Source organism: Mesocricetus auratus, unplaced genomic scaffold (genome assembly GCF_017639785.1).
Source record: "Mesocricetus auratus isolate SY011 unplaced genomic scaffold, BCM_Maur_2.0 Super-Scaffold_100691, whole genome shotgun sequence".
Taxonomy (NCBI): domain Eukaryota; kingdom Metazoa; phylum Chordata; class Mammalia; order Rodentia; family Cricetidae; genus Mesocricetus; species Mesocricetus auratus.
Genome location: NW_024429267.1, coordinates 58,313,160 through 58,381,260, shown reverse-complemented (window position 1 = coordinate 58,381,260; position 68,101 = coordinate 58,313,160). Strand labels below are relative to the sequence as shown.

The window sequence follows — 68,101 nt, the reverse complement described above, 5'->3', positions numbered from 1 at the left end:
CCATCGAGGGTCAGCCCCGGAGCTGTGGCCGGAGGGAAGGAGGAAGGACCGAGCCCTCCGGCCCCGCCCTCAAGGCCCCGCCCCTCCGAGTCAGCGGTCCAATCCCAAGTCCTCAGGCATGTGCAAGCTGTCAACCACGCTTGCAAAGCATCACGCGAGATTTCCGGGTTGTCTGACCAGGCAATGAATGCGGCAGCCAGGTGGAGGCTGCCAGAAACGACGTGGCCTTTGGTTATTTCTTTCGCGGGCTTGATACTGTAGGGAAGAAGGGCCAGCCAAAGAAACACACCCTGAGCAGAGCCAAAGAAACACACTTGGTCCCTGGAATCAGAATCAGTGAAAGAAATACACCCTGGCCCTAAAACTAGAGCCAAAAGGTTAAAAAGGACCGGAGAAAGAAACACACTTTGGCCCTGAAACCAGAGCCAACTCTGACCCTAACCCTGTGCAGAAAACTAATCAATCCCTGAACAGAGCTCTAGCCAATCTGAGCTCACCAATCCCCACCCTGGAAGCCCTATATAAACCCTGTGTCTGTCCAGCTTGTGGCTGTTTGGGCTGTCCTCTAACACTCTCCTGGATTCTTCCCTCCCAATAAACCTCTTGGATGAGATTTGGGTGAGACCTCCTTTCCCCGGAGCAGAGACAATCCTGGGCAGGGCAGAGCAGAGCAGGACTGTAGCACTTTTCACCAGGGGAAACTTTCCCTTGGCAGAACCGAGTTGTTACTCTCCTGGGGAAAGGAGCTGAACTGTAACAACTTAGCCGGGAAGAACCGATACACTGGGGAAGCCTCTCCCTGGAGCAAGGATGTGCGCTGCTATGCTTACTGTGACCTGCGGTAGTCCTTGGCTTCCGAGTACCAGAAGACCTTCCCATCCGAGCTGTAACACTCAGTATTCTGTGGCTCCCGAGTGCCAGAATCCCTGTCCATCGGATCTGTCGAAATGCCCACACTTCCTATTGTTTCAACTTCTATGTTTAAATCCAGTCTTCAGGAAAACCATTAACAGTCGTGGTAAGGATGCTGAAGTGTAGCTCTTCACAGTTGATGGCTTCTGGTAGAGATGGAGGTGGGGAAGGCTCAGTCTTCTGTTAGGGGTTGACCATTGAGAGTTTGACCATGCTCCAGCGAGCATGTGAACAACGCAAATTCAACTTCAGTGATTCTTCTTCTTCTGCTGCTGTTTACGTTAAATTTCCAAATAATCAAAGAAAACATTACACAATAGTCTTCCTGTGTCAGATGGTGGGGGCTCAAATCTCGGAGGCCTGCTTGTGTTCCACGGCCATTTGTAGACTTTTTTTCCCAACCCATAGTTACCTGGCTTTATGACTGCGTATGATTACCAGTGCCTCTGCCGTTTTTATAAAATTGTAAAGCCTGCATCTTTAAGTACCGTTCAGTGGTATGAAGTACATTCACCTCATGGTGCAGCCATCAACACCAACCAACTGGGGTTTATCTGGAAGAACTGAAGCTATCTATGGCCCCTTCACAAACTCATTCCCCTCTACCCTTCACCCCTATTCTGTACGACACCTCTGTCAGTTTAGTTGTTGTTAATACCTTCTGTTTGTAGAAGCAAGTTCTGGTGGTCTCTATGGGTTGTCAACTTGACCACATCTGCAACCAACTAAAATCCAATCTGCTGGGCACTACTCCTTTGTGGGACTTTGGGGGGGTTATTTGAAAGAGGAGGATTTACCCTAAATTTGAGCCTCACCTTTCTTTTTCCAGATAAAAAGGACATGGAAGAAGGAAGCTTTGAGTTTTGCCTGCTTACACTGTCACTGCTAAGTCCACCTGTCCTTTGCTGGTTGATACTAGGAGCAACTTAGCTGGGATTCCAACAGACTGAAGACCAGCAGCTCTCCAGGAATCTTCGAGACCTCAGCGTAAGATTGGGATTGCTGAGCCATCCAGCCTCTTGGGCTGAGCAGCTGACAGATTTCCAGTTTTCTAATAAGAGAGTAAGCCAGTAAGCCCCAGTCTTCCCTGGCCTCTGCTTCCAGTTCCTGCCCCCAAATTTCCGCCCTCACTTCTCTTCAGGATGGACCATGACCAGGTTGTTTAAGCCAAATAAACTCTTCCCTCCACAAGTTGCTTTTTTGTGTTGTATCCACAGCAGCGGAAAGCAGACTGATACATTTGGTGTCTATCCTTTTATGGCTGGCTGGTTTCACAGCATAAAAGTGAAATGCCTTGAAATTACAGCCATGCTATATGTCAAGTTTTCAAGTAGGAACAGGTCAAGAAGGAGTAGTAAGAATGGATATGATCAAACACATTATGTATGAAAATGTCACTGTTCTCTGTGAGTTTGTGGCCAGCCTGGCCTATAGAGTGAGTTCCAGGACAGCTAGGGCTACACAGAGAAACCCTGTCTTGAAAAACAAAACCAAGGAAAGAAGAAAAGAAACCGCTAGCCACGTGATGGAGGCACATGGCTTTAATCCCAACACTTGGGAGGCAGAGGTAAGTGGATCTCTGAGATGAAGGTCAGCCTGGTCTACAGAAAGTTCCAAGAGAGCAAAGGCCAGAGAGAAAGCCTGTCTCAAAAAGCAAGGAACACACAAACAAAAAGAATAATGCCATTGCTAACAAAAACATTCTTCCTTAGCCGGGCGTTGGTGGCGCACGCCTTTAATCCCAGCACTTGGGAGGCAGAGGCAGGTGGATCTCTGTGAGTTCGAGGCCAGCCTGATCTACAAGAGCTAGTTCCAGGACAGCCTCCAAAGCCACAGAGAAACCCTGTCTCGAAAAACCAAAAAAAAAAACCATTCTTCCTTTTTCAGGGTCTCAGGTAGTCCAGGGTGACCTTGACCCCTTGTCTCTCCCTCCAGGTGTGCCTAGTGCTGGCTATTTATTCATTTATTTATTTTCTCTCAGCTTTGAATGCACCCTTTGCTCGAGTCTCTCTAATGTGCAATTCAGCCTTAAACAGGAATACTTGCTTCAACCCCTCTCCCTGAAAAGAAACTTTGGCATTTTTTTATAACCTAGGAGAAAAGTGCTGAAAGAAAGGCAAAAACAGGGGTGTGTGATGGTATTAGCTGATGTGGGATACAACACAGAGACGCTTTGGGAGACTGAAGAGGAGCGTCCATCGTTGTCCTGGGATATTTGTAGACTGTGTGACTGGTTTAGTAAAGAGCTGAACCACCAGTAGCTAAGCAGGAGAGGATAGGTGGGACTTCCAGGCAGAGAGAGGAAGTAGGAGATGAATCTGGGTGCAGGAGAGACACGAGCCTCAGAAGCAGCAGGATGGGCAAGCATATGACAGATTTCCTTATTGTTATTTGAGAGCTGGTCAGTGGGACACAGAAAGACGGCCACACCTCATTTATTATTACACGGCACTAATTAAGAAGCACGATTGATTTTGTTGACAATGATAATAGCACTGTTGTCACGTACCTTGGATCGGTCTTACTGTGGGGTCTGCTTTATTACTAAAATATTTACACTAAGAATACAGGAGAATTAGTAGAACTTTCTTCACAGTCTAAAAGGAAGCATGGACATTTCGCCCATGTTCTAAGTTGCTTAGTTACTAACAATTCTGTCTCTAATTCACAGGAGATGGGCTCCATCCAGTCACGCCTCATAGGAGCCTCCTGGAAGATTACTCCACCGCCTTTGTAAGGCTGCTTGTGTTGTCATCTGCGATGGTAGCTAAATAAATGAGATTTCTATGCAAGACATGCTGGTACCTATGAGCAGGGAAAAAAAAAAACAACAATTAGAAGCTTGTCTTTACAAACCATGCAAGCTAGAAGAGAACCTGCTGAATGTGGCGGGGTGGTGTTCCCCCGACTGAGTGACACAGGTCACCACACCTCACCAACCTTGTTTAACTGGGAACCTCATCCACTCTCACTCACACACATGCCCGATAGATCAAGCAACCATGACTTTCTTGCTTGGACCACAATAGTTTACTTACCCAATGGTCTACATGGCAGCCCTGATTGATTTATTCTCCAGATTTGGAGTGATCACAGCACAATTTACATCAAGATCCTGTTGTAAACCCTTCTAAAGATTCCATCTAATTCCTACAAGGTCCCAAGAGACAGGATTCTTCAGTTACTCTGTGTGCCCATCTCCTACGGCTTTCCCTTTGTTAAGTTCTGAACACGGGGCCTCCTTGATCTGGCCTGATATTCAGCACCTTTACCCTGCCTATCTCTGGGGCGCAGGACTTCACTCAATGTTACCTTATTAGAGGCACTCTACACCCACCCTGCCCTGCCCCCCCCCACTCACCCTTCGTTGGTCCCGTGTATCTCTCGCAGACTGACTGCTAGTTAACCAAATGGCCTGACTGACTTATTTGGGAACACGGGAAGTGAATTTAACGAACAAGGAGGCAATGGCCCTTATCTGAGCCTAGCTTTCCGGACGCGTCCCTGTCTTCCGCCCCACGGGGCTTATGTGAAACCCTGAATACAAGTCCAGGTTCTACCATAAACCATCTACATGGTGCTGCGCAGTAAATAAATAACCTACAGAGGGCGGGTCGGCACAGAATCTGGCTACGTCACCTTGGCCGGCCTTAAACGTGTGGCCATCCTCCTGCCGCAGCTGCTGCAGCCTGACAGGCGCTAGCACGACAGGCAAGCAGCGCCCCTCGGGCCAAGTAACCTCCTCCTCCGCCTCTCCCTTTCCTCCCCCCGGGCGGACGGCCGCGCGTCCCCAGCGGCACTTACTGGACGCACTCGTTCGCTCGGCCCTTGTTCTGATACTCCACGATACAGCGGATCAGCTGGTCGTTCTCCTCCAGGAGCTGAGAAGCGGGCGAACGGGGGGGAGAGCAGGGTGGCATCAGGTGGGGTCCCCGAGCCAGGCGGCGCCGACGTGACCCGGCTCCCATCCATCCCCTCCGCCCCGCTGCGGCCCGGCCCCAGCAGGACACCCCCCTCACCCGCTGGATGGTCTCCTGGTTGACCTTGGCCTTGCCGCGAAGCCAGTCAGGGGCGAAGATGACCGACATGCCGCGAGTAAAGCCCGGAGATCCGAGCTCGCCAGCCGCGCCGGCCTCGCGCGCGCCGCTGACGCCGAGCCGGAGCCGAGGAGTCCGGCCCCGCCCCCGGGAGGCGGGGCGAGGAGAAACCGTCGCTTGTGATTGGACGCCGCGAGCCTGCTCTCTGCGTAGGCTGTGGCGCTCCGCTGGGGGGCGGGACATGGCTGAAGATTGACAGCCAGGGGCTGGCCCGCCTTCTCCGGCAGCCTGGCTACCCCGGCTCCTTTCCGAAGAAACTCTAGTTCCAGAGAGGTGAGAACTGAGGGTGTTGCCTACAGGCAGATCAAACTACAAAGCACTAGTATTAGCTTTCTTTCCTCTTAACCTGGAAAATACTTGAACGTGCCTAGAATCTCTCTGGTCAATAAATTTGCATACCAAGGACCGGTGGTTAATAAACTTAACCGCTCTTCCATGGGATAGGAGTTTGAGTACGAGTTTGAGTCCGGCTCACAACCTCCTGTTAACTCCAGCTCCAGGAGACCTAAGGCTCTCTTCGGGCACCCACACACATGTGGCAGACACACATGTACACCTGAGTAAAAAATTGGTTATGAAATCGTACTCGTTGCAAACCTAAAAAGTGTTTTCTCCATTTTACAGATGAGAAAATAGGTGCATTTCCGCCTCCTGCCTCGCCCCCATTCAGGCTTACAAAGCCGCAGCTTCCACCTCATTTCCCAGCATGGGGATTCAATGAGGGAGGTTGGGGTGACCCGCCTGAGTGGGGTCAGGGCTCGGAGCTCCTTGCTTCCCAAGTTCCCACGTGAGGTTCTCTCCCCGTAGGAGTTCTCCCAGAGATCCTGCAGAAGGCGGGACGGGCAGAAGTAGAGGCATCAAGAGCAGGGCGGAGACCTTGCTTAATGCCGCTCTGCCCTCAACAACTGCTGTTTACGCGGTGGAGGAAGGAGCGACTTTAGCAGGAGACGGTGCTGAGAAGGGGGAGGTGCGGGGGATGGGCACTGGCCCAGCCGTTGAGAACAAGCCCTGAAGGGGAGGAAACGCGTCAGTGTGAGGATGAGCAGACTGCAGAGGGAACAGGACTCACTCAGGCTTGAAGTCTGACGGATGGCATCAAGGCCCTGGTTGAGGTTGAGCAATGTGTATAGCGCAGACTCGTGCGGCAGCTGCTCTTTCGCAGCTCAGGAGGAGGTGGATCGTTGGTGGGACAGAAGGACTGACCCTGCAAGGGGTATCGGTATGCCATAAAGAGTGTGATAGATGCCGGACAGTGGTGGTGCACACCGTTCACCCCAAACACTTGTTGGATCTCTGCGGGTTCCAGGCCAGCCTAGTCCATAGAGCAAGTTCCAGGACTGGCTCCAGAGAAACCCTGTGGCAAAAAAAAGAAAAAAGAAGGGAAAAGTGCGATAGAGTGATATAGATGTGGTCGCCCCAGGACTCCCCAACTTTTGTGGAAGTGAAAATTAAATTAATGAACAAAGTGAAGGGACACTGGACTAAAAATGTCCCCAGACCAGTTTGGGAGGGAGGCAGAAGAGCTGGAAGAGAGGACGGAGATCAAACGTGTACAGTTACAGATAACTAGTCCGTGCAGATGTAGAGACTGTGGGGGTGGAGAGCTGAAGAGGCTGGGAATGGAGGGCTCTGAAGATGACCGTGAGTGCTCAGTGACTGGAGAGGAGAGCTGGGAATCTAGGTAGCACATCTCACCCCTCTCCCATTCCATTCACCGTAGTGCATGAGACTCACCAGGTGTACCAGACAGAAGGTGAAGGAACAGTCTATCTAGATCACTCACTTCTCAAATACCAATATTCCATCCACATTTGAAAAAAACTCATTTTGTTTATTTGATTTTGGTTTTTAAGATGGTGTCTTGCACCTGCCTTTAATCCCAGCACTTGGGTGTGGGAACAAAAGACCTTGGCCAGAGGCCCACTTCCCCATCAGCCTGGGAGCAGGCAGCTGTAAGACAATGCTTACTGAGACACACTCTAGCTTGGACTTTTCTACTCTTTTGAGGCAGGGTTTCTCTGGCTGTAGACTAAGATGGCCTTGAACTCAGAGATCTGCCTGCCTCTGTCTCCCAAGTGCTGGGATTAAAGACATCTACCACCATGCCTAGCTCTACTTTTGTTTTTTAAAACTTACTTATCTTGCCCGGCTTTGGTGGCACACGCCTTTAATCCCAGCACTTGGGAGGCAGAGGCAGGGGGATCTCTGTGAGTTCGAAGCCAGCCTGGTCTACAGAGCGAGTTCCAGGACAGCCTCCAAAACAACACAGAGAAACCCCGTCTCGAAAAAACAACAAAAAACCTTATTTATCTTATGCAGATGTGTTATGTGCACCACATGCCTGTCTGGTGTCAGTGGATGTGTTGAATCCTTTGGAACTGCAGTTACAGATGGTTATATGCTGTGGAGTATGACTTTAACTGTGTAAAGGTGTGTTACATTTGTTTGTGCTGCATTTGTTTAATTATGTAAAGATGTGTTGCTTTGCATGCCGAGGCACCTGATTGGTGGGGAGTGGAGGGGGGTTGGAGCTCGGTGGGGGTGTGGGGGGGGTGGGTTTGAATGCAGCTCCAATTAGATGCAACTCTCAGTTGAAAGCAGCTCTTATCCAGGCTCTTGGAGCCTAAAACTGGGCTTTCACAGACCAGAGTGGCTCAGGGCTACCATCTAATGCAAAGTCACTTAGCAGTTTACGGTTTGGCTCATTCGGTCAGAGAAGGCTAGAGACACACAGTAAAAACATGCCCAAATGGAGCAAACCTCTAAACAGGTTACACTGTGTCTAAAAAATGAGCATTGACTTAAGAAAGAAAAAAAAATGAGTATAGACAGTAATAGAAAAAAATAGTTCAAAAATAATAAGGTCTTTAAAGAGAGAGTAATGTAAAGGAAAATGGCCACATAAAGATGGGAAATACACAGGGAGTCTGGATCCAGTGTGGTGTTGACTTAGATGTTTTTGAATACTGATGAGCTAATGACAGCTGCTGAGAGGCATTGGGTTATAAAAGGAATGGCTGAATTAAAGCAGCCTAGATACCTTAGGGATGTCTCAACTTTAAAATGGAATTCAGAAAGCATATTGTGTTGGAGAAGAGGTTTTGCTTTTGTTTCCATGGGAAACAAAAGGCTGTGGATTCCTTCAAGGTTAATGAAGATCAGGTTTGACTGGGGGAGATCTCTTGAAAATCCTGGCTACAGACACAAAGAAATAAAGAAAAACTACAAGACAGGTGATATGTATAGTGTTCCTTCTGCATGGGAACAGTTCTGAGACTGAACAACAGATGTTACAACTAGTTTTCCTGGGACTTGGCCATTATCTCCATTTTCTCAGATCTCCTAAAGATGCCATCACCCTCAGACAACAGGAAGCAGTCTAGGGAATGCAATGCCCACATGTCCAAGAGGTAGGGTGGGTGTTTTTTGGTCATTCAGTGGGTTATGGATGTATGTCATCATTTAGGGGGAATACAGGAATATAGGATAAAAAGACAATGATTAATCTCAAATATTTTACATTGGTGTGGATTTTGGTATATCAATACAAATTTTAAGTTATTTTGTTATACTGTATGTATGTTCCTACTCTTGTGCTTATGCAGCTCATTTAAAAATGTAATGTATAAGCCGGGTGGTGGTCTTGCACGCCTTTAATCCCAGCACTCGGGAGGCAGAGGCAGGCGATCTCTGTGAGTTCGAGACCAGCCTGGTCTACTGAGCAAGTTCTAGGACATGGTCCAAAACAAGACAGAGAAACCCTGTCTCGAAAAACCAAATATATATATATATATATATATATATATATATGTATATATATAGTATAATTACAAAATGTAGGCTAGTAGTTAGTCATCTATAATTATTAACTTGTAGTCATATTAGGTATGTTTTCAAGGTTAAACAGACATGTTTTAGATAGATATGCTTCAAATGCTTCAGAGACCTACGGAACGTGGCATTTAAGACATTTAATAACCTAAGGCTTTTCTTGACAGTGACACACAGCTGCTCATTGTAGCACCAATCTTCTACGTAAAAGGATGATGGAAATAGAAGAACCTCCATATGGAGTTTGCTTTCATTGCAGCAAAGCTAGCCATTTGGGCAAGAAACTGTCCATGCTTTGACGGTTGACAGTATACTATCCAAAGTGGATATGCAGGACACAAAGGAAAGTGACTGCTGAACTTTGCCAAGACAAAATTCTGCTTCATAGAAAAGTCTGCCAAATGTTCTAGTCCTGTAGACCAAAGATGGATACCCCAATATTTCAGAGGAACCTTGAGTGACAATCCAGGCAGCCAGATGTCTCTGACATTTCTTTAATTTTGGAAGTTATCTGCTATGTATTTCCTGTTTACTCAAATATTATAAAAGGAATGGCTGAATTAAAGCAGCCTAGATACCTTAGGGGGTCTTTGATGGAGTTGAAGACGAGATAGTTATAGTTACAGTTTTCCTTAGTTATGATAGAAGGTAAATTAGGTACAGAGCTTTGGACTCATCAAGATAGAATAAATAATAAAGTGTTTTCTTTGAATTTGTTAAATAAAAATGGACTGGATATTGTAAATGTAATTCTTACTAGATAATTAGTCCTATTGTAAATAGTCTTACTATGTTAAAGTTCAAACCTTTCTTTTTATTTAGATAAAAAGGGGGAAATATTGTGGAATATTACTTTAACTATGTAAAGATGCATTGCATTTGCTTATGTTGCAGAATGTTACTTTAACTAGGCAAATATGTGCTACATTTGTTTATGCTGCATTTGGTTAACTATGTAAAGATATTTTACAGCTGTTTATGCTGCATTTATTTATGGAACGATGTGTTACTGTTTCACCTTGCCTGCCAAGGCACCTGATTGGTCCAATAAAAAGCTGAATGGCCAATAGCTAGGCAGGAGAGGGTTAGACAGGGCTGGTGGGCAGAGAGAATAAGTAGGAGGAGGGAGAGGAGAGAGAACAATGGAGAAAGAGAGGGAGATGTCTGGGGACAGCCAGCCAGGCAGCCTCCAGACAGACAGACACAGAGTAGGACACACAGAATGAAAGAAAGGTAAAAAGCCCCAAGGCAAAATGTAGATGAAGAGAAACAAGTTAGAATATGTTATAAGTTAGTGGGACAAGCATAAGATAAGGCTGAGCAAGCATTCATAACTAAGAAGTCTCTGTGCCATGATTTGGGAACTGGTTGGTGGCCTAAAAGAAAACCTGATACAGTGGGTAGCTGGGGATCAAGCCCAGGTCCTCTGCAAGAGTAATAACGACTGAGTCAACTCTCTAGCTCTACTGCTTTTTAAAAACAGGGTCTCAAACTGTAGTCAAGCAGGTCTAGAATTCATTATTTCACCCAGGCTAGGTTCAAATTCATGGCAATGCTCCCTGCGCCAGCCTCCTGAATACAGATAATATAGGCGTGAGCCACTACACTGGCTAAATTGTAGCATTAATTCTATTTGGTATTAATAATAAAAACCTAGTCAGCTGTCAGACCGGCTGCTCCACAGACTGCCTGCCTGTCTTGCCTTATACTCCTCTCTCTGCCCAGTAATATCCCTTCCTGTCTCCACCTCCCGAGCGCTGGGATTAAAGGCCTGAGCAGCCGCCACCTGGCTCTGTTTCTCTTTTAGACTGGATACATTCCGTGTAACCCGGGGTGGCCTTGAACTAACAGGGAGCCGTCTGCCTCTGTTTCCTGAGTCCTGGGATTAAAAGTGTGTGCCACCACTGCCTGGCCTCTATGGCTGACTAGTGTGGCTAGCTATGCACCGTGATCTTTAGGCAAGCTTTATTTGTGAGATCATAAACACAAAACATCGCCACACTAAATCAGAATTGATATGTCTAGCATCTCTGTCTTGACAGAGCAAACAGTGGACAAGGTGACAGTCTCCTTTATCTACCAGATTTTTCTCTGTGAATGTTATGGCCTAGGCTTGCTGAAGCTTGTTACAGACCAGGCCTGATTCACCGTGGGAGGGGACTACGGACAGAACTTGAATACCAGGAATGCCCAGAGGCGATGGTAGACTATTGCAAGTCTTCCTGTGCTCTTTTTGTAATTTGTCTGTGGTTACAGAAACCCAGTTTCCATTTCCACCCACAAGAAAAATGCCTTATAGGAGTCTTCACCCAACTCAGATCTCTCCGAGGAACCCAAGCTTGTCTATCCAGCTGCTGTTTGCAGTGGTATCAGGTTTCCCCGTAAAGACAGAGCTATTAAGGCTGTTTCTTCTATATGAGGATTTATTAGGAGAATAATGTGCTCATTTGGTGATGGAGGCTGAGGACCAGGGGAGTCACTCCTGGCATTCGCTGACTTGCACTTGGTCTCAGAATCAGGACAGCTGGGACTGGGGTTGTGGCTCGGTGGATAGAGCTCTCTCTTGTCTTAGCGGGCAGGAAATCCTGGGTTTGAGCTCCAGGGGGCTTCACAGACTGGTCCTGGAGGCACACATGGGTAATCCCAGCACGCAGTAAGGGAACGCAGGGGGATCAAGTTCGGAGTGACAGTCGGATACATCGTGAGTTCAAGGTGAGCTTGGGATACCTAAGGCTCTGCCTCAAGAAGTAAAAATGAAGCTAATGGGTCTGAGAACCGGGAAGTGGAGAGTTACTGATGCAAAAGTTCTAAGACCCAAAGGGCAGGAGGAGAGCTTGGAGTTGTGATGCCAGGGACAGGAGAAGGCAGGGCTGCTCCGGGGTTTTGTAGTTCAAGCATTCTATCAGCAGAGCTACATCCTCAGCCACAGCCACACGGAGTGCCATGCACAGACGAAACACACCAGCCCTCCTTCGCCCAGCCGGCTGCTACTTGGGGAAGCCTTCCCTGAGCCCCAAGTGAAGCCAAATGCTCCCGTAAATTCACCCTAGAACCCATGCTTCTCTGCTGCACGACCCGTGTGTAGTCCTTGCTTTCCTGCCTGGTGCTCGAACCTACCCTCTCCTCTTGACAGGGTCTCCGGAGTCAGGAGGTCCTTGCGTTCACACTGGCTGGCACACACTGTGGTGCTCTCAGCACGCGCCAAAACAACAGCCGCCTAACTTTGCTACCCTACCCGCCTCCAGCCTCACAGCGAGGGTGTGTCGCCCGGGGATCGGACTTTGGCACCTCCTCCAAGCTGGCAGGAGGCCGTGCTCTTCGGATCCTCTCTCTGGGGCCTCTTGCCCAGCTGCGTAGCCTGCAAGAACCCACGCCCAGGGAGTGTCACTCCAGTCACCCGGGACCTGGACGCCTCTGGAGAAGAGTCCTGCCCGCTCAGGGCCAGGCATCGAGGAGACATCGGAGTCGCTTCACACCGCTCCAGGTGAGACTCACGCGTGGGCCTCCAGCCGAGCATGTGAGACCAGGGAGGCCTCGGGAGCAAGTGGGTGCCAGCCCTTTAAGATTCACGCAATTCCCGAGTCTGAGCAGCTGAACTGCGGGGGCGCGCCGCGATTGGTCTGTTTGGGTGTGAGCGTCGCTTAGCAGCAGCGAATGGGAGTTCAAGGTGTGCGCACGCGCACCACATCCTACCTCCCGCAGCCCCGGCCGCCGGTGACCTGCACCCGGCCGACGGGTGGGCTGCGGTGGCCGAGGTGGAGGTCGGCCGCGGGGCGAGGTGAGGCTGGCGGGCCAAGAGGGCGTGGAGAGGCGGGGACGGGGTTCAGGCCACCAGTCTGCAGCTCGGGGCGTGGGACTCCGCCGAGGCCGGGCCCCCTGCACGGCGCGTACCTGATGGGATGCCCTGCCCGCTGCGCCTGCTGCCCAGGGCGGGGCCGGGGCGTGTCTCGGGAGGGGCGGGGCGGCGGTTCCTTTTCCGTACCCTGAGCTCTGGTCCTGGCTCTTCTTTTGATAGCAAACTTTCCTTAGCCCGCTGGTCTTCCGGGACTCGGTTTCTTCCAGGCCTGGTCACTCCTGCCTAAGTCCAACTTTCCTGGACTTGGGTACCCCAGGACAAAGAACCTACAGAGCAGGGCGGGCGTCAGGCTTGCACAAAGCCAAAGCCACGGAAGGAAGAGAGTTGCCACTGATGAAAGGAGTTGGTACAGCTTGTGGTTTTGTGAGAGAGGGTCCCATGTCACCCGAGTTTGGCCTCGAGCTCCCAGGTTCTGGGATCGCAGCTGTGTGACTTAAGTGCCCGACTCTGTAGTTGGTGATAAGATCAGAAAAGCGAAAGCGATACACAGAACAGAACCAATGGGTAGGGCAAAGGTCTGTCAGACTCTACAGAAAGTTTCTCCAGGTAAAGAGCACTTTAAGGGAATGAAAATGGGGACCGTTCTAAGTGGTTTGACACCCATAAGCGGGGTTCAGTTGCAGCAGCTCCCTCAGGAAGACACTTGCATCACTTAACATAGATACTACTTAATGTTTTACAGACAACAGAGAGGGCATCCTGAGGTCCCATAACGAATTTTCAGATCAAGCCAGAGATGGCGGGCGCATACCTTTAATTCTAGCACTTGAGAGGCAGAGGGGGAGGTGATCTCAGTATGTTCGAGGCCAGCCTGGTCTACAAATCGAGTTCCGAGACAGCCAGGGCTACACAGTGAAACCCTGTCTTCAAAACAAAAAAAGGACTTCAGATCAGCTATGCCCACAGTGCGTGTGACCACGCAAGGCGTCTGACTTTAGAGCAGACTGCAGTAAGGACAGGTGGTCTTGTTTTGTTTCAGAGACAAGGTCTGTCTTTGTAGCCCTGGCTGGTCTTGAGATTCGCCTGCCTCTTCCTTCCAAGTGCTGGAACTCAAAGGTGTGTACTGCTGAGCTCACCACTGGCTTTTTTCTTTTTTTTCTGTTTTTGTTTGTTTGTTTGTTTTTGTTTTTGTTTTTCAAGACAGGGTTTCTCTGTATTGTTTTGGAGGCTGTCCTGGAACTCGCTCTGTAGACCAGGCTGGCCTCGAACTCACAGAGATCCGCCTGCCCCCGCCTCCCAAGTGCTGGGATTAAAGGCGTGCGCCACCACCACCCGGCAGCTTTTTTTCTTTTTTAGACAGGTGTCACAGCCTAAGCTGGCCTTGAACGTGCCACTTAGCTGGGGGTGACCTGCAGCTCCTGACCTTGCTGTCAGCACTCCCCAAGTGCTAGTATTAAGCTCGTGAACCGCCGTGCCGTGCTTCTTAAGGGGCAGCTGCAACAGGTGTAACCTTGGGCCTCCTTCTTTACCAACCAAGCCCGGAGATTCTTTTCTTTGAACAGAGTCTCACTGTAACCCCAGGTGCCTTGGGATTACAGGTTTGAGCCCCACACCCGGCTTCTGATTGGCTGTTTGCAGTACTGCTCTGGAGAAGGAAGTCTTCAGAGAAACAGTAGCTGTGATCCCGGAGGTTTGGTTTGGAGGTCTGCACGCCGTGGAAAGAATGCAGAAGTCTGGGGTGGAAGCCTAGTCCTACCTCCTAATCCTCAGGAAAAGCAGTTTCCTCGCTGGGCAGTGGATCAAAGGAAGCTCCGAGCACTTATTAGCATTATCCCCCCCCCCCCCCGCATCCTTGAGAGGTCAGGCTCAACCCATTGTATACAGTGGCTTACTGTTTGTGCATATTCTCCGGTATGCTTCAGAAAATGCCTGTGCTGATGACAGCATCAGTATAGCGTGCCGTGGTATGTGGTTGCTACATGGCATTGTTTAGGAAATGACAAGCCTGTACATGTTCAGTACAGACACAGGGTGTTTTTTCTTTCTTTCTATCTTTTTAAAAAATTTTCCACCTGAGGTTGGATGAATGTGCAGGTTCAGTACCCACGAGTACACAGGGAGATTTGGATCGCTTCTCAGCCTTTGGGCTCAGTGTGGAGGGAAGGGTGTGATGTCGCCTACGTGCCGTCCAGTTCAGCTTCCTTCTGTTTTCGGCTCCCTTAAGGATGACATACTTGACTTCTGTGTCCCTCTCTACCCCATCCCCAAGCAACTTGGAGCCTAGAGGATCCCATGCTAGGTAATCAGGACTCGGAGTCTGCGGCTGAGAGTGAATCCATCAGGGTTCGCTGCCCCTTTAGCGTGCTTTCCTCAGGAGGGCCGTGCCTGTGGCGGGTACTCACACCTAAGTATCTGTGTGGTAACTGTGGCTCATTTTCCTAGGTGAAGTTTGTATTTTGCCCCTCCCCCATGCCTGCACGCTAGGTGGACTGGGGGGAGGAGGGGAGCTAAAGAGTAGACTAGAGAGGACAGTGACATTGAAGAGTGACTCCTGGTTCAGGCACAGAGTCTGTGGGTTGATGGGGGACGTCCTTCTGTATTTATGTTTCTCTTATTGATTGATGAATAAAACACTGGCCCATAGAGGCAGGAAGGCAGGCGGGACTAGGGGAATTCTGGGAAAGGTAGGCAGAGGGAGATCATGGGAAAAGGCCATCCTGCCGAAGGCGTAACATGCCAGATTACTGGTAAACTGAAGCCTCGTGACAGTACATAGATAAATAGAAATGGGTTAGTAGTTAAGACAGAGTTAGCCAGTAAGAAGCACTAGCCATCGACGAACAGTTTAATAATTAACATATCGTCTGTGTGTTTATTTGGGGCTGAAGCTGCTGTGGGACCAGGCTGGAAAGAAAACTCCAGCAACAGTGGGTAGAGCAGGGATAATCTGATATTCCAGAGCTGCCGACACCGTGAAGAGGATTTAGGGGTGAGGGAAGTAGGTTAAGATGTGCGCACACCTTTAATCCCAGCACTCAGGAGGCAGAGGCAGGCGGCTCTCTGTGAGTTCAAGGCCAGCCTGGTCTACAGAGCGATTTCCAGGACAGCCAGGGCCACACAAAGAAACCCTATTTCCAGAAAAATGTGTTATATAAAACATATGAGCACGGACCTTTTGATCATCACCCATGTTTCTGCTTACACAGAATGCCATCCCTGGAAACCTTCCTTGTTCTCTCTCCGAGAGGATTCTTGTGTGAGAATGTTCAAAATCAGGTTCAGAAGTATGCAGAGACGCTGCCAACTTAATTTCTGTTTCAGTGAACAGAAATAGATAACGCAGTTCCCCACCCATCTGCTCAGAAAGCTTTAAAAATATTTATATTGATTGATTGATTGATTGATCGATTGATCGATTGGGTTTTTGAGACAGGGTTGTTCTGTGTAGTCCTGGCTGTCCTGGAGCCCATATACCACCACCCAGATAAAATTGTGTGTGTGTGTGTGTGTGTGTGTGTGTGTGTGTGTGTGTGTGTGTGATGTGAACATGAGGGCAGTACCTGAAGAAACCAGAAGTGGGCTTTTATCACCCGGAACTGGAGTTATAGATGGTTATGAGCAACCATGTGGGTGCTGGGAATTGAACCTGGGTCCTCTGTAAGAGCAGCCAGTGCTCCAACCATGAGTCTCCATCCTCCAGACGAGTTTCGAATGCAAGGCTTTCCTGGCTTTCGACGCTGCACCTATCCTGATTCTGAGTAAAGGAAGCAGGTTTTGTTGTAGTGATGGGATTGTGTTGCCTGTGCCCTCTCCTCATTGGCTGCTCCGAGTTGCTGGTGCCTCCAACACTAGGTCTCAGATGTGTGACACACGGTCCCATGATCCTGCCATTTGCTTGCATGTGCCTGCATTTAGAACCTCTTTATGGTTGTCCCGCAGCTGAGGTCCGGGGCTTTATTTGCGCTTAGTAGGACTTGGAGAAGCCCTGCTTTGCACTCACAGGGACAGAGCAGCCCGCATCACCTCCCGTTTTCTATTCTGAGTTTTGGAGGCAGAGTCTCACGTTGCAGCCCGAGCTGAATTCAGGGGTCCTCCTCCTTCAGCCACCCGAGTGCAGGGGTAACAGGCCTCCAGGCTTGCCCTTTAATCCAAGTATGGATTGCCTCACCAAGTTCCCAGACATGAATGCCCACACAGGTCAGCCCTCCCCTTATTACAGACTCTTTCCCCGTCTTCCGAAGCACGTAGTTGTTTGCTAGCCGAGCTGGATGTTGGCCCCAGGGGCTGTAAGTCCTACCTCTGAGCTACATCTTCCCACCCCAAGGGGCGCTACCAAAGGGAAACAGTGTTAAAAGTACTGTCTCCATTTTTAAAATTCTTCCTCGGATGGGTGTCAAGTTCCTCGGCCCCCCTCCCCCTCCCCCCAAGCAGCTGCCATTTCAGTCACACAGACAGAGGTGACACATTCACAATGCCACCTTTGTTCAAGCATTGTAGATACTTTGGAGGATTTAAAGGCTTCTGTTCTTGGCAGCTCTCATGTAACTGGACAGAGCTTAAGTCAGAACTTCTATTCACCTTATTGAGGGAAAGCAGGTTTGGTCAGTAAAAGTCTTAGGGTGACGTTGAGGTCTTCCTGGTCCTTCGGAGAGTGGCCAGACTGGTTCTCAGGGTTACTGTCACCTGGAAACGGCACCTGTTTCCTCCTTTGCAGCCTTAGCAGGGCAACTAACATGCGGTAGTGTTGTTTTTCTCCTTTTTCAAGGCTGGAATTCTCCGTGTAGCCCTGGCTGCCCTAGAACTCACTCTGTAGACCAGGGTGGCCTCAAACTCACAGAGATCCACCTGCCTCTGCCTCCTGAGTGCTGGGGCTGAAGGCTTGCTCCACCACCGCCAGGCTGGTAGATGGGGTGCTTGGGGCTTGTCTTAACTCTTCTGTCATGTTGACTCACGGTCTGTTTTCTTCATGTCAGATAAGGCTATACAGACCACATGAGGACGTTGTTTGGAGTTAGTATTTTGAACCCCAGGCTTGTTTTGTTCTCAAACTGATATTTTGTGCTTCCTCTGTCTCAGTTAGGACTTTGTTAAAATGTTTTTAAAAACCAGTATTGCAAACACAGGAAGTGTAGCAGGTAGTATTGAGCATGCTCGGTGCCCCTCCTCTCTGGGGTTGGTCTCAGCATTGGTCATGTGAGGCTATAAAGCATACAGTGCCCCCTGGTGGTTGACCTGGCTCTATGGGGCTGCAGAAATTTGAGGCAAGACTTTCTTAACAGCCGTCTCTAGGGGTGTGCTAAACTAGGGAGATGAGAAAAGCGGATATATTTGACAGAGGACAGAAGTCAGTTCCGTCTGGCAAGCCTGGGAGGTTTGGGGAATATAATGGGGTGGAGATCTCCTCTGTGTGTGTGTGTGTGTGTGTGTGTGAGAGAGAGAGAGAGAGAGAGAGAGAGAGAGAGAGAGAGAGAGAGAGAGAGAGAGAGAGAGACAGAGAGAGACAGACAGAGAGAGACAGACAGAGAGAGACAGACAGAGAGAGACAGACAGAGAGAGGGGGAAAGACAGACAGAGAGAGACACAGAGGGAGAGACACAGAGACACAGAGAGAGACAGAGAGAAAGAGACAGAGAGAGAGGGGGGGGCATGGGTGAATAGAATCCAGGAGTGTGTTATGGTGTTGCAGTAAGGCTGTCCCCCGTGGGCAGTACCGCTGGCAAACCCACTGATGCCCACTCAGCAGAGGGCCCAACAGACAGGATGTAGAGAGGGTCGTGTAGCGTGAAGAGACCAGCTGAAGCTGTTTGCAGGGCTGAGTCATACACAGATGTGCAGGCTGTGTCCTGTACAGGTGTCCAGTAGAGTCACAGGCAGACGGCGTGACTGTGCCAACACAGGTTCCCTCCCAAATCCCAGAGGCTCCCTTTCATGATTTGCCAAAGGCTGCACAAACGAGGGCCAGAGCTGTTTCCTCTTGTTTCTTGATGTGTTCCCCGTAGCACTGCCAAACACTTTCTGTCTTACCGTGCTGCGATCCGCTGACTGGTTCCCTTCAGCCGTCTGTAGGGACTCATGGTCTCGAAGGGTGGCTTTGTAGCACACGGCAGACATTCTGGAGGCTGTGCCCTCAGCTCCCCAGCTGCCTCCTGCTTCTCCCATCACCTCCACGGCAGCGGTGCCCAGACTCTCCGGCTCCCTTCATTTCCTTGCGGGACACTTGAGCTGCTTGGTGCCTCCTTCCCTGGGTGACCTGGAAGTGCCCCTTGCCAGGCAACTCCCCTGTCCCCTTAGGGCCTTGAACTCTGCAGCCTGCTTCCTGCTGTCCCCCAGCCTGGTCCTGCCTCCTCCATCACTTTGGGCTCCATCCCAGTGGGCTTAGCTCTGGGAAGGGGAGGCTTGGATGGAGAGGAGGAGGAGGGGAGGAAGGGAAGCAGAGAGAATTGGGAGTGGCGCAGGGGAAAATGATTCGCAGTTCCAGTAGAGGGGTCTCTGGCATCATCCCCTGCCCCTCACTGACAAGGCGACCTTGCTTTCCTCAGGTGTCCTCATGACTACGCTTGCGGACCATGCCCATGATCCTTTTTGCCAGCGTAGTACGGGTGAGGGATGGACTGCCCCTCTCAGCCTCCACTGACTTTTACCACGCCCAGGAGTTTCTGGAATGCCGGAGGCAGCTCAAGGCCTTAGCCCGGAGGCTGGCTCAGTACCCAGGCCGAGGTTCTGCAGAAAGCCGCGACTTCAATATCTAGTAAGTGAGCGTACTCACTTCTCCAGGATGTCAGCAAAGTTGGGGTCATTTCACCCATATGCTGGGGTAGCACTGCTGGAGCAGCGCAGGTTAAAAGGTTAAAGGTTAAAGGTATGATCTCAGCAGTCAGGTGGTGTATGGTCTCAACAGAGTCAGGAAGGAGTGGATGTCCACCCCCAGAACCCCCATTCGGCATGCCGATCTGTCTGCTGTTGGTAGAATACCCTCGTATGTGGGGAGACCTGGCTCTCCCCAGCGGGCACCCCTTTAGTCATTTTATTTTTCACTTAGATACAGCAGAAAGAAGAAGACGAGGAGCTGCATTACAATGCCGGGGAGGGAAAAGGATGAGAGTAGAGAAACCCAGACACAAGAGTTCCCCAAGCCATGTCCCTAGGCTGTAGCTGAGGATGGCCTTGACCTCCTGACCCTCCTCCCGCCTCCGCTCCCCTGCTGTTGGGATCACAGCGCAGCACAGTGAGGGGGGGCTCTTTTCAAATAACTTGAAGTCTCATAAGGGAGGGAACCAGAGAAATAGATTATGGAGTTAATAGAACAGGGAAAGCCCGTGGTGGGTACCAGTGATGCTGTGTTAGAGGCTGTGGATACTTTGTACCCAGTGATGCTGATGTTGGAGGCTGTGGATGCTTTGTACCCAGTGATGCTGTGCTAGAGGCTGTGGATGCTTTGTACCCAGTGATGCTGTGCTAGAGGCTGTGGATGCTTTGTACCCAGTGATGCTGATGTTGGAGGCTGTGGATGCTTTGTACCCAGTGATGCTGATGCTGGAGGCTGTGGATGCTTTGTACCCAGTGATGCTGATGTTGGAGGCTGTGGATGCTTTGTACCCTCACCACTCTCCTATGCTTCCAGTGGCTTATGAGGCTCTGAGGGTCAGGCAGGTTGGGCAGGTCAGGCAGGGTCACATGCTTTACAGGGGAGGAATTGAGGTCAAGCGACTTAAGGAAGCTTCAGGTAGAGACAGGATTTGAAAGCAGCCAGTTGGAGACCTGAGCTGCCACCTTGTGGAGAGGACCCCTTGAGTTGCTGATGCCTCCTCCTCACACTGTCTACATGAGCTCTGCACAGGACTCCCCTTTTCCTGAAAATGTCTACAGCATCATAATCAGATCTGTGCAACCTTGGTAACTTGTAAAAAACTGGACTATGAAATGTTCTGCTCTTGTCTTTTCTCCTTTTGCTTGTTTTTATGGCGCCAGGGGTGGACCCCAACACCTGTGCACATCAGGTCAGGGCTCTCCTTGTGAGTCACCCCCAACTCACTAGCTTCTTTATGTTTCGAATTAAATAGTCACCCTTGTCGTTACGGAGGAAGCTTAGTCATTTCTTTCTTCCTTTCTCTGTGTAGCCCTGGCTGTCCTGGAACTCACTCTGTAGACCAGGTTGGCCCTGAACTCAGAGATCTGCCTGACTGTGCACCAGCACTGCCCGACAGTCATTTCTCTTTTAAAACGGACTTATTATCATGTGGTGTGTATGCACGTGTGCACAAATATGTGTAAACATGAATTCAGATGCCATAGTGCGTGTACACGGAGACCCACCCTCCCTCTGTGTTAAGGTCAAGCCTCCCTCGTTGTCCCAGGCTAGCTGGCCTGCAGGCTTCTTAGCAGTCCTGCCTCCAGCTCCCTTCTTGCCCTGGGAGTGCTTGCATCACAGCTGCCCCGCCTCCGTACCCAGCTTATTAGTGTGGATTCTGGGATGCAACCCGGCCATCAGTCTGGGCAGCAAGAACCATGATGCGCTGAGCCGTCGTGTCAGCCTTTGTCTTCTCTTAGACTCTTTTTTTAAAATTTAGATTTATCTATTACATTTTATGCGTATGTGCCGGGCGTTGGTGGCGCACACCTTTAATCCCAGCACTCGGGAGGCAGAGGCAGGCGGATCTCTGTGAGTTTGAGACCAGCCTGGACTATCAAGCGAGTTCCAGGACAGCCTCCAAAGCCACAGAGAAACCCTGTCTTGAAAAACCAAAAAGAAAAAAATTTTTTATGCGTATGAATGCTTTGCCTGCATGTGCATGTGCGCACCAAGTCTGGGCCTGTAACCCCAGCACGCAGGAGGCTGAGGCAGGAGGCTCACCAGTTAAAGGCCAGCCTCGGCTACGTAGAGAGGTCTTGTCTTTAAAGCAAAGCAAAGAGAAGCAGAAGCAACATCAACAGAGATGAGGTGGGGGACCTGCCCTGTCCCCTGGCGGCTCAGACAACGCCTTCTCTTTCAGTTTTTCGTCATCGGGGGACGTGGCCTGCATGGCCATCTGCTCACGCCATTGCCCAGCAGCCATGGCCTTCTGCTTCCTGGAGACTCTGTGGTGGGACTTCATGGCCTCCTACGACACCGCGCGCATTGGCCTAGCCTCCCGGCCCTACGCTTTTCTTGAGTTCGGTGTGTAGCCGTCTTGGTGCTCTCCCTCCTCACACATGAAGTTACGTGCGTAGGAACAGAAGGTTAGGTTTGGCCGTCGCCGTCAAGGAAAACCGTGGGAGGCTCAGCCACGTGCCCTTGATTACACAGCAGCCAGAGTGGCCTCGAAGCCGACCACGGTGGCTCTCTGTGTCTTCAGAGCCCGCGGGGAGCGGGGAGGAAGCTATCCACAGGCCTCTGAAGCTAGGGTCAGAAAGCCGTAGCCCGTGCAGTGCCGAGCTAGGCCAGACGGATCGGGGCTCTCACCTATGGGTGACAGACACCCACAGATACCCGTCTGTGGACGCTTTGCCCAAGACAGGATGTGCCCAGCAACCTCACTTCCTGCCTCACCCTTGGAGAAAGTCATGCTGACACCAGCTCTGGGGCAGAACTGCCCAAGGGGGTGTCCTTGGGTAGTGGCAAGTAAGTCCGGAAGGCGGGGGGAACGTCCCCAGCTTCTGTGGTGATTTCACACTCCTGCGACATTTTCTTTTCTGCACTCTGTCAAAGCATCTGGCCGTGGCAGTTTGGAAATGGGGAGTTTTGACCCTTCCTTCGGCAGGCTGGCAAGGCCTGCTCTGGCAGAAGACAGTTTTGGTGCAGGCTCAACCAGAAAGGGCCTAAGCGATTCCCAAGTCTACAGAGCGCAGCCTGGGAGTCGCAGTGAAGGTGCTTACATGTGGCCAAGGATGGCTCATTTTATGCTCTCAACCTGAGGGTCACGACCCTTTTGGGGAGGCTGAAGGGCCTTTCGCAGGGCCCTTCAGAAGACACAGACAGTTACATCATGATTCATAACAGTAGCAAAATTACAGTCATGAAGTAGCCATGAAATGATTTTATGGCTGCGGGGTGGCCACAACACGAGGAACTGTATTAAAGGTCGCAGCCTGAGGGAGGTTGAGAACCACCGCCCTAGCAGTCAGAGAGAGGAGGGTGTCGGATATTCAGTCTCTGGGATGAACTGGAGGTGTTTGGTGCGGGCAGTCAGGTGTGAGGTCAGCACGTAGGCCATCTGGCTGTGACTGCCAGAGTTCTTACCTTCCCTCAGCGGCCGCTTGCCTGGCCGTTGGGTGTAGTCGGATTTTTCTTTTGTGGCTGCCAACTCACAAATAATGACACAGAGACTTACTATTAATTATGCAAGCATGGCCTTAGATCAGGCTTTCTTTCTAACTGGCTCTTATAACTTAATTAACCTGTTTCTGTTCATCCGCATTCTATCACGTGACTCGGCTACCTTTCCTCTGTCCCGTGTGTCCGACTTGTTCCCCGTCCCATTGGCATCTCCTGCACGCCTAGATTCGTCCCCCTGACTTCCTCTCTCTGCTGGAAGTCCCGCCTATCCTCTCCTGCCTGGCTACTGGCCAGTCACAGCAATAAATCTTCACACAAATACTCTACAAAGGTTGGGAGCGGATGGGAGCACGCCTCTGGGTGTCCCTGTCCCTGGTGTGCTCCCTTCGCATTAGTTAGTTTGGAGGAGTGGGGCTGTATTCTCTCTTCCCTCCTCATCTCTGGATGCGCCTCCCTTCCAAAGCAGTGAGCTGGGTCCCAGGCACCACCGCGACTCCCTAGTGTGTGATTGTTGTGAGTCAGCAGACGGTGGCTTGAGAATTGTGTGCGGCTGGGCCTCCAAAACGCACGTGAGGTTCTACCTCAAAAGCCTGTTAGGCCAGGCAGGGTGGTGCACACCTGTAATCCTAGCAGTTGGGCCCGTCAGGGGTTCAAGGCCATCCTTGGCTACATAGCAAGTCTGAGGCCAGCATGGGCTATATGAACCCTTGGCTTAAAAAAAAAAGTCATGATTTATCGAAATGGGTTAATAGTAATATAACTAAAAGAATTGAAACCAGAACTTGTTTCCTAGTGTGTTTTCAAAAGCACCTTGAGAAGAAAAATGTCATTTGTCTTACAGTGTGCGTGCGTGCGTGCGTGTATCACGAAGGGGGTCGGGGCAGGAATTCAAGGAGGGACCCCGGAGTCAACTGAAATACAGAAGGGACGCTGCTTAGGGCTTGTCCCCATGCCTTGTTCTGTTGTCTTTCTTGTACAGCCCAGGCCCACCTCCCCAGGGGTGGCACCACCCACTGTGGGCTCTGCCCTCCCACGCCATAGGTCAGTCTCTTGGAGGCGATTTCTCATCTGGAAGGGTTCCTCTTCCTGGATGACTCCAGCTTGTGCTGGCTTGGCAAACGCAACCCACGCCTCCAAGGGTGGCATCCCAGCTTGTACAGCAGAGCCCGATTCTTTTGTGATTTTTGTTTTCAAAACACTTTTGATGTAGACCATCAGGGATAGCCATCCCCATTTCCAAGTTCAGTCCAGTGCCTCCTGCCCACTCTGAGTCCCTGAGGTTGGCAGTCTTTCTGCAGCCACACTTAATTATTCTGCTTTGAAAAATCGGATCAGACTAGGATCAATGCATAGTAGTCACCTGACCTCCCATAGCTGACTCAGTTCGGAATCTGGCTGACTCACTAGTTGCTTAGCAACAGGCGCCTCAGTCCCCACATGCTGTCTTGGAGCACCCATTCCGACGACGCTCAACTTGGGCCTCTCTTTCTGCAGACAGTGTCATTCAGAACACAAAGTGGCGTTTTAACCACATGAGCTCCTCCCAGATGAAGAGTGGCCTGGAAAAGATTCAGGGGGAGCTGGAGTTCCAGCCTCCAGCAGTGCTGTCCCTGGAGGGCACGGATGTGGCGAATGGCGTGCTGAACGGCCACGCCCCAGTGCACCCTGAGCCCGGTAAGTGCCTGTTCTTCTCCGGTGAAGATGAAGGGATGCGTGTCGAGTAGAAACTTTCCCCCACTGGAAAGATGGGCTGGCTTGGTGGTGGCATATCAAATATGTTGGGAAGGATATAGATGGAGCCTATTTCCACGAGGTTGTCATAAAAACAAAACAGAAGCCTTACTGTTGGGACAGTGGCTTGCTTCAAGGAAGCAATCTGATGGCATGCTGGGGTTTCCAGCCTGACTTGGAAGGTCGTTCCTCAAGGTGAAGTTCACAGGTAGGGGAATTACTGTGTCAGGAGCCCCTCGTTGGCTTACCGTAACATTACTGGGAGCCTGCTCTGGGAAGCCCCAGCCCTCTTGTTGGACAAGGGCAGTAAGAAAAGTGGGGGCCAGTGGGATGGCTCTGTGCGTAAGGGCTTGCCCCCACGCCTGAGGACCTGGGTTTGATCTCTGAAGACCACATGGTAGGAGACTCCCTTTACTCGCCTTCTGACCTCTGCACACGTGCCATGGCGCATCTCCTGGAAGAGCCGCCTACACTCTAACAATCTAATTTTTAAAACTTCTGCACTAAACTCCCGGCTTGAAATTTAAGTGGCGTATTAAATATGTTTGGTTTCGGCTTGCTGTGTTTAAACCAGGTTGGCTCAGCTGCGAGTCAGCAAGCCGCTCTGGTTTACTATGTTGGGAGGATTTGAAGAAGGAGGCTCCTCTCTTGTCAGGCGAGGACACGGGAACCCCTTTTAATGTTTGTTTTGTTTTGTTTTTAAACACTTAGAGAAGAGGAGCAAATTCCCAAAGCGCCAAGTTACCCACATGTCTAGGACATTCCACTGCCTAATTGTCCCAAGGCTAGAGTCCTCACAGGTAGCATGTTCTTTTCTAACAGAAACTGGAATTGCTCTGCGGTAACTAACACACACTAACATTAGCATTAGCTGGGCTGTGGCTCACAGGGTGTGTGTGTGTGTGTGTTATGTGCGGGGAAACGTTAGGACCAGAAAGGATACTTTAGGAAGGAGCAGACAGGAGAACGGGCTGGACAGCATCTGTGAGCCAGAATCTGTCTTAATGGTGACCTCTGGGGGAGAGCAAATCTGTGTTCCCATTATCATCCTGGCTACAGTTGTAGCCCGACAGTCAGACTGTGCTAGACCGAATACCTCCTCTTCCTGGGCATTTTAGAATTTAAGAACTCACCTGCTGTGAATTTCTCTGGGTACCCATGTGACACTGCACATTGTCCTCACTGGAAAGAGCAGGGCAGTTTACAAACTGGAGACTGAGGTGGTGGCGGCAATGCCCCCGGCGTCCGGATGGTCCCTGCCCCCAGCATCTCAGCCTGACCTGTTGGCATGCAGTACCGGGTGACCCTGCACTAGGCCATCTCATGTCCTGCAGGATGCTTAGCAGTGCCACTGCCACTCGCCTCTCCTGGTGGCAATTGCAGGTATCCCTGGACACCCCTCTGGGGGGCAAGTCACCCACCCCTGGGTAAAATAAAAGGGCAACTGAGTGCTAACAGATTTGTGTTTGACATGAAAAGGGCCTTCTTCCTGGAAGAAGTTCACCTCTGTTTCTGAGACCCCTTCCGGCATCCGTTTCCGGCGGGCCCTGCTAGCTCCTGTTGCTTTTTAGATGTGCGCTTGCGGCTCTGTGTTTAGCGTCGTGAGTCTGTTAGCACGGGTCTAGTTGGTGTCCTGTTCCCTTCCATCACGGCGACACAATTCTCACAAGACACCTTTCCTTTTATCGTGAAGCTCTGAATCTCCGAATGGAGCCAGTGACAGCGCTGGGTGTCCTCTCCCTCGTCCTCAACATCATGTGCGCCGCGCTGAACCTCGTCCGTGGAGTTCACCTGGCAGAGCACTCCTTACAGGTGACCCACTTTACATGTTTGTCTGTCTTTCTGGTGGTCTTGGGGATTGGACCCAGGACTCGATGGATGCCTCAGCATGCGCCTTTTACCCTGGAGCTGAATCCCCAACCCGTCTTTACAGTCCAAATGGAGAGACAAGTGACCGAGGCTGAGGATGGGACACAGTTTTTGTCAGGTCGATAAGCGGTTAGGGTTTTGTTGGTTAGTTTCTTGTTGTTTTTGCTTTTTTGGTTTTTCAAGAGAGGGTTTCTCTGTGTAACAGCTCTGGCTGTCCTGGAACTCTTTCTGCAGACCCTGCTGACCTTGAACTCACAGAGATCCGCCTGCCTCCACCTCCCAAGTGCTGGGGTCAAAGGTGTACACCACTGCCACCTGGCACAGCTAGGTTTTATGAATGTCAAAAATTCAAATAGAACACTTTAGGAATTGTAATCCATAAGCTGGATATGGTGATGCACCCACCATAATCCGAGCACCGGAGAAGGGGAGGCATGGAGATCAGAATTTCATACCACATGTCAGCTACAGAAGAGTTCTGGGCCAGCTCAAGGTAGAGTATAAGATAAAAGAACCCAGAACAAAAGATTGCTCTTTGTAGTAAGTTGAACACATCTGGAAAGATCCGTTTGCGGCTGTCCTTGGCAGTTCTGGGATGTTGCTAAGAAGCAGTCAGCTGGCTGCCAGGACTCTGGGTCGCCGCTGAGCCCTTAGGAACCAAGGTTCTGTCATCAGCAGGATGCTCACACTGCCAGGCTCTAGGAAAAGATGTTCCCACTACGTGGTGTGTGGCCCCACAGGAGAGTCTTCTCTCGCCAGAGACCCACATCCCTGGCACAAGGCGAATGTTCCTTTTGTTGGCCACAGATGGCGAAGCAACTTTCTGTCTCGATGCTCTCTGCAAATATTTCTTTAAAAATATTTTTGGAAGTATTTCAAAACTGGTGAAAGGAATAGAACTGTTATTAGCATAAGCAGGTAGTTGTTATTTTTAAGGATAGAGCCATAGTGCTTTTATAGATTTTTGTCTCACATTGCTTTGTATGGACTTTTTTTTTAAGCCTTTTGATTATGGTTTCTGATTTTGTGTTTTTATGGATTTGGGGTTATGTGTGTTTGCTATACTTTTTCATTTTCTTTTTTATTTTATTGTTAGTATTATATTGCTTTTTTTTAAAGAGAGAAAAAAGCATGGAGTTGGTTGGGTGGGGAGTTAAGGGGGATCTGGGAGGGGGTGAGGGAGAGGAAACCATGATCATAATGTATCATGTGAGTTGTCAATAGGAAAGATAAAGCCATAGTGCCCACCGCAGTGCTAGGTGTTGACTGGAGATTAAAGGGTGGTCGTTTGTGGGTGCTGAACCCAGGAGGTGCCTTGTGGGTGCTGACGTGGACTGACCCCTTTGAGGAGTGGCGCCAGGCCCTTATTAGAGCCTGAAAACCCCTGGGCTGGTATCACATCCCATCCTTGAGCAGTGCCTGGTGTGGATCAGGCACCTGCCAGCTGTTTGTGGTAAAACTGGTGCCTGGCCCGCAAAGTGGCTCAGACAGACCCTGCCCTGAGGTTCTGATGGCACCGCGCAGGGACAGCACTGAGGAGGTGGCGGTCGCCGGGGGCAGAAGGTTCTGGGAGAAGCTTGGCATTAACAGATGAGAAAGGGTCCTGAGTGGTGAAGGGATGTTAACACACTGCATGTTGAGAATGCAGCATGGAGGCCCGGGGCAGGAGTACGCATGGTCTGTCTGACCGTTGGGAAAAACCGTCACACGCCAACCCCGGATCTGGCCAGGCGTCTTTGTACTGGCGTCCACACCAGTGAAGTGGGGATCACAGACTCCGCGCCGCCGAGGTTCCTTTCAGCCAAACTTTTTTTTTTTTTTTTTTTTTTTTTTTGGTTTTTTGAGACAGGGTTTCTCTGTATTGTTTTGGACCCTGTCCTGGAACTCGTTCGGTAGACCAGGCTGGTCTCGAACTCAGAGAGGTCCTCCTGCCTCTGCCTTCCGAGTGCTGGGATTAAAGGCGTGCGCCACCAACGCCCGGCCTCAGTCAAACCTTTTTTGCTGTTTCAGGTTGCCCAGGAAGAAGTTGGGAACATCCTGGCCTTCTTCATTCCGTCCGTGGCCTGTATCGTCCAGGTGGGTGCAGTCCCTGACTGGCTGCTTTTGGGGACTGCAAGCAGATGCCTGAGGGAGCAGTGACACCTAGCGTGGCTGTGACTGCAGAAGTCACAGTAGGATTGGGAGGGCCTTCCTGCCTGATCTGCCCCCTACATACTGCATGTCTCTCTCCTCTGCATCTCCAGTCTGGACATCTGCCTGTGTGTCTCTAACACCCTTCCTCCGGTGACACCTGTTTCGTCCTTTAGAATCTCCTCCTGCTCATCCCGTGATTAGCAGCCGCCGTCCCCAGTTTCGCGGTAGCGAGCTCAGTTAATAGGCGCATGCGTACAGGTGCCAGTAGTAGGCGCATGCGTACAGGTGTCAGTTAACAGGTGCATCCACGCTGCTGTTTGTGGCCGCGTGTGACTTGAGGCTGTCTGCCGCTCTCTGACTGGACGTATCGCGGTCTCTTTTCAGTGTTATCTGTACCTGTTCTATAGTCCGGCCAGGACTCTGAAGGTGGTGCTGATGCTGGCCTTCATCTGCCTGGGCAACGTGTACCTGCATGGGCTGAGGAACACCTGGCAAATCCTCTTTCACATAGGCGTGGCCTCCCTGTCCTCGTACCAGATCCTGACCAGACAACTGCAGGAGAGGCAGTCCGACTACGGAGTGTGAGGACAGCATCATGCAGCGCATGGAGCCTTCGATCTTTTTTTTTTTTTTTACGCCCCTGGAAGGCCAGTCTGTCTCCACTCCTGCTTCTCAGCTTCACCTCAGATCTCCGTCCTTGAAGCTCCTGAGGTCACAGATCCCGGCAGGTGCGGCGGAGGGCCCGGGGCTGCCGGTTGCAGCCTAGGTCTGTGTGGATGGAGCATTTGTGCAGAAGAGGCACAGGGCGGGGCAGCGGAAGCTGGAGCTTGCTCAGAGCATCCCTGACGGTCGGAGCGGCAACGCTCTGGCCTCCTAAATCAAATGATACTGCAGACCACTCGGTCCCAGAATGGTAGTTTTGGCCCTTGGCAGGAGTCTGCAAGGAAACTCTTGACAGTTGAAATCATTTGCAGTTTCAGTGTAACTTTGGTAGGTTTTCCTTGGAGTGTCAGTTCAGGGTAAATTAAAAGCTTGGAAATATGGTTCATAAATATAAGCTAGGTAAATCTTGTTTACATTTTTGATAACTTGGGTTCGGTATACCTTTGGGATATTTAAAATATATTTTGGGTACAAATCGAAGCTCATTTAGAATGAAGGTAAACGCAGGCTGAGGAAATGCTAAGGAGATCCGAGCTTATTTTATTTACAGAGATCCTTTATGGTGGTTGGACCGTGGCTACAGATGTGGTTTGCATCTATTTGCAGGGTCTACCTGAAAATCTCTAAATTAAATAACCAATATCACTGGGTCATAAGCACACGGGCCATGAGCAGATGTGAGAGCTTCAGGGTCCTTTCCAGGGGGGCAGAGAGGAGTGGGAAGTTGCTGGGGTTCAGAGGTCCCTGATGAACCGGGGAGCTGTGTGTGTGTGGCAGCTGAGCGCCTGTCACGGTAGCACTGCTGGAGATGACGTGGCCCTGCGTCCCTCCTAGAGAGGCCCCCTTATAGCATCTCGATCAGACCGAGGGCCTGGTTGTTCTGGGGACAGGCAGTAAGTAGGTGTCAGCCCCGTGCAACTGACCGGTGCCGCACAGCAAAGGTGTGCTTCTGAATAAGAGCCCCCGCATCTCCAGGGTGACTGTCTGGTGGCACTCAAGAAGCCATGTTGGGGTTCACCCCTCCGGCTTGTTTTTGGGACAGCGCACCCACGGCTGTGTGGGCTGACCCATCAGTGACTCCCCAAAGTTCCCGAGCAGTGGGGAAGGTGAGGGTGTAGGGCTAGAGAGTTCTTTTGTTTGTTTAGGAGAGCCTCTGTGACTCAGAACTGGGCTGGGGAAGTATTGCTATCGTGGCCTTGTTTCCCCAGAGGAGATTTTTCTATCTTTGATCAAACACTGTCTGGGTATGATGTCAATACTGGCAACATCCTTGGGTGTGAACGTCCACCTTGTGTGTGTGTTGATCTCACGCCTGTGTAACTGTATGTATACCGTGCAGGCAAATGCTCACTCTTCCTGAGAGAGGATTTTGAAGCGGCCAAAGAGGGAGCCAGAGAGAGGAGGGAATTCTTTTAGTTCAAAGCACACACTCAAAAAAAATTTTTTAAGTAAGTTAAAAAAAATCAGCCTAAAAAGTGTATTGTCTTCCTTTTAGGCCTGTGTGGCGTTGTGTTGGCCTGTGTCTGGAGACTCTCACACTGGAGGGTCTGAGCCTGTGTTGGCCTGTGTCTGGTACCCTCACACTGAGAGTCTGAGCCTGTGTCTGGAGACCCTCACACTGAGGGTCTCAGCCTGTGTTGGCCTGTGTCTGGAGACCCTCACACTGAGGGTCTGAGCCTGTGTCTGGAGACCCTCACACTGAGGGTCTCAGCCTGTGTTGGCCTGTGTCTGGAGACCCTCACACTGAGGGTCTGAGCCTGTGTCTGGAGACCCTCACACTCGAGGGTCTCAGCCTGTGGTTTTCAGTTCACAAGCGGTAATGAAGCGGTCCCTGAGACGCTTCATGCCCCATAGATGCTAGTGAGGGTGTTGTCCACACTTGGTTGACACAGCTCATGAATTATCATCTAGACAGGGTTCCAGGCCGTCGTAAATGGAAGGAAGAGGCACCCTTGAGGGAAACAGGAGACAGAGAAACCTTTAACTGGAATCCAGCCTAGAAGCCTCACCTCCCTGGAGGAAGAGGCGGCTGACAGTCACAAAGTCCCCGGGAAACCCCGGGCCCTGGGGTTACTTGGTTCTGGCCTAGATGTAGTTCGCCCCCGTGGAATCTTTGATGCCAGGAGAGTGGTTCCAAGACAGGCGTGCTCCTCTCTGCCGGGCACCGGTTGCCGTTCTGGTCTTTAGGCGAGTGGTCAGTTGCTGCTGCCCAGCTGGCCCGAACGAAGCAGTGGTGAAACTGTTTCAGGGGCTCCTGCTCGGATGCCCACAGACTGCGGGCTTCTGCCGACACCCGGGTGGGAGTGGCCCAGCACCCAGGGCAGGAAGCAGACAGTTTGTCTTGTGGGCCTTGTCTTGATGGGGGACTGTGCCTGACTTTCCTTTTCCTGGGCTCGAGTTTCCCCTCTGTCCTGGATGCCTCGCTGACCCCCTGGCTGTGGTTCTCGCTGTCTGTGAGCCCTGCTGACACGCACTGTGGGCATTTCCCTTGACCCCCTTCCCTTCCTGGCTGCGGCATATTCCCTCTCTCCCCCTTGTTCCGCCTCCTACCGTCCTGCCTCCAGACCCCTGCAGAGACGCTGGCTCCCGAAGTGTCTCACCCTGTCTCACCTTGGCTCAGAGCTCAGGAGAAGCAGCACTTTGGCAGTCATCCCCTCTTGGGGGCTGCCTTAGCCAACAGGCCCGAGAAAATGACCGCTTGGAGCATAGGACACGGCGTGAGGCCCAAGCCTCCGTTCACACCCGTACCGTGCTGCCCCTTGAAGGAGCTGCCTGCTCACTGTAACACCAGCACAGCCACCCTTCCGTCTCCTCCACACGTCTGACAATGAATGACTAACAAAAGAGGCCGGGCGCGGTCAGGCGTGCACACTGCTGTCAGCTGTGCCCAGCAGTCCTTTGCTGAGCTCATGCCTGAATGTCCCTCTCGGGTGTGGGGCCTTTCTACCTGTGTGCTGTGAGGGCCGGGAGTGGTGGAGGAAGAGGACAAGGCGTGGCCCTTGAGAGGTGAAGTGGGGGAAGGGCCACACGGGTCAGCCAACCGAGCGGCCTAGAGGTCAGCTTTGCTCTCCCAGTCAGTCTCTGTGGAAGTCCCTGCCTGCCATCCCCAGCGTCTTCACCTGCAGGAGGGCAGGGGCACCACTCTGCCATCGCAGCATGCTCCTGTGAGAATTGCAGGTGGCCACAGAGGCTCTGGTGAAGAGGAAGAGAGGGCGGCCAGATCACTGGGTGTGTGCAGCAGGCAGAAGACCTCACCTGTGTCCAAACATTTACAAGGTGGCGTTTATTCCGGAAAGGAAGTGGCTGCCTTCTGCCCCTGGACCCGCCTCTTGGATTTTTGTGCGCGGACAGTCGTCAGCACCCGCTCTAGGATCCCAGGAATCTGGTCTGTACGTTGGATCAGACTTCACTGTGTGTTTCCAGCGTCAACAAGGAGAACCCCGGCCCCTCACTCCCTCCACCCAGAAGCAGCGTTGTCCCTCTTGTGTGGCTGGGGAGAGACATCAGGAGGACAACTGTGGAAGGGGGCTTGCTATTCGCATCTGGTTATAGTGGGCTAGGGAAATGCCTGCCCATAGGAAGTGATGGGCAGGCCCGTGGCCCACAGTTGCCTTAAATTAAACCCATTCTTTCCCTTTGACCCATGTTTGCTGCTTTATGTGTGATCTTTAACCCTTGTGTTGATATGATCCTTAGATTGCTTTAGAAATGTTACCTAATGAATTCTTTGTATGACTCAGCCCCTAGGATTTGATTGGGCTTAGTGGGTTTTTCTACGAACAAAAAAAAAATAAAAAAATAAAAAAAATCAAGGCTAATTAAGGCAAAACCATTCATTCCACACACTCATCCCCAGGGTTGCTGCCCAGATTATAATCTACTTTTCAATCAATAACAAAGCTCTATTTTGAGCACAGGGTGGGCACATTTTCACTTTCACATTCTCGTGCCGAAACTCGAGACGACGTACTCCGGTCGTACAGCTGTTCATATACCGTGTATACTAAAATGGCGCGAGGTAGATTCAGAAGTGTGTGGAGAATAAATCTAAAGCGTTTACCAGTGCACGTGTGTGGATGTGTGCGGGGAATTCTGGGTCAGGGTCTGTTTTGTTGGCCTGAGGTGGTCTGTGAGCCACCTGACAGGTGAGAGACGTGACGCGTGGCCCGGGCAGGTCTGAGGACTCAGGCTTTGTGGCACAGGTCCCTAACGGAAGCAGCAGGGATGAGACAGCTCTAGGGGCCCGGCAGCTTGCAGGCTCCGGAGCCGCTGCCTTGCTGTCTGCCCGTGCCTGGCAGTCACCTCAGAGTCCTGGGCTTCTGTAGACCCGGGGAGTGGCCACCAGGAGGCGCAGCGACCGGACACGCCACCTTGTCCCAACCTGGGGACATCCTTAGTCAGTGGCTGCTTTGGAACAGCTGACAAAATCCCCAGGAAGGGTTTTGGTGCAGCCTCCTTGGACCAGCCCCCTAAGCCATTAGGAGTGTGCGTTCCCAGCACCTCTCCTTTGTTGGTCCTGAGTCCCGGCCACTGGGAGCGGCCAAAGCCACTTTCCAGAAACAGTCATTTGAGTTGCTGGATTTGGGGATCTGAAGGTAGACAAGTCCTGTTGCTTAGGTGTGGAAGCTGAGGCCTGGCCTAGAAAGCCAGTCAGAGAACATCCCAGAGATGTGTCTCCTGGCCTGGAAGGGAAGGCTGTCCCCATCTGGTACAAGTAATAAGTGAAAATGGTGGCTCAACACTCCGGTCCCAGCGCTCAGGAAGAGGAGGCAGGGGGATCAGAAGTTCAGGTCATCCTCGGTGCACAGGGGGTCCAAGGTCGGCCTTGGCCACGTGAGACCCTGTGTCAAAACAACGGGAAGAGTGCCCATGGCTGCTTCTGGGACCAGGGAGGAGCCAGAGCAGAGGCTACAGGAGCTGCAGTGGTAAGGGTGTGCTTCCGGGAGAGTGGGAGCTCTCAGGGGGAGAAGACGCAGTGGGCACCCTCCCAACCCCCAACCCCCCTCCCCGGAACTGTCCCCCGCAGATCCAGGCCATCTGAGGCGGTTCCCTGGCTGAGGCTCTCCCACTGTGTGTCTCTCAAGAGGACGTGGACCAGCTGCAGGGGGACAGAGGTGCCCCAGAGCCAGCCTTCCCACCCACCCCAGAAATAGCCCGAGCCCAGAGTGTGCACGCCTGGGGAAGTGAAGCCAGCCAGGACGGCGGGGGTTTGGCGAAGCAGACCAGGACCACCATGGCCCAGGGGGCTTGTTCCAGGCGTATTTCCAAGGCCCCAGGGATCACCACAAGGGCCAGAGGCAAGGAACGTGGGGCCAGTCAGAGTGAACTTTCTCACGGGACCGTCCAGCAGGCCTTACAAAGGCCGGGCGGGAGCTGTGTCCCGGAGGTGTGCAGGGCAGCCTCAGAACACACTGTCCCCATCTCACGGGCACTGTCCTGTCTCAACACTGGTATCTGAGGGGACATCTGCTTGTCTCCCAGACGGCCTCCTGTTGTGTCCATCCTCGGGCGAACCACAGGAAACAGCCCATGCCAGCTCCCATTTGAAGAGTAAATATTAGTCTTCTCCAGAGCTGCCCGTTCCCTGTCACTTGGCACAGAGGATGTTGAACTTGGGGTGGGGGACCTCTTGGTCTACGTACACGAATGGAGTCTGTGGCCCTTGGTCATTGCTGCAACAAGGGAGGGCTTCAGAAAAAGCCCCATCCTTTCTCCAGGAGCTGTGCCTGTGAAGAAGACGACCCTGAGACCCAAGCCCTACCTCACCCCCGTCCCTCTTTGCTCAGACCCTGTTCGAGTCTGACCTGACTTGGCCTTGAGGTGTCTGGGTCCCAGTTCTGATTTGTGTGAGCATGAAACACGCTGCTCATCAGGAGGGGGGGCATAGCCTGTCCCCATCTTACCATCAGTGCCCAGAGGAGGCCTTGGGAGAACCCTATCTGACCACAAAGCTCCTCCAACTCTGCCCGCCCAACCTGTCCCCCCCCCGTGACTGTCCTCATTCATCACCACCGTTACCAGCCTTGCCCCGCCCCCATCCTCAGCACCTTAGATTCGCACAGGGCGAGTGGCGAGCAAATGTGATGGTCATTCTTGGTGGCAATGACTGTATTTGCACAGGCCTGGAAGACACGCCCCCCCCCCGGGCGTGACCGTGAGGACACTCCCAGAAAGGCTGAACTGAGAGAGGGGAGCCCACCAGAATGTGGGTGTCTCCACTCCATGGGCCGGGGTCCCGGGCTGAGTCAGAAAGGAGGAAGCAAGTGGAGCGCCAGCATTTCATCCCTCTCTGCTTCCTGACTCTGGGGACACCGGCTTTGTCACCAGCGACACTGCAGGCTCACTTCCGTGACCTCCCTGCCACTCACCACTGAAACAGGAGGCCCCCCCCACTCCTTCAGGGATGGACAAATGAAGCTGCAGATTGACTAGAAGAGGGTCTGAGTGAAGGTGAGGAGGCCAAGGCAAGAATTCAAGCAGGAACCTGGAGGCAGGAACTGATTCAGAGACCAGGGAGGAATGCTACTTGCTGACTTATTCCCTGTGTGTCTACACAGCAAGCTTCAGTATACGGCACAGGCCAGCCTGCCCGGGGGTGGCTCCACCCACAGTGGGCTAGACCCTCCGTCAGTTAACCCGTTAACGAAGCAACACCCCACAGACATACATGCTGCAGGCCGGTCTGGTGGGGGCAGTTCCTCCACTAAGGTCCTCCAGTCCCTGGTGCCTAGAGTTTGTGTCAAGTTGAATGCCTTCTCCTGGTTATTCACTATCCCTCCTGTCCTGTGTGGAGGCTGGGGCATTGACAAGGCGGCCTGGTGACCTGTCCTGCTCATCCTGGTGATCTGGGTGGATTGTGCTTTCCGACGAGGCGTATCCTCGGTTCCCATGGATGGGCTTCTGAGGACGGGGTGGTGGTGGTGGTGGTGGTGGTGGTGGTGGTGGTGGTGGTGGTGGTGGTGGTGGTGGTGGTGGAGCTTGGACCATTGACATGCACCTTACAGCCACCGAGGACAGCCAACACACGGAGGGGAGCAGCGGGAACACTGGGGTCTACGCAGACTCGGACTAGAGTTGCTGGGTCATCCCTGGGGCTGCCACATCCCGTTGGCGTCACCCTGGCGAAGTCCCTTATGGAAGCCACACAGAGGGCGGCCTGGAGCTCTTCAATGTGTCTCCCGCCGTGGCACCCCGGAAGTCAGGGATGCTGGGGCTCCTGGGATTGGGACAGGGACTAGGGTGACCAAGGGAGGCAGCTGCTGAGAGTGCGGACCTAGGCCAGCAAACGAAACAGCAGCGCGGGGACCAAGGTGAGTAACATTTTAATGCGGTATCTTAAAATATCAAAATTAATGCAAAAAATACATGTGGACAACATGTGAAGACAGAATCGGGACTGCCGGCTGGCTCGTCTCGTCTCGCATGTCCAGGTAGGGCACACCCAGACAATCCAACGTTTGACGATCCAGTGTTTGACAACATACAGGATCTCTGAGGCACGACTGTGGGATTTGGAGAGCCGGGCTCAACACCATCCTCTACAACGACTCCCTTCTCTGGATTTCGGCTGTCCCGTCTGCCCTGTGCAGAGGCTGGGGCATTGCCAAGATGGCCTCCTGACGCATCCCTCTGGCCGGCTGAAGTTATTCTGTCTTCAGAGTCAATGACTCCCGGGGCTATTAATATCCCGGCCATCCCTGGCCGGAGCGGGGTGTTTAATAACTGCCAGCTGTGGCTCCACCCCTCTCCCCTTCCCCCAGAGAGATAAGAGCCATGCCTGTTCCCACATGGGGGGAGGGAAGCTCACCACTGCTCATTAAAGCAAGACCTTGCGAGGCAGCTAGGATGGAGGGGCTGAGCCAGACGGCTCACCCCGCTGTGCCCCGCACACCCCGAGGGGGTGCCTGGCTACTTGCCCTTACACCCACTGTGTCTTCCAAGGGACTGCCTTGGTCTTCCCACCATCTGTCCCTTCAACAGGTCCCTCCTCGGACACCCTGCAGACATTACAGTCAGCATCGTCTCCCCAGCTGGCCTCCTCCCCTTCCTGCTGATGGCCTACCATCCTCTCCAGACACACACCCCGGGCCCTTCTCCCAATTAACCCCCCACCATCCCTCGACCTCGCCTGATAAACCTCTTTGTCTCTACCTGCGAAGCACCGCCAACATCTACTGGGCTGGGTTCAGGTGTCCCTGACACCCAGACATGTCCCCTTGGGACCCTGAGACCTCTCCTAGCCCTCAAGCACCTCAGCGGTGCTCTGCTAGCTGGTGGACCAGCCTCCTCGGACAGCTCATGCCCCAGAGTGAAAAGACTGCCTGCAGACAGGCCTTCCCCACAGAGCGGGCAGAGTCTCTGTGGGTTCAGATGGTACAGCTTCCCGTCCACACCTATCTGGTCGTTGCCCTTGGAGACCGAGGGTAGGGTCAGCTTGAGGGAGTCACCAGAGTCTGGTTTCCCTCAGGTTCCTCGGGTCAAGGCAGGACCGAAATGGGTGGTTTGATCTGAGGGGAGGTGTGGGGCTGGCCTGGGTATGAGCCTCACCACACCCTCTACCTCACCCTTGGGAGCTCATTCAGAGGCTTGCTTTCTGTATCAGCTGCCTCCCCGTGAGAAACCCACTTGACAGAATTAAGCCTGAAGGCAGTCAAGGTTGGTAAAGTCTGTGAAGTGTCCACCAGATGGTGTTAGAGATGAGTTGGCCTGGTTTGACAGGCACCTGGCAGAGCCGGAGAGCTGGCAGGGGAAGATGGGATTGGGATAGCCTTGCCTGTAGTCACCCCTGCCCCACGGCTGTCGCTAAGCTAGGACAGAGGCACACGTTTTCTTAGCCCCACAACCAAGGCTTCCAGCCTCTCTCTATCCAGCACACCCTCCACTGAGCATCTCACCTCCTAAGCCTCCTTGGTCAGCGCCCCAACTCTGCCTTCCTTCCTTGAACATATCTTGGGTCTGAATTTTACTCACTCTTTGTCCTCTTGACTGGTAACTGCTCTGTGACTTACCCCACGCCGCAACACGACTGCTGGGGAGATTTTTGGGACCATTCATTTAGGCATGGGGGTCCCGCTGGCCTTCCGCATGCCTCAGAGGGTTATTTCTGATCTGTCCTGGGGTGGTCCTGAGTGTCCGCAGCCTTTGAAGGACCCTTGCAGGCAGACCTGCGTCTCTGCTAGCCCATCCTGACCTCTGTGCACCAGCCCGGCATCCACGTCTGGCATGTCCAACAAGACAACTCCACACGTTTGCAAAGTGGAGCCAAAGAGACGCATCTGCACAAAGCCCTCGCTGATCTACCGACGTCACCTGCTTTGCCACACGGCTATGTCTAACCTATCCGTAAGTCACCCAGCCTCTCCTCACTGACTTGTGCCGCCGAGGCCGGGACAGTTGCTCTGATCTAATTCCTCCTGGTTGGTTTCTAGGCAACAGCGACCTGGCCTTTGCATTCTGTTTGCTGTGTTTTCAGGATTAATTGTGAAACCTCGCTGTTTCTCACTGGCCTATTGGCTGTTTTGCTTTGGTCCAAGGCAGAATCTGTCTCCTTCCAGCTGGATTTAGGGGGTGAGGGTCACAATGGGGCCGGCTACAAACTCTTCACACTCAGGTGTGAGTCAAAGGCTCACATGGAAATGTGGGGGCCCTGTCCAAAGCCAGAAGGGTGTTGGCTTTAGTGAGCCATCTCTCATTGGAGCAGGGTGACACACAGCAGCCAGGGGAACTAAGCCTGTCAGAGCCAATAGTTATTGTCATACAAGCCTGGTGCAGTTCTGACGGGGACCTGCTGACACCCTAGCTTGGGTTAGAAGCCGTGTGGCTGTAAGGGCAATAACATCTCTGGTAATTCAACCCCAAGAGATCCCAGCAGGCCACGGTATGTGAAAAGGTAGTCTTTATGTTGGCATTAGTGACAGTTTCCCTACCTGTGACCTCAGGATGACCTCAGGATCAAGGGGCCCGTGGGCCCACGTCTCTGGCCCGTGCTGCAGTGGTTGGCATGTAGATGAGCTCCCAGGGCGGGCAGCTCGCTATTGCTTTGGTTGTGCATAAGGCTGGTGACAGACAAAGCCACTTGGTGAGCATTGGCTGGGACCATCGTCTCCCTTCCCAGGTCCGCGGATATAGCCGACGCTGGGACAATTCTATCCCGAGTGAGGATCACAGCACAGCTGTGGTCCCCAAACCCAAACTCCAGGTCACGACCATGTATCTGTCTGAGGTAGAGGAACTCACCCACCCGGAGATGCTGGCAGATAAAAGCAGTACCTCAGGGAGGGATTCTCATTGGCAACGCTTAACCCAAAGCGACTTGAGGGCCACTGTGGAATTCTAGGCACGAACTGGGCAGAAGCTCTTTGCCCTCAAGAGTCCCAAAGCTGAGAACAGGCAGTTGCTTGCCAGGAGGTGTAGGCAGATTTTGTGCGCATGACTGGCAGAGGGGCCTCTGGAGGCGGGGTCTGATGCTGGCCCCTCCCCGCATCCTCCAGGGCTGGATCTCCCTGCTCTCCAGCTCGCATGGACCGGGTCCTGGCTGCAGCAAAGGAGTGTGTCCAGACAGACCAAAGGTTTGAGCTAGCGGCACCGCTGCAGACCTCGGCTCCGGGGGCCTGCGTGGGGAGGGTGCGAAGGGGCCTGGCGGCCTCTGGCGGTCAGACTAGGGAGACCTCGGCTTGGAAGCTGGAGGAGCGGCGCGCGCTGGGGCTGACGCGGGTCAGCATGGACACCTGCGTGCTGCACGTGGCGCCGTTGCTGCCTCCCCACGGGTGCTGCGATTTGGAGCTCAAGCCCAGGAAGCCCTGCAGATGCCAACGCCGCCACTTCCGCCGTAGCTCTGCCTGCACCTAGGGGTGGGAAAGGGTGGTTAGGCCCTGTACCGTGTGGCCTTCCAGGCGTGTTAAGCTAGCTATAGATACTCCCTAGCTTAAACTGAGAGAGGAGCCGAGTTGGCACAGGGTTGGGAGTCAGAGACTCAACTCAGGAGAGCTGGGGAGAGGGAAGCTGGCATGAAGGTCACAAAACGCCGTACAGGGAGGCCAGAGGGCGGCTGCCTGGGGAGTGTACCCCAATTCTTCATCCAGGCAGCCACTTGAGTGCATTCTTGTGGCTGCAACTACACTTTCCCTCAATGTGTGACCCCCCATTTCATCCCACACACACTTAGCTGGAAGTAGTCTCCACCTCTGATGAGCACAGGAGCCGGCTCCTAACCCCACTCAGGGGTTCTTAGTTCAGGCTGTGTCCTCAGGGTACATTTTAAAGTGACACCCTAGGCATCGAGGGGGCTACACGCTCAAGAGAACCGCTCTTGAGAGACACAAGTTTTGTTGTTGTTGTTGTTTGCTTGTGTAGGGAAAAGGGTCCAGCCAAAGAAACACACCATGAGCAGAGCCAAAGAAACACACTTTGGCCCTGCAACCAAAACCAAAAAAAAAAAAAAAAAAAAAAAGCATCCTGACCCTGAAACCAGTGCCAAAGAAACACACTTTGTCCCTGGAATCAGAGCCCGTGAAAGAAATGCACTCTGGCCCTAAAACTAAAGCCAAAAGGCTAAAAAGGACCAGAGAAAGAAACACACTTTGGCCCTAAAACCAGAGCCAAGTCTGACCCTAACCCTGTGCAGAAAACTAACCAATACTTGAGCAGGAGATTAAAATCTGACCAATCCCCACCCTGGAAGCCCCATATAAACCCTGTGTCTGTTCAGTTTGTGTCTGTTCACGCTACCAGGCTGTCCTCTGCTTCTCTGGCAGAGGGCAGCCACTCTCCTGGATTCTTCCCTCCCAACAAACCCCTTCAATGAGCTTTGGGTGAAGACCTCCTTTTGCAGCGGAGCAGAGGCGACCCTGGGCAGAGCAGAGCAAGCAGGGCTGTAACACTTTGGCTGGGGAAACCTCTCTTTGGCACAGAGGAGTTATTACACTCTGCTCTTCAATGTCCTGGGAGCAGAGCTGAACTGTAGCAACTTCGCCTGAGAAACCTTCTCCTGCGTGAGCAAAACTGCTACACTGGGCAAACATCCCCAACTGGAAGACCCTCTCCTGCGGGAGCAGAGCCGGTGATACACTGGGGAAGCCTCTCCCTGAGGCAGGGCTGTAAGCTGCTACTCTTACTGCATCCTGTGGTAGTCTTTGGCTCCCAAGCTCCAGGATACCTTTCCACCTGAGCTGTAACACTCAGTATTCTGTGACTCCCGAGCTCCAGGATACCTTTCCATCTGAGCTGTGTAACACTCAGTATTCCGTGACTCCCGAGTGCCAGAATACCTGTCCCACCAGATCTGTCCAAAATCCCTACAGCTTGGTTTTTGATTTTTCGAGGCAGGGTTTCTCTGTGTGGCTTTGGAGGCTGTCCTGGAACTCGCTCTGTAGACCAGGCTGGTCTGGAACTCACAGAGATGGGCCTGCCTCTGCCTCCCGAGTGCTGGGATTAAAGGCATGCGCCAGAGACGCAAGTTTTAGACTATCCTTGCTCTCAATGATCACAACAAGGTTTGTAGACCCTGAGCCTGGGAGTTCTGGTCCCAAGCCACCAAGACCTGGGAGGTGCTTACCTCGCCATTGAGGAAACAATAGAGGATGGCCACCACAAAACCCTGAGGAAGAAGGGGACAGGAGAGGTGAGGCAAAGAGACCCCAGGCACTCCCAGCCCCACCCAACCCATGCCTGGTTCTCCACAGCCCCTTTACTCCTCTGGTGAAGGAAGACAGCAGACATAAAGTAGGTACTTAACCAGCACTTTGACAAGAAAAAAGACCGGAATCTGCAGTCCAGGGCCCATGGCAGCCCCAGGTGAATTCCCCAATCTCACGTTCATACCTGGAAAGACCCCACGACAAGTTCGAAGACCATTTTCACCTCGGCCTTAAAGTTGTCAGGGAAGAAGGCAAACATGACGTAGTGAACTCCAAACAGGGGGATCAGCAGAAGCGTGGACTTGGCCAGCCTCCTGGGGAGAGGGAGAGGGGGGCTGTGGGTGTGTGAATCTGCATGTGTAGATGGGCATGGGTAGACCAGATGACCAAACCGTGTGAAGACGAACAGTGGCTCCCCCACCCCCATGTCACGCCCACATTGACTCCTGTCCCCTGGGGGTAAGCACATGAGAGAATTAAATTCCCTCCGTTCTCTCTCTTCTGGAGGAAGGCTGCTGAGGATGTAATAGAGGCAAGTCTTCCCAGCCTCCCCACTCCTGGTCAGTATCCCCTGACTGAAGAGTGGGGTAAAATGCATGTCCAACACAGCCATATCAGAGACGCTGTCTCCTTGGAAATGCTCTGGGGTGTATCCACGGGCACTAGCTCCTTTTGGGAACGAGAACTCAGGAGTGAAGTCTTCCTGGATGCCGGAGGGGGGGGGGGTGATGAGCGCTCAGCTTTGCGCCTGGCCATCCGGTTAATCGGGGTAGACTTGTGGCCTCTGCTCTTCTGCTCTGACCCTGTCTCTGGGACTTGCCACTCTCCCCGAGCCTGAGTCCAGCTCCAAAGAATCAGCTTGTCTCCCTGCCACCCCGGTGCCAGCAGGGCCAGACTTCCCCCTTGGCACTCACTCACCTGTCCCTCCATGTGTACACACAACTGACCCGATAGCTGGTCTAGGACGTGAGGGCCCCGGTTTCCTGATTCCTGGCAGAGACTAGGCCCCGGGGGAGGGGCGGGGATGTGGGTGGGAGGGGGACACGTTTGCCCCTGCCTCTCCTGCCTTGGTGCTGAGATCCCTCCCCAAGCTCTGTGCAGATGCACCCTGGTCCTTCCCCTCCTTCCCGGGCCTGGCTCCCAGCCACACCCCTTTGGCCATGAACCCATCCCACACTCGGAGGCTGACAGATGGAGGCTTTCTTTAAACTGAAGAGTGGGAACCGACAGCCCCTCCTCAGGAATTGCCAGCTCCAGCTCCCCCTTCTGCCCGTGACAGCTGCTCCTCTCCATCTTACCCACAGAGACCCGGCCACGGCCAGTCTGGGTTCTGTCCCCCATAGCCTAGCCCCACTGCAACTGAACTTTTGGGAAACATGGGCGCTAAGGTAAGGCACCCAAGGCACCCCAGTGTGTGTAGGATGTCTTCTGGGAAGGAGGGTGGTGTTCTGCCCACACAGCCTGCTGGGTACAGGATGCTATCACACCAGCTCAGGCCTGACAAGTCACAGGATTCCAGAATAGAATCCCAAACCCAGGAACTCGTGACTCTCCAGCGGGGGAGTCTAGATTCCCCTAACAGAGGCCAGTTTAAGGACACGTAGGACCCCAGGGCTGGATGGCCCTTGTGGGACTGCTGGGCTTATCTGGCCTGCATTGGTGGGTCTCTGTCCTCCATTGCCACAGTGACTGGTGAAGGACCCACAGGCCTTTGCATAGGCACCCTGGTCACGTTTTCTGTGTCTTTCCTTGCCCTGTAAGTTCTGATTCCCATAGGAACTCGCTGGTCTCCCCAGTGCCCAGCACAGGCGATAGCCATCCTCTTTCCAAGAAACGAACTCAGTAACTGTCCCGTGGACGCTGTGGCCCCCCTAACCCCAACTGTCACCTTGACAAGATTTAGAACATGGATGAGACAAGCCTCTGGGCATGTCAGAGAGAGGGGTTTTCTAGATGGGACTGGAATGGGAAGACCTGCCCTGTCTACCGGTGGCGCCATCCCATGGCGGGGGAGAAAGTGGGCTGAGCACCAGCGTCCCTCCCTCCCTCCCTCCCTCCCTCCCTCCCTCCCTCCCTCTCTCCCTCCCTCCCTCCCTTCCTCCCTCCCTCCCTCCCTCCCTCCCTCTCTTTCTCTCTCTGCCTTGGGGGCCCCAGACTCAACAAAAAGGAGAAAGTGGGCTGAGCACCAGCGTCCCTCCCTCCCTCCCTCCCTCCCTCCCTCCCTCCCTCCCTCCCTCTCTCTCTCTCTCTCTCTCTCTCTCTCTCTCTCTCTCTCTCTCTCTGCCTTGGGGGCCCCAGACTCAACAAAAAGGAGAAAGTGGGCTGAGCACCAGCATCCATCCATCCCTCCCTCCCTCCCTCTCTCTCTCTCTCTCTCTCTCTCTCTCTCTCTCTCTCTCTCTCTCTGCCTTACCCTCTGCAGCCGTGCCTCTGCCATGATGGACTGCACCCTTGAACTCTGAGCAAAAATAGACTGTTCCTTCCTGCAATCGCTGGTTGGGTTTTGTTGCAGCAATAAGGAAAGTGAACACCACTTTTCTTCCTACCCATAGTGGTGCACCCTAAACCTCAGAGGGTGAGGCAGTGTGCACCTGCCTTTTGTTCGAAGTGGGGAACGTTTTACAGGGGACTCTGAGTGTGACATGGGCTGATGCATGGAGACCTCTTAGCTGGTGCCCGGCATGAAATCTGCAAGTGCGGTTATTATCACCGGGGGAGCACCGAGCATGGCTGCCTCACGGTGGAATGGGAGCTCCTTGGAGCATCACCTGCTGGACATCTCTTGTGTCCCCTTTCCTTGCCAGGATCAGGCCAGGGACTGAGTACAGTATGTGAAGAAAGCGGCACAGGTTTTCACTCCCCTCAAGCTCCCTCTCCCCCCCCTGGGAGGGGGGGCAGCAGGTTTGAACTTCAAGGACACTGGATGGGAATGGGGATGGCAGATGCTGGGCACAGAGTCAGGAGGGCAGCCTGGTGACAGGCAGTGGGCGCTGAGCCTGGCCACGGGTGAGAGTCATGCCTATCTGTGTGGAGTGACGTGTTGGGGATGATCTGAGGGTCCAGGGCGGAGGTCCGGAGCTGGGGTGCTGGGCTGACACTTACGAGTATGGGCTGCTGTCATTCTTCCCGACATCGGGTGGCCGGAGTTTCTGAACCAGGATTCGGATGATGCAGATAAACAGGGTGAAGTTCACCTGTTGAATGAGGGACCCCCACTGTTGGCCGCTTACAGGAGGTGGGGGCTGGGGCTGTCTTCCCCCAGGGTTCCGCCTCCCCTCCACAGCAAGCAGCTCTCAGCGGCTCCTCCCTCTGGAGGACATCGCCTACCCTGCCTCGGGACTCTCCTGAGGTCCTGCCCTCCAACTTACCTGCTCCAGAGGGGGCACTGGAGGCATGGGAGGGTGACAGAACCCTGAGGTTCCTTTCTGACCTAAACGCCCATTTCCTACGTTTGGTTGGTTGTCTACGCTGGGCTCAGTGGGGGAGGGGGGGCTTACCAAGATGGAGGTGAGGATGGGAGCCTTTATGATCCACCACAGCGAGGAGTTGATGGTGTCCCAGCACCTGGATAGAGAGAGCACAGGGGGTTGGAGTCCTCAGCCTGAGGTCTGTGCCTCCCCACCCCCACCCCCCCCACCCCCGCCCAGCACAGGTCTGCCACTCCCCACTTCTCCTTCCAGCCTCTCGCTTTGGGCTTGGTGCTGTGGTCTGTCTACCTGCCAAGCCTGGGCAGTTATCATCTTTCCCAGGGACTCTGGGAGGGGATGGGAACAGCAGCTCACCCAAAATCCTCAAAATGGATCCTGACAATGGTCCACACCATGGTGAAGACACTGGGCACCCCTGTGAGGGCCGAAGAAGAATGCAGGAGAAGGAAACGGGCAGGGGGCACAGGGAGAGGGGTTTGGAGAAGGAACCAGAGGGTGCCGGGGTGGGGGGGGAGAAAGACGGACTCTCAGGGCTACTACCCAGTTGTACTGGTTGTTCACCGTGTAAAGACTCCAAGAGTTACTGAGGCTGTATGCCCCAGGGCCTGGGGCCACTTAGACAGGTTTCTTTGTTTTCTTAGGATTTTAAACCCTTATAGATTAGCAGCGGCCATGAGTGTCAGGGTCAGAAGAGGGAAATGGATGTCTTGGTCTAGCCTCTGCTGTATGGCCGTTACAGTAGCCGGGGAAGACTGGGAGGTGGGGCTGCCCCAAGGTCACACATTCTGGGGGCATTCACCACTGCCGGTGGAGAGCCTCATAAGTAGGCTAGGGTTGCACCCTCCCACCTCCCAGGGAGCCTTCCCAGCCCTGCCCCCTCCCTGGTGCCGTACCCCAGCCGATGAGTATGTACCCCCAGAAGTACTTCCGCTCGGAGAAGAAGGACACGGCCAGCAGGGTGTGCAGGTAGAGGCCCTCTACCAGCAGCCAGAAGAAGTTGGCCATGATGCAGTACTGGAAGAAAACCACAGCCGCCTTGCAGCCTACCTGCGGGGAGGTGTGGAGGGAGGTTCAGGGACGGCAGGTCCCTCGCTGCCCAACCTCTGGCTGCAGGGACCGAGGCAGCTGTGACCCAGCCAACCTCATCGTTGTCAGTTCCCAACCTTGAGACCATAATGCAGTGGTTTTCCTGTGGTCGTGATTTATATTTGTGGGCACTTTGGGCCAAGCTGGCAATTTAAATTACCCATCTGTCAATGTGTCTTCTCTGCATCTCCTGGCTACAGATCCCAGTGTCTCTGGGCATGTCCAACCCTCAGTCTGTGACTGGCTGCGTGTGGCCAGGAATAGCACTGGATGCAGTCCAACACAAAACGGTAAACTTGTTTAAAATGTTAGGAGATCTTTTTTTTTCCTGGTCGTATTTTCGGTAACTGGATTTCAGGGTTCTCCAGCATGAGCTTGGTCGGCAATGGCATGGCGTCACAATGCGACAAAAAGGTGTCGACACGCCTCCTGCCCGCCTGCACCCCTGCCCATTCGCCCACCCGCCAGAGACTTGTCTCTCTGTGTGCGCATTATACATGCTTGACTGTGTTTTCCGTCAATCTCACCCTGTAACCAGGCCAGTCTAGAACTCACGATGTATCCCCGACTGCCTTCCAGTTCGTGGCCAGCTACCTCAGCCTTCGGGATTACAGGTGCGAGCTGCCATGCTTGGCTTTATCCACGGACCGGCCTCCCGACTCATAACAACTCAGCTATGTATTCATCTAACCACCCAGACATCCGCTCACCAACCGTGTGTGCTCATCCGCCAACCCGCCCACCCACTCACCTAGCTGTCTGTCTCTCCACCCACCTACTCAGACCGTCTCCCTGTTCGCTTGTTTAAAGGGTCTCTCCACCTGTTAACCCCCCCCATCCACAGAGCACCGCCCCTCCCCGCCCCCGCTTTTTCTAGTCTGCCCAGGACTCAGGCAGCCCGCCTACATATCCGCCTGCCTGTCCCCCTCCCCCTGCCCCGATGACCCTGCCTTCTTTACTCTCTCCTTTCGCCCTCTGCCCACTCAGCCCGTTTTCTCCCCGCCCTGTCCTCCAGTGAGGGTTTGGGGAGATGGGACCCTGGGGATGAATTCTTGCTGGAGACTTCAGGAGTTCCCTGGTCACTTTGTGTAGAGCAGGCTGACGGGAGGGTAGAACAGGGTTACTGGCTCGTTTTCTGTCGCCGTGACCCAAGCCGGTTGTCCGTTCGTTCGGGAGAGGGAACCTCAGCTGATGAGTGTCCCGACCGACGTGGCCTGTGGGCAAGGCTGTGGGACACTTCCTCGGCTGATGATTGATGGGGTAGCTCGTGATGGGCAGCACTGCCCTCGGGCAGGTGGTCAGGGGCGCTGTAAGAAGGCGGGCTGAGCAAGCCGCGAGAAGCCAACTAGTAAGCTGCGCTCCTCCATGACCTCTGCTTCCGTTCCTGCCTCCGGGTTCCTGCCCCAGTTCCCTGGACGGTGGACTGTTAAGTTGTAAGGCAAAACGGACCTTTCCTCCCCAAGTCGCCTTTGGTTGTGGTGTCCACAACCAAAGTGAGGAAAAGGAGAAGGGGCGTGGGATGGATCTTCCTTCTGGGAGCCGCAGGAACTGGCGGGAAGACGGCCGGGTCAGGAAGGGACAACAGGAGATCGGGGAGACGTGGAGCAGGGTGTTCAAGGGACTCTGTGTGGCCTAGTTGGCATGACCTGAATAAAGGGCTTCTGGGCCCCTGTCTCCTCTCAAAACCCCCCTCACTCATTTCACGGCTTCCCAGGGGAGCCTTTTATTCCTCACTCCCCCTACGCACAGAACCTGGCTTGCCTCCCTTCCCTTTCAGGCCCCGGGCTGTGAGGCATCCCCATGGAGCAGCCTTCTCTCTGCTCCTTTTGACTGGGAGGTCCTTTCCTGGGTCACACTCTAGTCTCTCCAGCTGCAGGCCTGCCTTACCAGCCTTATGAGAATACCCTGCAGAGCTGCTCGTGACCTGGCTTGGGAAAGCCACATCTGGCCACGCCGCTAAATAAGCTCTGGGGCTGCAGGCCTCACCCTGGCCATGCAGTTGGCCCCAGTGTGTGGTTACCCTGGCTTTTCCTACTTTCTGGAGATCCCACCCTAGCCTTAGAACACCTCACAGCAGGGAGCTTTCGTTACCGTCCCCTAGGTGGCATCTTCTGAGTCACTCGAAGACTATGATAGTTAATATCAACAACTTGACAGAAGGTAGAAGACCCAGGAGACGTGCCCTGGTCACGTCTGAGAGAGAAGGGGTGTTTAGATTTAGTTAATTGAGGAGTTGGGCAGCAGCGTCCCATGGGCTGGGGTCCCAGGCCCAATAAACAGGAGAAGGTGGGCTGAGCATGGCGCTCATCTCTCTCTGCTTCCTAACCGTGGGTCGTGTGAACAGATGTGCCACATGCCTACCTCCACGCCTTCCCACTATGTTGGGCTGCACGTTCACGCCTGACCCAAACCCTCCACGCCTCTCCCGCCATGCTGGACTGCACGTTCACGCCTGACCCAAACACACTTCTCTTTCCTTACAGGGCATCTCTCGGCGTTTTGTCATAGCAATGAAAGAAGAGTAACAAATACAGAGACAGACTCTCCAGTGCCGGGCAATGAATTCCTCAGAGTTTCCCTGAGTCTGCTGACCTCAGGGACGCCTGGGACTGGGCTGAGGGAGGCGGTCAGTGAGAGCAGGTCGGGAAGGCCAGTGGTGCGGGGACCAGCACCTTGGTTGTAGAGAGCAGAGAGCTGAGCTGGGAGGAATGTGGGGAGGACTTGCATGGATGGGGAAACTGAGGCAGGGAGTTGCCTGAGGTCACACCAGAAACTAGTGATGAGGCAGGATGAGGCTGTGGGCCCCGACCGCGAGGTGTGGAGCCTCTGGGCCATGACGTGTGCATTTCTTAGCAATGGAGGCAGATGTGTGAACTTCCAGATGATCCAGAAATCTGCTGCAGCTGCAGCCGCTGAGAGGGGAGGAGTGGTCAGGGTGTGTGGGTTCTGTCCCCAGAAGAGGGGCCGAGATTGAGAGAGAGAAGGAGAAAGAGAAAAGGAGAAGGAGGAGGAGGGGGAGGAGGAGGAGGGGGAGGAGGAGGAGGAGGGAGAGGAGGAGGGGAGGAGAGAGGAAGGAGAGGAGGAGGAAGAGGAGGGAGAGGGGGAGGAGGAGGAGGGGGAGGGAGAGGAGGAGGAGGAGAGGGAGGAGGAGGGGGAGGAGGAAGACAAGGAACACAAGCATACAGAGGATATGGAGCAGGGGTGTGTATGTGTGTGTGGGGTCAGGCAGGTCCTCACCGAGCCCTGAGAGCAGTGGTCCGTCTCTGCGCTGCTGAAGAGAGCCAGGTCCTTGATGAAGACGGCGGTGGCCCTCAGGATGAAGGACAGGAAGAGGTGCATGTGGATGTAGTTCCGTGTGCAGTGCAGCTTCCTGCGGGGGCAGGCACATCGGGGTGCGGACGGGACCTTGGACCACCCCTGACTGGCACGGGGCCGAGCCTCAGGCAAGGTGTGGGGGGATACGTGACCTCCACGTTACAGCCCTGCCTCCTAGGTGACAACCCCCAGTCCCCGACCTCCTAGGCACCGAGAGAGTTTTGGCAGGCTCTCCCTCAGGTGTACGGAAAAGGGGACAAGATCACTCTAGAGGCCTCATGCTGGCCACCTGCTGTTGAGGCTGGCGTGGCTGGCCTGGCAGAGGCAAGGGTAGGGACTGTAAGCTGTCTGACGGCGGGACACAAGGGGGGGGGAACCCACGCTGGGGCTCCACCAAAAAAAAAAAAAAGATAGACGCGTTTCGCTTCAGCTGCCAGGGCCAGGCCTCACCTGAACAGGCTCAAGATAGCCATAGCAACCAGAAGGCTGGCAAGGGACAGGCTGTAGCCGATGGTGTAGCCCGTCTTCACGGCACTGTAGAATTCGGTCTGTCTCTGCTGGGGGAGGCAGGCAAGGATCTTGGGTAGGAGTGAGGGGACCTCGGCTTGGGACTGCCGATGGGGGATGGGCTGGCTGTGTGCTCTCCTGGTGCCTCTGCCTCGCACAGGGGAGATGCGCTCAGGGCTCCCAAGAGTGGTGACCGCTAAGCCCCGGTCCTCACAGACACATGGACACTGTGCCCAGAGGGAGGTGGGGTAAACGGGGTCTTTCTGCTGCGCATGGGGAACCTACAGCTCCTGCTTGTCAACCACTCATCTGTCTTTTAAAACAGAATTTTGAGAGAGAGAGAGGAGTCTCCCTGTACAACACAGGCTAGCCTCAAACTCCAGCCTCCCAAATGCTGGGACTACAGACACAGAGAGGCAAACCAGCTTGAGGCCCAGGCTAGCCTCAAACTCATGATCCTCTTGCCTCAGCTTCCCAAGCGCTGGGATTATGGATGTAGAGAGACAAGCCAGCATAGGGGTCCTATTTCAGTTTTGGCTGCTCTGAGGACAGGCTCCCCCCCTTGGGTGTGGTCCTTACGAAAGTCACGTGTGTAACTTGTTGGGGGATCCAGGGGACAGGCTTCAGGAGTGAGAGCTTGGGGAAGGTGGGCCTCAGGGTGTTCGGAGGCACGAGCCTCCCCTCACCTCATCCAGACTAGATGCATTGTCATCCAGTCCGCAGGCAATGTAGTAGGAGCCCGGATTCAGTTGTGACCAGCCTTCTTCCGTGCAGCTACGGCTGATGTTATGTCCTGGGAGCAGGTGACAGAGGGAGGGAGGAGTCTAGAACCAGGAGGCTGGGCACAGGGCACAGAACGTAAGTCTCGTTCTCTCCATGCTCGGGTGCTGCCCCCGGGCTCCAACTCCCAGACCCAAGCCTCTGGGGTTCCCCTGAGGTGAGGAGAAGTTCCTTCAGGGCCACCAGGGGCCTGATGACAGGCTCAGAGCAGATGTTACTGTGACTGCATTTTACAAAACGGAATTCGGCTCCTTTTTTTTTTTTTTTTTTAAGCGCAAACACAGAGGCAGGAAGGCTCTGGCTTGCGTACACAGTCACCACCTGTATAGCGTCAACCCGGAGGCACAGACTGATGAGTGGCTTAGTCATGCAAACAGGAGGGCGTCATGCCCTACACCTACCGGAGCACATTAAGAACACGGGGGCCCATGTCAGAAGAACCAGGCATCAAACACACCATGCAATGAAGGGCCTGAAAACCCCCCCTCACCTGAACCCCATAAAGAGCAGGACACCTAATGCTCTGATGCCCCCGCTGACCTGTCATCTGAACACCCAGTGTGTGTGCCCAGGCACAGAGAATGCCTCATTGTCCCCGAGGTTGCCCCTCAACGTGTTTCCCACTGCTTGGCATGGCCCCCTCGAATTTCTGTCCACCTGCCCATTCTTCTACTTGTCTGTCTGTCTGTCCATCCATCTGAACATGGTCATACGTCTTGCCTCAATGGTCCTGTACCTCTGCCAGACTGGGCACTGCGTCTGGGCTCTGCACCTCCTAGCCCACCGACGGAGATCTTAGTGGCTTATCTGACCGTCAGCTCTGCCTTTGACGAGTCTCTGTCTTGAGAATGCTGGGACTGCGGGTGCCCTCCACATGTCTGTATTTACACGGGTGCTGGGGATCTGAACTCGGGTCTTCATGCTTGCACAGCAAGAGTTTCACACCCCCCACCCCCCACCCCCACCCCGAGTTATCTCCCTAGCCCACGTGCTGCATTTTACCCACCCCAAAACTTCCTTCTAACCCTGGGATTTTATCTTCCGTCGTCAGAACCAAGACTCTTTGTAGGGGGCACGTTTCCCTCAGTCCTGTTACCCCGAAGGACAGGAGTGGGGGTGGCCTCACCCTCTATCCACTCTTGGAAATGCCCCCCTCTGCGGTGATATCTTATTTATGAGATCATAACGGGGTGGAAAGCCAACTGCTTTCATCCACAGTCTCTCCTGTACCTCCAGTCACTAGCCACAGCCTCCCATACTCGCCATCAGCTCCAGAAGTGGGCTATTACTAACTGGTCAATACTAATAATAACAATCAATAATAATAGAGTTTTGCTGCATACGCTGTTCACTTCACCAGGTCATCAGGCTGTTGGGTCCTGGGGGGCTCAAATCTTCATACTCAGGTTGTACCTAAGGAAGGGCTAGCTTGTTCACCCCCCCCCAGGTCCTCATCACTAGCGTACCCATCTCCTCCCTTCCAGAACCTCTGCCCGTGTAACATGCATTTGTCTATTTCTCACTTAAAGGTGCCTCCCACTGGCACCCAGAGGGTAGGCATGGGGACAGTTCCCAAAGTCCCTTCCCACCGTGTGGCGCAGAGCTCGGAGTGATGAGAGGCACCTCACCTGCTGACTGAACGCGGGCTGGAGGCCCTAAGGGGGCCACCTTTCCCTTTCTGTCTTACATGTGAGTGTTTGATCAAACAGAACATGACAAGGCATGCAAGCAAAGCTGTGTGGCGGTTTCCTAGGTCCCCAAAGGTCATCTGCTCCAGGCTGTGACAGACTGAGTCACAGCCAAGACAACAAGAACACGGGAGGCAAAACCCAATCAGGCCTGCCAGTCAATCAGTTATCAATCCCTGGGCAAATATTTAGTGAGCCCTTCCCACACGCTTATCTCCATGTGAAGAGCTAATCAAATCCCACGAGTCCTCTCAATGCCATTCTTGGCCGTGAAGCCCCCTGGGTTTCCCTTGCCCCTTCCTCCCTTCCTTAAGTGGCAACCCCCTCGCTGGCCCCACGGGCAGCACGCGGCCCTGCTCCTGGCCTTCAGCCCAGGGCTCTTACCATGAGCGGAGGAGAAGAGCCGGAAGATGAGGGGGCAGTCCATGATGACCACCTGGCCCCGAGGAGTAGTTGGCCAGCAGGTGAGGTTGTCCCACATCTTTCTGCAACCTGTGGGGGTGAAAGCAGAGGACACATGTCACCAAATGGGCACAAGTGACCACCGGTCTTCCCCCTCCTCTCCTCGGAGTGGCTCCTGCCTGAGTGGAGGCCACACCTGCACAGGCTGCAGAGACCCTACTCGGACGGGAAGGAAACGGGATCCTCTCTCCATAAGGGACGGAGCGTCCCTACATGACACCATTTCTTTTATTTTAGACACAATCTTGTGTAGCCCAGGCTGGCCCCGAGGAAGACCTTGAAGTTCTGGTACACGCGTGCGCCACTGAGCCCAGTTTATGTGATGCTGGGGATCAGACCCAGGGCCTGCTGTGCACGCTAACCGCCCACTGAGCTACATCCCCGTTTGATAGACAAGCACCAGAGTTGCCAGGCAGGTAACCCCGCTGGTTCTGCCCAATGTCTCTCATTCTGGATGGCTACTGGGCACTTGTGAAGGCGTCAGTCTTTTTGAATGACGCAAGCCGAGGCTTTGGCATCCAAGTACTCAGAGCGGTGGCTTTAACCTTGCGGAGTATTCTGGGGGTGGGGGGGGGAGCAGTTCCCCGGACAAAGGGGACAGAGGCTGTTTTCCTTTGGTTCTGAACTTTTTAACGAGAGCCGGTCAAAGCGTGAGAAGGTCATGTCACCCACTGCCGTGCCTGCCCATGGTGTCTGAGTCAGTGGCGAGCACAGCTGTACGCTCCAATCCACGTTTATAGCTCCCTGGTTCCCAGAGCTTATATTTATAGGCACAACCTTCAGACTGTCTCCTTTATCTTTTACTGCCATCACGTCTGCACATGTACACGGCATTTGAAGATAAATCACTCTCCTCTCTGGTTTTTTCCCCCTTTCTTTTATAGAGCGTCGTATATATTTCTAGCAGCACAATGAGTGGCCTTCATTTTTTATGGTTTGTAAGAAAACAGACATTTAGATTTCAGAATATTATATTACCAAATTACCGGCAGCAGTTTCAAGCAATTCAACCCCACAGTTTGAACCTGCCTTCTCAACACAAACAAGACTATTAATCCACGTTCAAAAGAAAAAAAAAAGCAAGATCCATCCCCAAGAGGCTCCGTGAGAGACCGTCATTGTTTAAAAACACAAGTATGCGTCTTCTGACTCTGTTTTGCAATGGTAGAGGCAGCGCTGGAGATGTTCCCGTAAGATGCTGGGGTACAGCGGAGCACGCGGACGGCTGCTCTTTATAGGGCTTGCAAAGCGTTGCAGTGAGGATGCCAAGGGGCGTCTCCAGGGGGTCTCCAAGACTGGGTGTCCCTGGGATCTCCTGAGTGAGAGAGATCCCATTGCAATGCCGCCAGCCCCACTGATTGGCTCAGGAAACCCAACCCCAGAGTCAAAGTCAATGCCAGCTGGGCCAAGCCCAGATCGGCCCAGGTCCGAAGGTTCACAGGTTCTCAAGAAAGGGGCCTCGGAAGGTGGAGGGATGCACCCACTTGGGGGAAGAGCCTCCCGACCCTCAGTGCTGTGGTCATGTGGCAGCCAAGGAGGGGAGCGGGGTCCTGGGGGCGGGACCTCATGGGGGCCCTGCAGCCGTGGAGTCAGCACCTGCAGCCAAGGCTAAAGAAGTCACCCAGAGTGCATCCTCTCTCCTTGTGGGCCCGCCACTTTGAGTGATTTATGCATGGCATGTTTCAGTTAACATCAGCAAGCGCACTAGGTTTGGAATGTCCCAACATTGTTTCAGTCTCTAAGTAACCAGCTTATATAACCCGTCCATTTCACAGACGAGGAAACGGAGGCAAGGCGGCAGGATGAGGTGTGGCCGAGCCGTGCGCGCGCGTGCCTGTTTGTTCACACATTCCTCTCCTGTTTTTCAGGGCTGGGTAGCATTTCTCTGGGAAACTGGCCGCTGCTGGACTTTATGTACCCTTGCTGACAGTGCTGGGCACACCCTGTTTTGCAGGCCAGCTATTGTGTCTGGGTCTCTGCCAGACCTGGGCTTTCAGAGTTGCCAGCCTGAGCTGGAGAGTGTCGGGGGTGGGGGTGGGGTGGGCGGGGGTGCTGGGTGGCACTAGAGGTGGGACAATGGAAGAGAAGGGCGCTGGGCTGTGCGTGCCCTGTGGGGACGCTGCATTGGGCCTCAGAGAAGCGCAGCACGGCCAAGACCGTGCTGTGAACAGGTTTGGGGCCCAGCTCAGCAAGCAGGCCAGGGAACTGAGGCAGAGAGGCCTGTAGGGAAGCTCCTTGCAGGGGGGCGCCTCAGGGCTGGTTTTGTTGGGGGGGCAGTCGGGCTGGGAAGCATGGAGGAATGACGCCATGAAAATGCCTTGCTTCTAGAAATGACTGTGCGTCTGGGAGACTTCCCCGTGTGCCCATTCAGGGCTAAGATCCCAACAGGAAAAGCAGCTAAGGCTGAGATGGCAGACAGAGAGGCAGGCACAGAGTCCCCGGTAAGTCAACTTTATATAATTTCCTATATATATAAAAAGACACACACTCACATGTGCTCCCAGATGTACTGATCGCAGACACACACGCAGACACACGTGAACGGGCACGGGGAGGCCACAGAGTGAGCAGACGCATAGACGCAGCACACAAGACCGAACACACCCTGGCGCACTCACACAGGGGCACCCAAAGGCAGGCAGGGGGTCGGCCGGAAGGCCACCGCAGCCTCAGACAGACATGGGTCAGGCGTGCCCCCGTGACCGTGTGTGTACAGAGCCTCAACAGCCGTCAGGGCAGGCCCCACGTCTGCGCCACCTGCGCCTGGCCCCTTCCAGATCCCGGGCCGGTTGCTGAGTACCGGGTGTCGGCACTCCACAGGCACCCCGTGCCAGCAGTGACCTCACTGGGTTCACGAGGGTGGCCAGTCCCCACTCCGGGGACAGGTCTGGAGAGGAGCTGTGGTGGGGGACCGGGGCCTGGAACCTGGACTTGTGGGGTTTCTTCCACGATCTCGAGGCCTGCTGAGACCACTCTGCAGCTAGGCGGCAGCATAGGGTGGAGCACACAGACTGTGCAGGCAGGTCTGCTTACCCACTGACCCAAGCCTCTGTCTCGGGGTCACAGGAGTCAGGGGCTACCCCTGCCATGAAGCGTGGCTCAGGCCAGGCCCATCTGTGAGACTACATGCCCACACACGCTATGAGCAGCCTTTGCACCAGGGTAAAGGAGGAGCCCTCGAAGGTTGCGTAACAGCCCCGGGAGGCAGCAAGCTGGACAGGTGCTCCCCGCTCCCATTATGTAACAGTGAGCACAGCCCGGGGAGACGACGCAGGACGGAGGCCTAGCTGTCTTTTTGCTTCTGCCACGATGCAGTGCTCGATGGCTGGAGCCTTCAGCCAGCCTCCAGCACCTCTGCTTCCCTACACCCGCCCACCGTTGCAAGTTTTCTCTGCCCTGGGTGACCAAGCCAAGCAGAACAGAGCTCTCATTTGTCCTGATGGTCTCTGCAGAGTCTGGCCGGCTGGTCTCACCTACGCTCTAGGTAAGTCAAGGGTCAAGGGTGCTCCCGAGGGGTTTGGGGGGAGAGGCAAGGACTCACGGAACCCACCTGACTCATCATGGAAAGTCTCTGCCATTGAGCGCCCTAGGTCTCCCACCTTAGGTAGCCCAGCAGCCGTGGCTGGACCCCTTAAAGGCAGAACTGTCTGTGCTTTCAGAGCCAATGTTTACAGTGTCCTTCCCAGATGAGAGCAGGGAACGTCCCGCCTGACCTGGGCGGGGTCAGGAGCCCCCGATCTCTGTGGTGTGATCCCTGTTCTTGGTCCCCATCCCACTGACGGCTGGGGAAGGAAGGCGCATGCTCTGGACCGGGCTGGTGACGCAAGGGGACCTGGGGCGTCTCTGCTCTCCAGGTCAGACTCACCCGTGGTCTCATTCTCTAACTGGACCTCCTCCAGGCACTGCTGGCGCTGTATCTCAATCATCTGCAGGTACTCACACTCCTGCTGTGGGCTGGCTGCCCGGCTGCCCTGAGGACAAAGCAGACAGAGATGTCAGCCTCAACCACGGACTCGAGGAGCAGGGGACTGAGCAGGGCCAGTCGAGGCTCAACCGCTGTCAACCCGAGGATCCACACTTGGATGTTCACCATAGCCTCAGACTGAACCCCACCCCAACCTCAGGTTACGACACATCTCAGCCCCAGACTGAACCCATCCTAGGCCCAGATGAGCCCTCATCCCAGCTCCAGCTGGTACCCAACAACAGCCCCAGACTGAACCCCTACCTCTCAGCCCTGGGTAATTTTCTCGCTGACCCCCAGATTCCGCCTTGAGGACCATCTCAGGCTAGCTGCTTCTCTAAGGATCCGGACTCGGGGGAGAGGGGCACTACCCCAGGCAGAGGTCCAAGAGCCTTCCCCTAGACTCTTGAGCTGATCACTAACTCCTGCTACTCTGTCCTGCGGTGCCATGCTAGTGATTCCCTGTTACAGGGTGTTGGACACCAGCCTCCAGCTCCCGGGACAGAACAAAGGAGTCTGGTTGTCTCCTTCGTCTGGGTAGCCTCTGTTCATTCTCGCTCGTGATGATGGGGCAGGGATACTGACCCTTCTCGCACCACCTCCTTCATCACAGAAAGACAAAAGCTAAAACAGATTCTACCAGGACCAGGGAGGCTTAAGCAAGTCAGTGAGGCCCCACAAGAAGCCCCCAGACCCCAGCAGCCTCCTGAACCTCTGGAAAGTCGGAGGGGGATGGGGAAGGCCTTGTTTCTCTCCTGCCCGCCAGCACGCCAGGGGCCCGGGAGCAGCCTTGGGTAGCAGGCAGCATGGCGGTTACATGACACTGGGGTTGGCATGAGTCTGACCGGCAGCTGCCTGGGACCAAGCGGAAAGCGACAGGTGTTGAGGGTTTGTGGGTGTGCAGAAGGCGGAGGCCTCTGCGGGTGAACAGCTGGACCAGGACAGCTTCCCTCTGCCTCTGACTTTAGGAAGCAGTCACCATTCTTGGCAATCCTCTGCCGGTTTCCTCGTCCCCGCCTGGGCTGGAGAGTCTGAGGCTGTGGTGAACACCCAGCGTGGAGCTCACGGTCTCCACCAGGGCTCTAGGTAGAGCTCACAGGGGAGACCTCACTGTTAGAGATCCCAGGTCTCCCTTCCATTGCCCTCACCCTGCACTTAAGTCTCTGCGTGGAGAATGGACATCAGTCTCCACCCCATGCCCGATTCAGCCTTGTCGGTTGATGTAAACCCGCGGAAGAAACAACACAGACACAGAGGCTTCCCTCTATTTCCCCCCTCGGAGGGGGCCTCCTGGCCTGCGGCATCAAAGGACACAGAACGGGACCAGTGTTCCAAGGGGGTCGACACCAGTGACTGCTCTGCACCCAGACAGCAGGGAGCTCTCCACACCGTCACCACAGCGGTCTAAGGGGAGGCTTGGCCACTACGTCCCTTCCACCCCAATAGTCCTCTCATTCGCGTGAGCGTCACCGTTTCCCAGGTCACCAAGTGGTCCATCTGGCACTGTTGGTCCTAGCCCGGGTCCGTGGGAAGACCTCCTCCTTGGCATGCCCCTGCCATCCAGACCTCACTGGTCTAGGACTGGAGGCCACATATCAAGCAAAGGTAACCTAGCCAGCTGGGGTCCAGACACGGCTGCTAAGCCCTTTTCGACCCGGCAGATGGAAAGCGGCCCTCAAAACGGTCGCGGAGCATCGTGGGGCAGAGCCATTCAAAGAGCAGGCAGCCTGGGGGAGACCCGGTCACCCGCGGCACATCCTCCTAGGGATCAGACGCTTCACCTCTTCCATCTGGGGCGCTTGTAGAGATGTGGCTTAGGGGGTCCGGGACGGGCAGGCACATCCTCAGGGGTGGGAAGTGGGGTAGCCACGGTCCCCCGGAGGTGACCTCCGAAAGAGGGAGTTGGGGCTGGCCAGCCTTCGGCTCCACCTTGCCCCTCTGAGAGCACACAGCTCCCTCACCAGGAGCCCTCCCAGGCCCAGTCTACCGGCGGCCAGATGCCTTTGGATTTTTGGCCTCATGCCCGACTCTCAGGGTTTCCCCACATTTTCACCTCCTGTCACACTGAGCCGTGACACGAAGGCCGGGTGGGCTGGGTGGATACCCGCTGTTTCTGTGCACAAGCACACCCACAGGGCTTTCGTCTCCTCTGGGGCCAGGGAGACGCCCCCACCCCCCACCCCCGCTCCTGGTGAAGCCTCTTGCCAGGGGATCGGCGTGGACCAAGACCAAACAGCAGTCCCAGCCTCAGTGCCTGGCCCCTTGCCCAAGCCAGGCCCCTCTGAGCCAGAAGGCTCACACTCTTGGGACTTCGGATTAAGCTAGGAGGCAAGCGGGTTTAATTCTCCCCACCGGCTCGGAGAAACCTCAGAGGACCAGAGGCTGGGACTTCTGTGGTAATCTTGTTGACAAACAGAACATGAGGGGGGGCAGGATGGAGACAGAGAGGGGAAAAAACCAGCACAACTGCTTGACAGTGAAGGCAGGCTATGTCTGAAACCAGATCTTCCCACAACACGAGCCAACAGCCTTGTGTTTGGCTCAAGCTAGTTCATTTTCCTACCTCAGGAGCTCCAAGTGTCCATTCTCGTGGTCTGAAGACAGAACAATGGCTGTCCCTCACTTTTGGGGATCTTCCTTTTTTTTGTATCTTTTATTAATGTATTTTTTTACATTCCAATCCCGTTCCCCCTCTCTTCTTTCCTCCTGCTCCCCCCACTCTCCCCTCCTCCATCTGCTCTTCAGAGAGGGTAAGACCTCTCCTAGGAGGTCTAATTCTGTCCCATCATCTAGTTGAGGCAAGACCAAGGCACCTCTCCACCCCACACCCCTGTGTCTAGCCCATTCTCCATATAGAACAGGCTCCACTAAGTCAGTTTGTGCATTAGTGTTAGATCTTGGACTCACTGCCAGTGGCCTCATATATTGTCCAGCCACACCATTGTCACCTATATTCAGGGAGTCTAGTTTGGTCTCATGCAGGTTCCCCATCTGTCAGACCTGAATCAGTGATCTCTCACTAGCTCGGGTCAGCTGATTCTGTGGGTTTTCCCGTCATGGTCTTGACTCCTTTGTTCATATTATCTCTCCTCCCTCACTTCAATTGTACTCCAGGAGCTCAGCCCATTGGTTAGTTGTGGATTTCTGCATCTGCTTCCATCTGATTCTGGAAGAGGGTTCTAGCTTCTCTGAGGTTGTGGATTACAGACTGGGTATCTTTTGCTTTATGTCTGGTATCCACTTATGAGTACATACTATATTTGTCTTTCTTAGGGTTACCTCACTTAGAGTGTTTTTCCCCCCTAGTTCTGTCCATTTGCCTGTGAATTTTAGGATGTCGTTGTTTCTTACCACTGAGTAATATTCCATTATGTAAATATACCACATTTTCTTTATCCATTCTTCAGTGGAGGGGCATCTAGACTGTCTCCAAGTTCTGGCTATTACAAATAATGTTGCTATGAACATAGCTAAGCAAATGTCCTTGTGGTGTGAATGTGCCTCCTTTGGGTATATGCCCAGTAGTGGTATTGCAGGATCTTTGAGGTAGGTTGATCCCTAATTTTCTGAGAAATCCGCCATACTGATTTCCACAGGGGCTGTACAAGTTTTCACTCCACCAGCAATGGAGGAGTGTTCTTGAGGGAGTCTTCTTAAGCCAGAGTAATGAGCACACAGATTGCATATTCATGTGTGTGTGTGTGTGTGTGTGTGTGTGTGTGTGCACTCATGAATGCACACCAATTTGTAAATGTGCACATAGAGGCCAGAGATAACCTAAGGTGCTGTCCCTCAGGAACTGTCTACCTTATTTTTGAAACAAGGACTCTCACTGGCCTAGAATGGCCTAGACTGGGTTGGCTGGTTTGCAAGCCCCAGGAATCCAGCACTGAGAGTTCAGCTTCCTGCTAGCCACCCAGTTTTGTGTTCCTTCATTCCTTTATTCCCTCCATGTCTTCCTTTATTTTTAGCATGGGTTCCAGGGATCTAACTGAAGTGGTTTTTTTTCTCTTGCAAGGCAAACAGGTTACCAACAACCATCTCCCCAGATATTCCCTTTTGAATTACTATGGGGCACCCAGTTCTTAGCCACTTCTGCCCGCTACTCTTTAATAAAATTCTGACTGACATCGTGCAACTGTCCCTCCAGACGTACTGCTTCAGAGCATGGTTTTGAGACAGAGAGAGGAGAGGGGCATGGATCCAGGAGCCCCCGGGGTAATCTGGAATCCTGGCTAGCTGTGAACCATGAAGAGGTATGGTATCCAGTTAGTTAACCCGTCTGCCAAAATTTAGTTGTATAAAACACCCATGTCTGGAATAATGAAGAGGAAATAGTGACCCAGTGAGGGACCTGAGGTCACCCAGTAAGTCACATCCTCAGATAGGACCCAAGTCTTTGACCCTAGTCTGTGTAGCATTAATCCTTTGCCAGAGATTTGCCTTTGGCCATCTGGTCAACCATGGCCCTTGGGAAGACAGAGCCAGGGCAACTCCCTGTGGTCCTTATCACTGAGGAATTCAGGCATACCCTGGACTTCCTCTCCCATTTGTTTCCTTTTTCTAAACATCCTCATTATCCTTCTGGACTCCAGACATCCAGTGGACACTGGAAAATTCCCTGGGCAAATACAGCCAAGTTTGACGATCACTGGACAAGCTCCAGGGTGGGATCTAGGTGGACAGTAGGCATCAGGGTGGGTCACACAGAGAGTTTATACAGAATGAGGAAAGAGTTAGACAATCAGGGGTGGAGTCAGCATCCCAGGGTACACACAGACTGGGAGACATGAACTCCCTGTCATGTTTGAGGTTACAGGAAGCCTTCGTAGCTTCTATGAGGAGTTCTAGGGACATCTTGTGAGGAGTCACGGAGAGAAGGCGGGGATAGACTTAGGAAGGGCCTTGAAGGGCCAATTTTGAAGTGTGATCTTTGACTCCTAGGCTATGGGGGACCCTCAAAGATATGGTCTGGAAGGGTGAGGTCTTTGCAAAGACCTGTCACATTATAGGTGGTTGGGTACAGGGGAACAAGAATCTTTTGGGGGAACAGGTGGCCTCTGAGAGGAGTATGAGGTGGACTGAGTCAGGACACAGACGCTGCCTGCAGAATTCTAAGCACTAGGAATCACTACGAATGAATTGTGCCGTTGGGACCATCAGAGGAGGTGGGGAATCAGCAGTGGTTGGTAGGACACTCTGGGTAGTCCTCTTGGATATCATCTCTATCACATGAGCCTCACACACACTGGCGTTCACTGAGGTCCCGCCACCCCTGAACTCGATCACGTGATGACAGGCATGGAGGGAAACTGGTGACCCTGGGAAGCGGAAGCTCTGTGGAGGACTAAAGACCTCACTTTATCGGCAAGGGCATGAGAAACCCCAACAGGAAGGTGCAGTAAGTTGACCTTGTGGTTGCCACACCACATGCGCTCTCTCTCTCTCTCTCTCTCTCTCTCTCTCACACACACACACACACACACACACACACACACACGAGTGTGAGCCATCTCTTATTTGTTTTTTGAAAAGGGCTGGCTGTGTAGCCAGAGCTCAACTCTACCTTGTGATTCTCAGTGCTAAGATTACAGATGTGACACCATGTCCAGTTCTGCCTAACGCACACACAGACACACACACACAGAGAACGCACACACGCATACATGCACGCACGCACGCACGCACGCAGGCATACATGCACACTCACGTGCTCATGCAGGCACATACATACATGTATGCATGCGAAGGCTAGTGCACACACACATGTGCATAGAGAGAGAGGAGATAGAGAGAGAGAGATAGATAGAGAGAGAGAGAGAGAGAGAGAGAGAGAGAGCTTTCGAGAGCTCTCATAGTTGCAGGACTCTCAGCAGAGACACACAACACCCAGCCTGCTCCATCTCGGGGCACTCGCTGGGAAGTTTCCTCTGAGGCAGGGAGCCTTTTCACAGGGTACACATTCAATTTAAACCCCTTGTTGTCCTTGGACACCCCTGAGGAAGAGGACCCAGGATCTGTGGGTGCCGCTAGTATTAGTGCCAACTGCAGAACACTGAACACCAACCATCCAAGGAGCCCAAGGCTTCGAGTCTTCAACTCACAGACGCCAGCCTGTGGACTCTCCCCCTCCTCCCATGCCCTGTCGTGCAGGAAGAACTAGTTTTGGAGGTGGCTAGGAGGAGGTGTGCTTCCTGAGAGATGCGGATCCTAGTGCCTTGAGCCGCACAAGACAGAATGCATGGAGGGCGGTCCTGCCTGGGGAAGCTGCCCAGTGCTCACTGCCCAGTGCTCACTGCCCAGGCACCTCACTCTCACCCCAAATGCCTGCCAGCTGGCTGTGTGACCCCATCCGTCAGACAGAAGAGCCACTTCGGGGAGACAGCCCTCCGAGAACGTCACTGCTCCCTTTGTGGCGGCACTTAAGCGTGGTTGGAGAATATTTCAGCGTTGGATACGAGGGAAGACTATGGTGCATATCACGTGTGAGGTGTGGCCAGCGTATCATACAGGAAAATGGCCCTTGATTTTAGAGATGCATTTGGAACCAGGGTTAATGGCCAACATTCCTCTAATTGACTTAAACATGCTTTAGCCAAGACAAACAAGTGATGTAAAAATTAAACATTGAAGTTACCCGATGTCAAATCTAGGGGATATTTGCATGTTCAACATATTGTCCTTTCACGAAGGTTTTTATTTTCTTTTACGTGTACGCGCGTGTATCTTAGCATCTGTATGTCCATCACATGCCTGCACAAGGAGTTCACAGGTATTGGACGCCCTGGGGCTGGGACTTTGGGCGGCTGTGAGGGCGCTCTGCAGAGCAGTGTGCTGCTCTTAGCCACCGGGCCACTTCTCCGGCCCCTTGCTCGGCTCTGCTTACTCGTTTGTTCATTTGAGACAAGTTCTCACCCAGGGAACCAGTGCTGGAATTGCAGGCACGAGCCACCACTCACAGCCTTATCATCATATTCTTTCTGCTGGCTTATGTTTGAAACGTCTTTTCAGTAGGAGGAAAAGAACCCTATCCGTGTGGTGGAGAGGTTAAACTTTTCCTCAGAAGCACGGCTGAGAAGCAGGAGAGAAGTTTTTATGCATTGCGGCTCTCCTGCACACAGTGTTGGGAATCCAAACGGGAGGGCAGGGTGGGAGAGGCTGAGAAAAGGCCACAGCTCCCGCTAGGCCCCAGCCTCCAACCCTCACCTGCGCCCAAGCAGCCATGGCGAAGGGGTTGGTAATGGCAGAACAGTGTAGAGGCCCTGCCCTGGCATAACAACACAGATCGGAATGCCATCGAGGCTTCCCTCACTGTGACATGTCCCGCCAACTACTGTCCAGCCTCCTGTGAGAGGCCTTGTCACCTCGTAAAGATACTCATGAGAACACCCCACCCACTCCATGGATCTTGCCTGCCCTGGCTGGATAAAGGTCCAAGTTCAAGGAGCAGAAACGACCTGTCACACGGGCCACATGCCTTCACTACCCTTTCCCTCTTCAGGGTTCACACAGGGCTGTCTGGACGCCCAGCCCTGCCTCATTTGGGACCTGGGGTTCAGAGAAGAATGTGGGGCTATTTCCAGCCCTGCCCTGCCTTCCCAATTCTCCTTCACACTGGGCCCAGGGTTCTCTTGTCCCTTCAGAGGTGAGGAAACCAGGTTCTTCTGTGGAGACTAGAGTTGTTTCCCAAGCCACCTAGCCATGGCTGTGGGTCTAAGACTCCTGTCCTAAGCTGTGACCCCCCAACGCAAGCCTTGGAGGAGGCTAAGCCTCCAGAGTCCAGGACGGGGAGGCACGAGCCTCTAGAGACTTCTGTCTTTCACGGAGGCCCTTGGGAGTCCCGAGCAGGCTTAACTGAGGTTGTCTCTAGTCCAGAAGGTCGCCTGGCCTAGTAGCCCCCATATTTCCTAAAGTTCACAGTAAGTTCTGCTGAGGCCAGCAGCCTGGGCAGTAATGGGAGGACCCTGGAAAGGTTCATAGTAGTGGCCAGGAAGGATTCCTCCAGTGAGGTGTGACCAGTGAGGTGTGACCTTCAGAAGCAGGTGGCTTCCACCTGTCTGGGGACACTCCGAGGAGCCAGCCCTGCCCTTCCTTGCCCTTCCTTCGTCCCAGCCATCCAGGTTCTAATGCAGCCCGGGGACTGGGCTTCTCTCCACCCTTCTGGGGCCAGGCCAGCAAAGGCCGTTTTCATAGTTTGCAGATGAAGGCTGGCCAGTGTAGCCAAACTTCAGGCCATCACCCTGCTTCTTCCAAGGGGGTTTCCACGTCTGTCTGTCACAGCAGCTCTGTCCCTCAGTTCTAAGAGTCTGTGCCCCACACCCATTCAGGGTCAGCGGTTGTACTGTGCTCCCGCAGCGGAAACTCTTACAAGGGAGGACCTCAGACCGTCTCTAGTCTGAGTGTTCCCACCAGCCTGGCACTGGGCATCTGTCTGCTGCCCTGGGGAATGGGAGCTACAGGAGGCCTTGGGACATACTTCACTTCCTTCTCTGGGACACCGGAGGTTTTCTTTTCTTTTCCTTTTTTTTTTTTTTTTTTTTTTTTGGCTTCCCTGTTCAAAGATTTCCCTTCCCAGGCCAAGGCAGGGCCCCATAAACAGAGCGATAAGGCTCTGTGCCTTCCATGTGAACTCTGCAGCTGCCATTTTATGGCTCTGATAACATGTTCCCCCCCCCAAGTCCGGCTGGAGCAGGAACACTGGGTGTCCATTCCAGGAGGGAGCAAGTAGGGACAGCAAGACAAGATGCACATGGACCCTCCTCCAGGCCAGGGCGAGTCCCTTCCCCTTGTTTTGCGGGGCAGGCCCTGACCTGGACCAAGAGGACAGTGAGTGACTCCACGCTAGGGGCAGAACAGCTCAGGTGGGGAGGCTAGTGAACCGAAGGATGGGGTCAGAGAGGGAGATCAGAGCGTCAGGAACAGGACCCGGAAGTGGTGCTGACCGAGGAAGACCTGGGAAGACGGGAGGAAGGGATTGGAGGGGCTGGGCTCAAGCTATGTCCAGACCTGGAGACCTCCAGTCCTGCAAGCACCCCTGGCTTATCCAAAATGAACCGGAGTAGCTGGGAACCAGAGTTAGGAGAGCTGGAGAGTTGCTGTTGTGTGGCCTGAAGACTGTGACACTTAGGGACAGTGTTTGATGGAGCTTGGGGTGGAGGGGGCAACACCCGCCAGTTCTCAGAGGGCTGCACCTTCACCAGGCGATGAGCCTTCCCAGGTTAGGGTGTGCCCGACACCAGCTAGGTGGAAACAGATTCGCCGTCCCGATTCCTGCCCTGGTGCAGGTGATGATAAGAGAGGTAACCGTGGGAGAGAACCCACTAGGTGACCAAGATTCCCCGCCCTCCTCCAGGCAGTCTGCTGTTTCCAAACCAGAAGACACCTGGGAAAAAGACTGTCTTGAAGCAACAGACCCAGAGGCCAGTGGCAAAGGGAGGAAGACGAGGACAGGTGTGACTCATTTTGCCCTTCTGAAAAACGGGCATACGGAGTCTTGAGGTCTCCTTTACTCTCAGAGGAGGTGACCCAGGCGCATCTGAGCCACGGCCCTGGCGACCCATCCACACACAGCTACAGGATCACACCCACACGCATGCCTGTGAGCGAGGAAGAAGAGGCCCTGCTTTCCCCAGCACGTGCCAGTCCCGGCCACCAACCCTGACCTTTCTTTGCCCACCACCATCCTATAGTTAGAGGAGGCAGAACACAGCGGGACGCTGCTGGCACCCATAACATACCAACGACCCCTCCCCAGGCCACATGAACGCTGCATCTGCTGCTGGCGGGTCCTCATAGCCCACAAGCTCACAAAACGCCCAGCGACGCTTCCAGACCCTCACAGCCTCCTCCCCACCTCACAGTCTACCGGATCTCCCATCGCACCCGATCCTGCCACCCACAGCTCTCCTCCCGCGCACGCAACCGCACAGGCACTCCCCGCAAAGCAAGTCTGGGGCTCCCGCTCGCCCTCAACCTCTCCAACGCTGCCTGGGATCTCCTCGAGGTGAGCCCTCTAAGCTGTGTTGGGAGGGACCCGGTGCCATCGAGCTCCCACGCCTCTGGGCTGGATTCGGTCCCGGGTGGAGAGAGAAGATGAGAACCGCGCTCCTGCTGCTCCCCCGATGGCCAGATGGCCCCAAATCCTCCGCCCCCGCAGCTCCCTCATCCCGGGGATCCGGGTGGAGGGGCGCACACTCACCGCGGGTCCGAGGGCGCAGGCGAGGGCTCCTGCCAGTAGGTACAGCCAGCCGGCAGGCTGTGCGCTCGAAGGGCGCATGGTCCGCCCTGAGCGCGCCGCAGGCGGCCGCAGCGGCTGCGGGGTCTGCTGCTGGTGCAGCTCGGCAGAGAGGCGCGGGCCGGCGGCCCCCGCGCTAAGAGGCGCAGCTCCGGGCCCGGAGAGGGCGGCGGGGGCTCGTCTGACGGGCGGCGGGGTTACCCAATGGCGCGGCGGAGGCGGGGCCTCGGCGCAGGTAGGGGGCGGAGCCTGGGCGCCCGTGGGCGTGAGCGCGGAGTCCCGCTAGCGGTGTGCGTCTTCGTCGGCAGCCGCAGCGAGCCTCGTCCTAGCGGCTCCACGCCGCTCGGCGTTCCCGCGCCCGCACCTTCTCTCCAAGCCCAGGCCGCGCCTTCGGGTCCCCGGCAGCGTGCTCCTCCGGTCGTCTGCTCCAGGGGATTGGGGTGGAGAGGAGCGGCCGCCTCTTTGATCCCCACGCCGGCGCGCAGCCCAGATTCCTGGACGAGAAGGCCCGCAGCTTTCCCGGGCTACATACAGACTGGGCTCCAACGGGGTCCCGCGGATCGGGCTGCTGGAGCCGTCTGTGACAAGGGAGAAGCCGAGGGGAACTCAGCCGGAGTCGGGAGCCCTGACTCCGGGTTCCTCCAGGCCGCTCTAGGGCCAGGCGGGGCGCACTCAGAGGCGGACTCGTCTCGCTTGCGAGGGACGCGGAGTCAACGTT

General features: G+C 53.9%; 3 protein-coding genes and 2 long non-coding RNA genes across 7 annotated transcripts; 2 read left to right on the top strand and 3 right to left on the bottom strand.

Moving 5' to 3' along the window:
* Nucleotides 1–3,331: 3,331 nt before the first annotated feature.
* Nucleotides 3,332–5,091, bottom strand: Ss18l2 (SS18 like 2). Its single transcript, XM_005082314.4, has 3 exons — nucleotides 4,932–5,091; nucleotides 4,717–4,793; nucleotides 3,332–3,717 (listed from the first exon to the last, which is right to left on the bottom strand). The coding sequence occupies exons 1-3, from the start codon at nucleotides 4,998–5,000 to the stop codon at nucleotides 3,630–3,632; spliced, it is 234 nt and encodes a 77-aa protein (XP_005082371.1). The 5' UTR covers nucleotides 5,001–5,091; the 3' UTR covers nucleotides 3,332–3,629.
* Nucleotides 5,092–7,325: 2,234 nt separating this feature from the next.
* Nucleotides 7,326–9,815, top strand: LOC121137462. The gene is made up of 2 exons (XR_005874696.1): nucleotides 7,326–7,439; nucleotides 9,008–9,815. It is a non-coding gene; the product is annotated as an uncharacterized LOC121137462 (long non-coding RNA).
* Nucleotides 9,816–11,245: 1,430 nt separating this feature from the next.
* LOC121137461 lies at nucleotides 11,246–12,073 on the bottom strand. Its single transcript, XR_005874695.1, has 2 exons — nucleotides 11,958–12,073; nucleotides 11,246–11,575 (listed from the first exon to the last, which is right to left on the bottom strand). It is a non-coding gene; the product is annotated as an uncharacterized LOC121137461 (long non-coding RNA).
* A 123-nt stretch (nucleotides 12,074–12,196) lies between these two features.
* On the top strand, nucleotides 12,197–33,349 carry Sec22c (SEC22 homolog C, vesicle trafficking protein). Of its 2 annotated transcripts, none has more exons than XM_013122242.3 (7): nucleotides 12,197–12,324; nucleotides 19,176–19,384; nucleotides 21,627–21,790; nucleotides 24,383–24,562; nucleotides 26,313–26,431; nucleotides 28,499–28,564; nucleotides 29,006–33,349. In XM_013122242.3, the coding sequence occupies exons 2-7, from the start codon at nucleotides 19,203–19,205 to the stop codon at nucleotides 29,204–29,206; spliced, it is 912 nt and encodes a 303-aa protein (XP_012977696.1). In that variant the 5' UTR covers nucleotides 12,197–12,324; nucleotides 19,176–19,202; the 3' UTR covers nucleotides 29,207–33,349. The 2 variants fall into 2 exon arrangements, with proteins under 2 accessions (XP_012977696.1, XP_005082372.1); XM_005082315.4 differs by lacking the exon at nucleotides 12,197–12,324 and adding an exon at nucleotides 12,527–12,618.
* Nucleotides 33,350–36,590: 3,241 nt separating this feature from the next.
* Vipr1 (vasoactive intestinal peptide receptor 1) lies at nucleotides 36,591–67,509 on the bottom strand. 2 transcript variants are annotated; one of them, XM_005082317.4, is made up of 13 exons: nucleotides 67,348–67,509; nucleotides 57,051–57,156; nucleotides 53,108–53,215; nucleotides 50,942–51,048; nucleotides 50,199–50,302; nucleotides 49,671–49,803; nucleotides 46,241–46,394; nucleotides 45,702–45,762; nucleotides 45,417–45,483; nucleotides 45,022–45,113; nucleotides 42,104–42,233; nucleotides 41,838–41,879; nucleotides 36,591–40,128 (listed from the first exon to the last, which is right to left on the bottom strand). In XM_005082317.4, exons 1-13 carry the CDS (start codon nucleotides 67,423–67,425, stop codon nucleotides 39,937–39,939), a joined length of 1,374 nt encoding a protein of 457 aa, XP_005082374.2. In that variant the 5' UTR covers nucleotides 67,426–67,509; the 3' UTR covers nucleotides 36,591–39,936. The 2 variants fall into 2 exon arrangements, with proteins under 2 accessions (XP_005082374.2, XP_005082373.1); XM_005082316.4 differs by having other exon boundaries at nucleotides 50,199–50,305; nucleotides 67,348–67,508.
* Nucleotides 67,510–68,101: the final 592 nt, after the last annotated feature.

Excerpts from the sequence above, each read along its gene's own strand:
- Ss18l2 (XM_005082314.4), bottom strand. The coding sequence starts at position 5,000 with ATGTCGGTCATCTTCGCCCCTGACTGGCTTCGCGGCAAGGCCAAGGTC. Across the intron at positions 4,794-4,931 it reads ACCAGGAGACCATCCAGCGG|CTCCTGGAGGAGAACGACCA; the intron begins GTGAGGGGGGTG and ends CCCGCTTCTCAG. Across the intron at positions 3,718-4,716 it reads CGAGCGAACGAGTGCGTCCA|GTACCAGCATGTCTTGCATA; the intron begins GTAAGTGCCGCT and ends CCCTGCTCATAG.
- Sec22c (XM_013122242.3), top strand. The coding sequence starts at position 19,203 with ATGCCCATGATCCTTTTTGCCAGCGTAGTACGGGTGAGGGATGGACTG. Across the intron at positions 21,791-24,382 it reads CTACGCTTTTCTTGAGTTCG|ACAGTGTCATTCAGAACACA; the intron begins GTGTGTAGCCGT and ends CTCTTTCTGCAG. Across the intron at positions 26,432-28,498 it reads TGGCAGAGCACTCCTTACAG|GTTGCCCAGGAAGAAGTTGG; the intron begins GTGACCCACTTT and ends TTGCTGTTTCAG.
- Vipr1 (XM_005082316.4), bottom strand. The coding sequence starts at position 67,425 with ATGCGCCCTTCGAGCGCACAGCCTGCCGGCTGGCTGTACCTACTGGCA. Across the intron at positions 50,306-50,941 it reads ATGCATCTAGTCTGGATGAG|CAGAGACAGACCGAATTCTA; the intron begins GTGAGGGGAGGC and ends TGCCTCCCCCAG. Across the intron at positions 49,804-50,198 it reads GCTATCTTGAGCCTGTTCAG|GAAGCTGCACTGCACACGGA; the intron begins GTGAGGCCTGGC and ends CTGCCCCCGCAG.